General features: G+C 38.1%; 2 protein-coding genes and 3 long non-coding RNA genes across 15 annotated transcripts; 3 read left to right on the top strand and 2 right to left on the bottom strand.

The window, feature by feature from the left end:
• Window positions 1-1,858: 1,858 nt before the first annotated feature.
• LOC123988027 lies at window positions 1,859-4,566 on the top strand. Of its 7 annotated transcripts, none has more exons than XR_006829597.1 (7): window positions 1,859-2,029; window positions 2,471-2,704; window positions 2,802-2,973; window positions 3,090-3,269; window positions 3,387-3,498; window positions 3,579-3,776; window positions 4,482-4,566. It is a non-coding gene; the product is annotated as an uncharacterized LOC123988027 (long non-coding RNA). The 7 variants fall into 7 exon arrangements; XR_006829591.1 differs by having other exon boundaries at window positions 1,863-2,029; window positions 3,579-3,714; XR_006829596.1 differs by having other exon boundaries at window positions 1,864-2,029; window positions 2,471-2,636; window positions 3,579-3,714.
• Window positions 4,567-5,895: 1,329 nt separating this feature from the next.
• LOC123988020 lies at window positions 5,896-8,941 on the top strand. Of its 3 annotated transcripts, none has more exons than XR_006829589.1 (7): window positions 5,896-6,063; window positions 6,303-6,550; window positions 6,643-6,880; window positions 6,972-7,175; window positions 7,610-7,756; window positions 7,870-8,034; window positions 8,838-8,941. It is a non-coding gene; the product is annotated as an uncharacterized LOC123988020 (long non-coding RNA). The 3 variants fall into 3 exon arrangements; XR_006829590.1 differs by lacking the exon at window positions 8,838-8,941 and adding an exon at window positions 8,263-8,711; XR_006829588.1 differs by lacking the exon at window positions 8,838-8,941 and adding an exon at window positions 8,134-8,711.
• Window positions 8,942-13,229: 4,288 nt separating this feature from the next.
• LOC114881548 lies at window positions 13,230-14,179 on the top strand. The gene is made up of 2 exons (XR_003790298.2): window positions 13,230-13,392; window positions 13,473-14,179. It is a non-coding gene; the product is annotated as an uncharacterized LOC114881548 (long non-coding RNA).
• Window positions 14,180-14,381: 202 nt separating this feature from the next.
• LOC114881549 lies at window positions 14,382-18,577 on the bottom strand. Of its 3 annotated transcripts, none has more exons than XM_046286798.1 (3): window positions 15,841-18,577; window positions 15,351-15,705; window positions 14,382-15,231 (listed from the first exon to the last, which is right to left on the bottom strand). In XM_046286798.1, the coding sequence occupies exons 1-3, from the start codon at window positions 15,955-15,957 to the stop codon at window positions 15,206-15,208; spliced, it is 498 nt and encodes a 165-aa protein (XP_046142754.1). In that variant the 5' UTR covers window positions 15,958-18,577; the 3' UTR covers window positions 14,382-15,205. The 3 variants fall into 3 exon arrangements, with proteins under 3 accessions (XP_046142754.1, XP_046142752.1, XP_046142753.1); XM_046286796.1 differs by having other exon boundaries at window positions 14,382-15,705; window positions 15,841-16,206; window positions 16,547-18,577; XM_046286797.1 differs by having other exon boundaries at window positions 14,382-15,705; window positions 15,841-16,138; window positions 16,547-18,577.
• A 12,686-nt stretch (window positions 18,578-31,263) lies between these two features.
• Window positions 31,264-33,084, bottom strand: LOC123988057. The gene is made up of 2 exons (XM_046286795.1): window positions 32,108-33,084; window positions 31,264-32,021 (listed from the first exon to the last, which is right to left on the bottom strand). The coding sequence occupies exons 1-2, from the start codon at window positions 33,033-33,035 to the stop codon at window positions 31,474-31,476; spliced, it is 1,476 nt and encodes a 491-aa protein (XP_046142751.1). The 5' UTR covers window positions 33,036-33,084; the 3' UTR covers window positions 31,264-31,473.
• Between the last annotated feature and the right edge of the window lie 29,148 nt (window positions 33,085-62,232).

The following is a 62,232-nucleotide window of genomic DNA, read 5'->3' as shown; positions in this document are numbered from 1 at the left end:
TACGTGGAGTTCTTAAATTATTTAAGGTTGAAACAAAGAGACCTATAAAAATTTATGAAGATAATTCGGGTGTTTTAACTATTGCTAAGTTTGGAAATTTGACAAAAAATTTAAAGCATATTGAAGTACATTATCATTTCATAAATGAAAACTATGTAAACGGAATTATTGATGTGGTTACAATAGATTCAGAAGATAATATTGTCGATATATTTACAAAGTCTTTGGGTAGGCTAAAGTTTAGAAAGTTTAGAAAATTATTGAACATCGAGGAATAAGTGCTGGCAGGAATGATAAAGTTTTGAATTAGGTTGAAATACAAATGTAAGAAGGCATGTATTTCTGGTTGGTGCTAACTTCGTCTTTGAAGCACCATTGCCATTTACGTGTTTCCATACATATAACATAATCTTCTAATAAATAAGTATATTATGTTAACTATTAAGTTTGTTTCTGCCTTTTATTAACAAAGACATAATTCAAATTTCAATTATATAAAAACAATAAAAATGTCTTTAAGTACTTACCACTTTTTGTATGAAATCCTATTGCACTGTAATTTTCCACTGATGTCCTGATATTCGAAAATTCTTTACATGGGAACAAGCCTGTCCAAATATAAGTAGTAGTATCCTAACACTTCAGGAAAAATGATCCCTAACCTACCCACTTAATATTTTCTTTCTCTTTCTCTAAATACTCTCTTAAACTTTTAAGAACTAATTTTATAAGTGAATTGCCATGGGGACAAATCTTTCAACCGTACTGCTCTACAATAACGTCGTTTTATAAGTTTCACTTCACCAATGAACGTGTTTATTTCACCTAGCTTGACTGAATTTAAACAACCCCCCACCGTTATAAATGATGCTATTCTGCCAGGCCCAAGCCCATCAAACCAGTGATGCCAGAATCGTGGGATGTGGGACTTTTTACCCTCTTCACGACGTACAAGTGATGCCAGAACCGTGGGCAGGCCCTCCAACCTCCACTCTTGTGAATTTGATGTGTTGCGCGTGGATTTCAGGTGTCTAGGGATTTTTGGATATATGCTACGTGGGTAAGGTGCCCGTGGAGCGCTAAAGCACTCTGCTCGCGGCGCGGGTTTTAATAAAGTACACTTTATTATTAAAGGTAAAATAATAGTTTTTATTCCTTTATTATTTAGACTTTATCTTTTTATGAAGAATGTATGCAAACGGGTTGAAGCTTTGAATCGTTCTGAGCTTGGCGGTGAAGATCCTCGATCGAAGTTGGCTGCCATCCCCTCCTCGCTGGATCCTGAATCCTCCCTCAAGATCATCCCTGGTCCAATGGTGGTGGGGCCCATCCCTGTCCGGAGGCGGTCCCTCTCCCTGGCTTCGGTCCACCCTTGGGCGAGCGGAAGATGGTGGTGCTCCGCCAAGACTCGAGAACGATTCTGTGCACACGTGCTAAGAGAAAGCGTGGGATCCAGAGAAAACGTAAGACAACAAAAGGTCTCGCGCTAGCGAGCCAAGGCAACCCTTAAGAGAATTTACGACCCTCTGTAAATAAACAGGATGTCGAAGAGACTTCGACAGTTTCAAGAACCAACATGATTTTCGTTACGAGTAACGAATTAGATACAGCCCGCAATAAATTAGCTCTTTAGAAATTTCAAGTGTGACAGTCTTATTTCTCCGGATTTCCAACTCTCTCCCAGCACGATCACCCGTGTTGAAAGTTTTACAGTATCTTATCTTTTGTCTGTACATTCCTTTGAATTTTGGCTCCTAATTTATGAGCATTGATATAACATAATGCAGACATGCTGCAGTCATACTCTTATGGCATCGTCGCCATATTACATTTCATTCAGTGCTAGTGATTACAAGCTTGTGGCTAAATTCACACGATATCACACACATACATACAAGCGAGGTTCGCAACACCTCCCCCCTTATCAAAAAGATGTTTCCAATGGGAACAACTTTCCTTAAAGTGTTTACGCTAGCCTGAATTACATTATTCGTACGGAAACTTCACGTTGCCACACCCTTCCATACAAGTGATTTTTCAGTGAAGCATTTCTAACGTCGCATTAACCATATTACATAATTTAAACTCTAAAGTAAGGATAGATAATAATTTTCTTTTTGTTTGTTTTTACCTTTTGTTTGTTTTTTTTTTTTTGTTTTGTTTTTTTTTCCCTTAATTCTACCAAAAATATAATATACTTAACGCACGCATTTTCTTAAGGAGAATCTAGTCTTATACAAGCTAACTTAAGTTTATTGGTGTGTACTATTTTAAATTTATTTATTCCTATTTCTATTTCGACATTTAAGTCGTTACATATTCTAGTGACCTTGAATGGTCCTGCCCAGGCGCGATCAAATTTCGAGGTTCTGGGTTCTTTAAGTAGATACACATTGTCACCTACAACGAATCTGCGAGGGTTTGTATTTTTATCATATAATAGTTTGCTCTTTTGTTTTGCCCTCTCCAGGTTTACTGCTGCTGTAGATTGAGTTTTTGTAATTCTGGAGAATAAGTCGTCCAAATAACCTATGAAAGTACGTGGTGGTTCCTGCCTAGAAAATTCAGATGGAATGGTGGCTTTCACACCAAACACCAGTTCGTGTGAGGTGAACCCAGTGGCTTCATGTACTGAGGTATTATAGGAGAATATGCCAAATCTAATCCACTCGTCCCAATAATTCTTGTTGCAAAAATGTTTCAGGTAATCTATGAAAACACGATGTGCCCGTTCTAATGAGCCTAATGACTGCGGATGGAACGCAGTGGAGGTTATTTTTTGTATTTTTAATATTTTGCAGAAATTATTCATGATTCTGCTCACGAAATTCGTTCCCTGGTCTGTATGAATGGCGCGAGGACAACCAAACCGGCTGATGAACTGTTCGGCAAGGGCTATTGCTACAGATGTGGAATCTATATTAGAAAGTGGAATGGCATCTGAGTATTTTGTAAGGTTGTCCTGGAGAGTAAGTAAGTAGCGGTTTTGGTTTTTTGTCACAGGTAGTGGACCAACAATGTCCATTTGAACCTTTTCAAAAGCCTGTTTTGGGGTGTCTGTGATTTCATAGGTTGTCTTGTTTTTGCAGAGAGCATTTTATACCTTTGGCAACTGGGGCAAGTACGTGTAAAATTAGCGATTTCCTTGGTCATGTTTGGCCAAAAGAAATCTGCTCTAATTCTTTCATAAAGTTTATGGGCACCTTGATGACCACCTACGGCGGACTCATGGTACTCTTTTATAATGAGAGGCCTATTTGTTAGTGATGGTAATATAATTTCTCCAGTGCAAACTGTAATGGTGTACTCGGGATTATTTAATTTCTGCTTTAAATGATATTCAAGAAAATTCCAACTAATCGGTTCAATATTATTATTATGTTTAGAGATGCTGATGTCTTTTATATCTAAAGAGTCTATGAGATGTTTAAGGGAGCTCAAAGAAGATTCAAGGTGAACAGGATCTACTTGTTCATTCGAGGATGCTTTTACCAAAAGGTGAAAAACACGAAACCTTTCATCTGTGAAAACTAACGTTTCTCCAACATTAAGATTGTACTGTTTTATTCTTTCTACAGAAAATTTTCCGTGAGTTATAAGGTCTCTACTTGTTTGTGACGTGATTTCATAGTCTGTGGAGAAGAAATGGATAAAATTATCCTTACGCATATGAAGATGGTCCTTTGTATAGAGAATGGTGGGGGAATTAGGATGGTGAGTTGCTGGTATTGGTGAAGATGTATTTGTCAACAGAACTGTTACGTCGTTTCGTCTGTGTAAGTTACTGTCTATCGAATAACAATTCCTATTAAATCGTGTCTCATTCATATCGGGCGTCCCCGATGTTTCACCCCCAATGATACCGCTTTGCAAAAACCTGGGCTCCTCAGCCCCCATCCTGATACCAACAACAGGTCCCGGGCTGGAGGCTCGAAGCGGGGTGCTGTGGTATAGCCTATCCGATATCAACGAACCCACCAGAGCCCGGGCACCCCAATCACAACAAGCCCCTTCCGTATTATAACCAGCGTGACTCAGGTGGGAGATCCGAAGCGGGGTGCTGTGGTATAGCCTATCCGATTCCAACGGATTCACCCGGTCCTGAGCACCCTTTACCACATGGACGACATTCCGACCGACTCCCGAGCGGGGTGCTTTTGTATCGCCTATCCGATTCTCGATAAGAGTACCTGCCGGTGCCGAACCACGTAACGGAGTCCTTTCTTTATTCAACCAATCCTTCCTAAATCCACTAGCGGCATCAAAAGGGGTTTCATTCTTTCCAGACACTTCTATCTCTAAGGGAAACGACATTTCCCCTTCGTCTGCTGTTAAATATGCGTCGCTGTCAACAGAACTAATGTCAGAATCGTCAATTTCCATAACAGTCCCAATTTGTCCACGTGTAAAGAAAACCGCGGCTATTAATTTTTCGTTATTTCTTGATGTATCATCTAAGTCTGTATTCTCAACCTTTCCAGAGTTTACGGGAGGCAAATCGTTGGCGCCTACGACATCCTCCCGCAACCGCTCAAAAGGAGAGGCGTCCGTGTTGTCCGTCGGAGTATAATTCGTTAAATGAGCATTGTTCGGACAGGAGGAAACTTGTACGACCTGAGAAAAGTTTGGAGGATTTCGAGACAAAGCATCGGCATTGGAATTTATTTTCCCGGGTTTGTATGTTATGTCATAGTCGTACTCATTTAATTTAATTCTCCATCTCATGATTCGGGACGTAGGATCCTTTACGTTATGTAGCCAGATTAATGGTCGGTGATCGGTAACTATTGTGAATTTATGTCCATATAGATAGGGTCGGAAATGCTCAACAGCGAACACAATACCCAATAATTCTTTCTCTATGGTGGAGTAATTTATTTCTGCACTGTTTAGGGTACGGGATGCATATGCAATGGGGAGATCTTTTCCAACTTGTCCCTGGCTTAAAATAGCTCCTATTGCATAGTCCGAAGCGTCTGTAGTTACAAGAAATGGTTGATTGAAGTTCGGAAATTGAAGCAAAGGTTCTGAACAGATAGTATCGCGTAATTTTTCAAAGGCAGATTGAGTAACTTCATTCCATACAAAAGGTACGTCATTTTTTAAAAGTCGAGTTAATGGTTTAGCGATTTTTGCCATCTGAGGGATAAAGCGACGATAATAGCCAATTAATCCTAAAAACTGTTTAACGTTTTTCTTTGTTTTGGGTAAAGGAAATAACTTCACGTCACTAATTTTTCCAGGGTCAGGTTTCACACCTTCTGAGGAAATAACGTGGCCCAGATAACCAATTTCGTGGCGAAGAAACCTGCACTTCTCAGGCTGCAAAGCTAGACCAGCGTTCTGCAAACGCGCCAGAAGAGTTCTTAGTTTACGTGAATGTTCCTCCAGTGAATCGGCATATATAACAATATCATCTATGTAGACGAAAAGTTCAATCCCTTGTAAACCTGACAATATTAAATCCATACACCTCTGAAATGTGGCAGGAGCATTTTTTAACCCAAAAGGCATTTTGTTAAACTTATAATGGCCATGAGGGGTCGAAAAGGCGGTCTTTGCTTTTGATTTAGGGTCCATTGGAATTTGATGAAAACCGGAAGGCAAATCAAGGATACTAAAATATTTTGCTGCTCCAAGTTGATCCAGTATATCAGTAATATTAGGAAGTGGATAAGCGTCACTGATAGTTTTTCCATTTAATTTGCGATAGTCGATGACCATACGCCAACGTGGTTTGCCTGACGGACCGGATTTCTTTGGGACCACCCAAACAGGTGAGTTGTAAGGAGAGGCCGATGGCTGAATTATATTATTTTGTAACATTGAGGAAACTTGTTTCTGTATCTCTTCTTTATGAATAGGTGGAAAACGGTATTGCTTAGTATCTATAGGAATCTCATCTGTTGTGACGATTGCATGATGAAGAACTTTAGTGGAACCTAGTTTTTCTATTGGCAAATGGAATTGATAAGGGAATTCATTGATAATCTCCAGGATGCTAGCACGTTCGACTTCGTTGAGATCATTCAGTTCTAAAAGTTCAGCTATTTGAACCAACCTGTGAGCATTGGTTTTTTCCCGATTTAACTTTGAATCTGTTGCACAACCTGAACGGGGTAGTAATGAGCTTTCTGAAAATTCTTCTAACTCAACCGGTGGTATGGTTACATTTACGCAATTGGAATTAGTATTAATTGCGAAAATTTTTGCAAACCCGTTCCGTTGTGTAACTAAAGCTTCTCCTATATAAACACCTGGATCTGTAATTAGTCTCCTTATGTAACCTACTTTGATTTTAGATTCTTTAATTGGGACGGATATGAGTGTTTTCGTACGAGGAAACAATTTAAAAGAGGATGATGAGAGAACAAAAAATTCATCATCAATCTGTAGACTATTTGGCATACTATTTCTAAATCTTAATACCGCATCTTGATTTTCTAAAAATGGCATCCCCAAAATTCCTGCCTCGGCGATGGGAAAAACATCCTGAACAACTTGGAATTTAACGTTAATGTCACGAACTTTAATGCTAACCTCTCCGCAGGTAAACACTCTTCCTGAACCTATGCCGGTAAGATTGTAAACGACACTAGTATTTATCACTACATTAGAAACTATTCTCTTGTGTTTTATTAGATTCAATTGTGAGCCCGTATCAATGAGGAAGTCAGCAGATCCTCCATGGAAACAGCTGTGAATTAATTTTATCACCGGAGAATGCCCAATGTTTTTTATTTCGACCTGGGAGCAGGCCCGACGGGTTTGAAGGGAGCAATCCACGGTTCGTTCCGCGCAACTCCCCGACGTGGAACGCCCTTTGAGTTTAAATGTCCCTGATCCCTGATTTTATAAGAAGAAACACCTTGAGGCTGAGGTGAGTTCTGGCCTTGTTTCTTAAAACAACGCGCTTCCATATGACCGGTTTTTTTTGCAATATCGACATCTAATTTGTTCTTGTCTTAAAGGATTTCGTCGTGTTTCCTGAATTTGAGGACAATGACTTTGCAGATGTCCCACTTTATTACACCGAAAACATCGACGGTCATCAAAATCTATTTTACGGACATTCGCGTTCCCGACAAGAGGCTGTGAAGATGGAGACAATCTTGATCCTTCGACCGTTACTGATTCTAATCTACGTGCAATGTCGATAACAGCTTCAAGATCTGGTACTTCTTTACTATTTTTGTCTTTAAGCATTATTCTTAACATTCCGTTCCGAAGGCCGTTAATGAATGTAGCTATAGCTGTATTGTTCAATAAATCAACAACTCCGCTTAACTGTTCAGAATTGTATGTGTCCTTTGCTACTTCTATTCCGGTATTTAATATTTTACTTACTCGCGATCCGAAAACCTCTACCGAATCGTTAGTTCCCTGTTTTAATCCCATGAATTCCTCGTTAATACTATGCATATTAAACGAACGCACGTATGCCCTTTTAAGTAATCCAATTAATTCAGCTAATGTACTTGGTTCCCGGCGATTTGAAAGTACTAATTTGCATGTCCCCCGATTTTACCACGAATTAAAAACAGAAGACCAGCTCTATCCTCAGGCTTTACTTTGGAATTAATTAATTGACACTCCTTGATGAATTCAGTCAGAGAACAAGATTTTCCATCAAACTGAGGTATCAAATCCTTCATTAAAGAGAGACGAAGATATGACGCTGGAAGCATACTAGATGACTCTATAGAGGTTGGAGTATTTTTAGAAACAGCAGCAGCAAACGTAGTCGAGGACAAAGGTACATCAATTTCTGTGCTATTAAAGGGGGATAGAAATATTATCCGTCATAACTGTATCAATCCCCTGGGGTAGTTGTCGAATTGGAACTAATCCTAATTCTTTCGATTGCAGATCGGTAGAAGATGCCCCGGGAGATGAAGAAGATTCTGCATTTGATGAATCTATGTTTAACTCCTCTACCAAAAATGTATTTTCCCGCAGGCCGATTTTGCGACTCCTTTTGGCGCGCATGCACTTTAACTTATACGGCGGCATTTTGTCAAATTATTTCTAACGGTAATTATAAAAATAATACTCTATAGTCCAATTACTTATAAGATAGACTTACAGTTTGGTAAGGCGATCGGCTAACGCTTCGCAATAAATCACGTTTAGGTTTCACTTAACGAGTTTTCTATTTTCAAACACCAAACTCCGTCCGTCGGTAATCCGTTATCTCGGTTGGCCTTGAATCACGGGGAGATCCTCTGGTTCTGCGATTTGATGATGATCTCTGTTTCCAAGTCGAAGAGAGGTCCAATGATGATGTGAACGAGGTGCATGTGATTCCGGTGGATGGCTTGCACGGCAGCCGAAATCACCTGTCTCCGGTATTCACCCTACGCTCTTGAGGAAACCGTGCCAAAACTCAAGAGGGAGAAGTTGCACTAATGTTAACAATGTTCACTTATATTATAAAAGCTCAATGAAGCAGTTCGTAAAACGTTCAGTTATTTATTTAACACACGCCCGCGAGCCGGCAAAATTATTAAAGCGTACACAAGTCTAACACAATCACTTTGTCTTGTTTTGCGTTATTTACAGTTATTACACTGAATACACATTTTTTTAAATTATGCCGTTTTAAATTTATCACCTTTAAAAGTTTATCCCTTTTTGAATAATCCCTTTTTTTAAACATCCCACCGCTGTCACCAATTTGTTGCGCGTGGATTTCAGGTGTCTAGGGATTTTTGGATATATGCTACGTGGTCAGGTGCCCGTGGAGCGCTAAAGCACTCTGCTCGCGGCGCGGGTTTTAATAAAGTACACTTTATTATTAAAGGTAAAATAATAGTTTTTATTCCTTTATTATTTAGACTTTATCTTTTTATGAAGAATGTATGCAAACGGGTTGAAGCTTTGAATCGTTCTGAGCTTGGCGGTGAAGATCCTCGATCGAAGTTGGCTGCCATCCCCTCCTCGCTGGATCCTGAATCCTCCCTCAGGATCATCCCTGGTCCAATGGTGGTGGGGCCCATCCCTGTCCGGAGGCGGTCCCTCTCCCTGGCTTCGGTCCACCCTTGGGCGAGCGGAAGATGGTGGTGCTCCGCCAAGACTCGAGAACGATTCTGTGCACACGTGCTAAGAGAAAGCGTGGGATCCAGAGAAAACGTAAGACAACAAAAGGTCTCGCGCTAGCGAGCCAAGGCAACCCTTAAGAGAATTTACGACCCTCTGTAAATAAACAGGATGTCGAAGAGACTTCGACAGTTTCAAGAACCAACATGATTTTCGTTACGAGTAACGAATTAGATACAGCCCGCAATAAATTAGCTCTTTAGAAATTTCAAGTGTGACAGTCTTATTTCTCCGGATTTCCAACTCTCTCCCAGCACGATCACCCGTGTTGAGAGTTTTACAGTATCTTATCCTTTGTCTGTACATTCCTTTGAATTTTGGCTCCTAATTTATGAGCATTGATATAACATTATGCAGACATGCTGCAGTCATACTCTTATGGCATCGTCGCCATATTACATTTCATTCAGCGCTAGTGATTACAAGCTTGCGGCTAAATTCACACGATATCACACACATATATACAAGCGAGGTTCGCAACTGATGCAAATTTTAACTCACCCCCGGACTTTCAGGCGGCGCTGATGTCGCTTTTCTACATGCATAGCTTGTATCACTGATTTTAACACACAACTAAAGATATCGTGACGTCATGTTCCCGCGAAATTTGTCGCCGCGTTTTTCAATTGTTTCAAAATTTAAAGAGACAAAAGAAATATGGCGCACATGGTTGCATATGGTGGCAGCGTAGGTGACTGAATTTCCAGGTTCGTGAATTCCATTATTATAATTATTACTATTATTATTACTATTGATATTATTATTATTGAAAAAGATATTCTTTAAAGTTTTTCTAGGTTTTTAGGTTTTTCAATAACTTCTGCTGATGAGATGCAGCAACAGGAGGAGAAGATAGAAATTAAGTAAGTACAGAATTTTTTTAAATTGTTACTGAAAACATAATTGTTTACATTGATATTTTAGTAATATATTTAATTTTAATTATTAAAATGTATCTTTAAAGAAAGAGGAAGGAAATATGCATCATCAGAGGGTGTATTAACGAAAAGAGCAGGATGTTCTCCTTCCCCTAAGAGAGAAAGGATAAGAAGAGGATGGCACAGTGGGTGGAAGTATGTGACAACCCAAAGTCAATGCTTCCACCTGAAAACTGAAATTCCGGGTGAGCTGTAGTAGCTACTTTAAAGAAAAATACTTCATGAGGGAAAGATTAACAACATCAGCAGTTCCAACACTGAACTTACTTGGTAATAACTTTTATGTATACTTTTTATAACATATGTAAATAATTGTTAATGAAAATATTTATTACAGTGTCAGAGGCTACCTCTATTAAAATAGAGCAATAAGACACTTGGATGCAAATGAAAAGAAGAAAAAGAAGAAAATTGTAAGTATTCAGTTTACATATACAATATATGCATAAAACCATTAACATGGTATTAATACACTAAGTATGCATAATAATGCTTCTTGCATGAAGTGTATGTATAATATTATATAATTTTATTTAAACCTGACTGCACCAGGGGGGTGGAGAACGTGATTTTCGATTGTATATTATTATTGTTATATATATATTTATTATATTTTAGTAAAAATTTAATATATTTCCATTACTGCACATATATTGTTGTAATTTTTTCCTTTCCTTTATTTTTATTTTTCAAAGTCTTGAATAAGTAAGACCATGCACACGTATATAGGAACCATGTGTTTGTGTGTGTACCTCGCCGATAACATTTATGGGCCATTCCACGCAAAGTGATCACACTTTTTCCCGCATGATCTTGGATTTTTGTTAAATTTTGTAGGCTTGTAGAACCCAATGTACGAACAAAAAATCGATGCTCCGTTCCTCTATATTGCTTAAACTTTCCGAGTTATAAGGACTGAAAGTTTAGGGTTACTTTTTTTTCAAAAAATCATAACTCTGAAAGTATTATAGATATCGACATGCATGAACCGGCATTTTATAGGTAAAACTTCAAAGTTTAATAAAAAAATTACTACATGTGTTGCGCAATCTTCAAATTGTTGTAAATAATGTTTATAATTTTCAAACTTGAAAATAACCCCTAGGGGGAGCACGAATTGGTCTGAAATTTTTTCTATAGAATCTTTAAAGAGTTTGCTAAATACCCTGAAAATCGTTCAATAGTAGAAACTTACCTCGTGCTATTCTGTTTCTCGGTACCCCACCATTCGGCTTCGATTCTTGGTTATGACTGTACCGACCCCTGCTCAGCTGACGTTCGGTCTTCGCTGCTGAGCGGATTGCAGGTTTCTGGCACTTTTTACTCGAATTTTTAAACGTTAATAACTGGAAAACAAAGCCGTAAACGCTATTTCGTTATTCTTGATTTTCGTCTTATTTTGATCCCTAGAATCACCCCTTAAAATATTGCCCACCTGTTGTCGAACACCCTGTATATAATTATGACCAGTATCACATTATAAGATAGCTGGAATTAAACAAATATACTGTGTCGCAATGGTCCCATTTTGTTCTGCAAGTCATGGTTGATTGGTTACAAAACTGTTGTGAAATGATCAGTGGAGAAGGAAAGATTATAGAAATAGATGAATCAAAATTTGGGAAAAACGAAAGTACCATAAAGGTCATCATGTAAAAGGACAGTGGGTATTCGATGGTACTGAAAGGGACAGTAGAAAAATATTTTTGGTGCTTGTCAAAAGCAGAGATACTGACACCTTGATGGCTGTGATAAAAAAGTGTATTAGGCCAAGGACAACAATCGTATTCGTTAGTTGGAAGGCCTATGATGTATTAGAAAAAGAAGGTTTCAAGCACTTAAAAGTAAATCTTAGTGTGAATTTTGTAGATTCCAATACCGGTGCACTATACCAAATCAATTGAAAGTACTTGGAGGCCCACAAAATATTTTCTACCTGAATAATATCAGTTAGTATTTATAACGAAAACTATTTAAATGGGAAAAAATCAATCATTTTGTGTCCTTTAAAGTAATGTTTAACCATTAATTTTATTATCTATTTCTAGAAGAATAATTTCATAGGTTATTTAAGCCACTATATGTTTACTAAATGGGCCAGAGATGATAATTTAGATTCATTTGATGCAGTATTAACAGAAATAGCAAAAATATTATTTGATTCTGCTGAAAATAAAAATATGTCGAATTTGGAGGATTGATTCTGTTCATATAACATATATTATGTATGTATATAGAATGAATATGGAATGTATATACATAGAATGTATATAGAATAGATACTAATGACAGTCATTTATTTCTATTCATAAATGCGTCAAAACATACTTAATCTTACCTTCTTATTGCTTTTCGCAAACCCCCTGTGGCTCGGGGGGAGTAAAACACGGCCACGGTATTCCCTGCCTGTCGTAAGAGGCGACTATAAGGGGGATGTAAAGGAGCGAGTGAGAACTAAAAGTAATGCAAAAGCGTAAGAGAGTAAATGTAACGGATAAAGCGAAAGAAAGAACGTAAGATTTAAAGGAAATAAAAATTGCGCGGGAAAAGGATTGGCAGGAATACCAACCTTGTACGCGCGTGGATGACAGCGTTCGTTGGGCAGAAAGGGACAGCGAAGTCCCTAAAGCACGTCAATTAATTTGACAAAAAGAGGGAAAAATTAAATTAAATTGTTTTCCCCAAACAACGATATGCAAATTAATAACATACAGAATAAGACGAATTGAACGACATATAACTTGTTATGATTGCTAAATCTGCAAAAATGTTTATATTACGAATAAATTAACGCAGATGAGTCCGATCCGTCATTTTGTTTGTCCGTGGACAGACACCAATTTCAATATTTTATAACTTTTTGACGACTTGAATAATATAAGCACCAGACTACCATTCTTTAGGGCCTCCTGAACATGTCCCTCAAATTTCTTTGTAATCTGTTCAGCAGGAACGAAAAATGGCGTGTTCTACGTTCTAGGGATATTTCTATGAACTGTCAGTAAAGTTTTCAACGCTAGCATCACCTTATTTGCATCAAATTCACAAAAGTAGAGTTTGAAGGGCCTGCATGCGGCCTAAGCCGAAACGTACGTCCATACTTGTCTAGCATTGACAAATCGCTTTGCCGATCATTAAATATCAACTCGATGGGAACGCAGCTTTAGTCGGCGCTCTCACTCCATCTCACTCCTTGCCGTCGCTACGCGCGTACCGTCCTTGCTTGATTGCGTTTCACAAAGACGCTCCACTGGCAGCCATTATTCTTCTTTCGGCTGCGGTACTGGTGCAATCGTAATATGTCGTGCTCTGTGTTATTATACCAAGTAATAATGAAAAGTGTTGCTGCTTCTAGGTAGAGTAAAATACTGATCATACGAACTTCGTACAAGTGTTAAAGACTTCTTAATACAATTTTCAATTCTTTTCTTCCAGCTTACTAACGTTGTGCTTTTCACAGCGACAGCATCTGAACAAGCTCGTAACGCATCACAGTGACTAAATCGTGATAAGTGACAGTACCTATCCAAAGCGCTATGCAATTTTAGCGTATAACACGCTGAAATCAACATTGCTGATCAACAGGTAGCGCTGGTTCATTGTTTCTTTTAGTGGCTTTGTATAAAATTTTTCCTTTTACAACTTAAAGAACATTAGGCAGAAGTTCAGTATGGTGACAACGCCTTACAGGGGAATGACATATATAGTTATGAAGAGTGAGTCGAGGGGAGTAAAAATCCGAAATAATTATTTTGAGGAAATGAACGGTGCTACTACTACTACATCGGGATCCTACCTATATGTGTACGTCCCTGGCAGCGCATGGCCGCTTATTTACTGCTTTCGCTCGTACACGCTGGCGGCCGGTTCAAATTTTTTAAACGCACAAATTTCTTAGTTATTAAATTAGTACACTAACCAAACCATAATTATTCTTAACTATCACAGAGTATTTTTTAATTATCTATAACACAATTATTTACACTAGATCACAGTTATTATTACAGTATTATTCACTATTGGAATCATTGTCAGTGTTATTTAAATTCAATGTTGGATACACCTTTTTAATATCGGTAATTATTGAGATTAGGTTACACCTCACCGATTTTGATGAAATTTAAATATATTGTAAAACTCAACATTTTGAACAACTTTTTCCTATACATATAACCGCCGCTCGGCCTTAGTTTTCGAGATATTTTCGAAAAACTGTTGAAACTAACACATTGAATTCTGGCCATCCGTGTGTGTCTGTGACAACGTACGCATTAGTATGGGATCGCCGCTTTTCTACTGTTTCTGCAGGCAACAGCACGGCGACTAATATCAATATATGTATACATATATTACATATATACATATATTACGGGTGGGCTTAAAAATCAAATTTAATTAATTTTCATGATTTTGAATCTCCGTATGTGTGTCTGATCGCCTATGGTTAACATACAATGGTTAATCTTGTTAAATTTGTATCGCATGATATAAAATAATTAAAGTTATACATACTCGATGGTAGATGTATTAAATTGATAATTTTAATATGCAACAAGTGATTTGTGTAACTTAAGGAACATACTCATGACAAAAATGATAATCATCGAAGAAATGCTTCAAACATAAAGGCTTTCGGCACCAAGCACAAGTAATAATAGCCACATCACCACATACGTGACATCGTGCTTCATTATCTGCAGCATAGCAGAACTCCACGGGATTTTCAAAATGAGGTGGTCTCGATGATACATATCCACTTTTATACCATGAATATTTAATAAAATTTTCAAATCGCGGGGAAGAAAATTGATTATGAGCCAGCGACTGAAGTTTTAAAATATTGTCCCTCGTGTGGAGATTAATCTCGTAATGTAATAGGATGACTGTGTCCGAAAACCGGCGAACAAAATTTTTCCATACACGAAATCCGTACACGTCTAATGGTTGTAAATATTTTGTAGTCCCTGCTGCAATCGTAAATACTACTAATTCTTTATTTTCCGGTGTAGCTTCCACAATACTACCACCACAATGTCCACTCCAAGATTCTAATAGTAAAGCAGTCTTATCGTTTGTATTAGGAAAGTAAACTTCTTTTAACCAAATTTTAAAATGTTCATTGGTCAGTTTTCCAGATGTTGACGCGGTAGCCAAAGGTCTGCTGTACCCTAGGTCCAAACTCTCCAAATGTTTCCTTTAACACGACGAAGAGAGGAGATATCAGTTTTCCGCTTGCAGATATTGTAGGTTGTATAGTGTAGCTGTGAGTAGTGGATGGAATTGACTGTATTACAGCTTCTACTTTCTTCGTACCTTTCAACGCCAAAGTTCGTCCAGAATGTAGTTCGAGGTTGAAATCACTTTGATCCGAATTATACAAATTCTCAAATCCGTAACGATCGGTATAGGATTTAACACGCTCCAGAAAATTATGAGAACTTGAAATCAGTTCTGGTTCTTTATCGATATTGGGCCTCGTCACAAACTTCGTAACTTTTTGCGATACTATGCCATATGCTTTTTTAAATTTTAACAGCCATGTACGACCAGCTGTAAATGATGCTAAATCTTCTTCCAATTTTGCTTGTAACGCCCACCGTCGAATATCTATGTCATGTACTTTTATATTTGACCGTATTGCTTGTATAACATTTTTTGTATGTATAATCTGCAATACGCAGTAATTTATCTAAACGTATGCCACCCATTTCGACTTGGGCAACCCATTTGCGTATCTGCCAAATAGACTTGACTATTTTGAATCAATATTGTACTGTTTCTAATTTCAAACGCTTCGTCTTACCACTCTTCCAGTATTCCACCGTACTCTTGTGTGCTCGAAACTTATTGGTGTTTCACTGGGCGTACATTTATCTGGTTGTTGATCCTGTTTCTTTCGATTTCCGTTTCTTCCAACCATTCGAAATTAATAACATGATCTTTACTGTTTACCCAGTCTACTTCAATGTCCAAATATGTTTCTTGTTCCGCATTGAATGTTGGATCTTCCGTATGTTGCACAATTATATTGTATAAAATATCTTTTAACTCTATCTCGGCACTGTTAATAGGCGTATCATTTTAATCCACAGAATTAAAAGCTATGGATAATAGAATAAGCAACATTTATTGGGTTAATATAAATGGCGGCAGCTCCATGTTTCACCGCCTGTAGAATCAAAATTAGGATATGTCCCCTGATAGATCTCGACGAGTCCTATCGAATGAGTCTAGTCTCATACAATTATTGATAATTGTATCTGACAATTATCGATAATTGTATTGAGTATTTTCGCACTCCCGGTAAGTTACAAATTTTGTTTTTTACGTGAAATTATTCCATGAAGTTTTTTAAATTTAAATGTCCACCACTTTTCTGCTTTGGTTGTTGGCAAATCAATGTTTTCTTTTACTTCATTTTTGAATATCAATATCATGGACTATGGATCCTCTTTCAAGAGCATCACGAAACATCGAAAGAGTAAAATCAGAAATATACAATAACTTACCTCTTCGCGTTCCATCTGCTTCGACGTATTTTTCTCATCTGTACAACTGTTCACGTGTTCGAACCTTTCGAAAATTAAACAGGTTTCCGTTTACTTGGTGTACTTTTCCAAAATTCTACCACCTTCTTTTCATAATATATTCGAAGTCGACCTCATATTCTTGTTTCTCTGGAATGCACATGTGTTCTTCCTCTACAGCTTCATCGTCAGTATCAGCAGCATCAAATGGTGGATCTACAATCTCTGCTACTACTGGTCTTGGCTCTTCAAAATCTAAAGCTTCATCGTCTTCAGCAAAAAACGATTAATTGATTCTTCAATGCTTCTTGTTATGATATCTTGTAGTACTTCGTATAATACAACTTCTTTGTAAGTGACTGGAATCAGTGCAAACTGCATAAAATGAGATGTAGTCAATAGCAAATTAATTACATTTGCAGGATTAATATAAATCATTTTGCCACAGAGCACGACTCGAGACGAACCTACTGCCACACGCTTTCTCGATACAGCGTGTCATGCTATTATAAGATACTATCATGAGGAACGCACGTCATTGCATGTTTTGAACGTGTTTCTGAAATAACATGTTTATCTTTTCAAAAAATATCATACTCCTACAAACAGATGACTTGTTATTGCGATTTATATAAAACGCAAATGCTTGTAAAAGTATAAAGCATCCGTGGGTACCGTGAAAAGAGATAGCTTAATCATCAAGTGCGTCACAAAAGTATCGGTCGAGTTAGCAGTCAATACACGACAGATTAAAAACGCTTTGTTACGGGGCGAAACTGCGTATTTGTGGTTTTATAAAAAACTTTATTTTAACACGGGAACCTGGTTGCAGTTTCTTACACTATTCGAGATATAATTGGTACTAATAATGATTTTGAGTACTAAGTGACGATATAGAACGTTTAGCTTTAAATGGTATATTATATAAATAAAATCCTCCGTTTTGTGCCCCCATTTTCGTCTGCTATTTATCAAATACATGGTATATACACTGTTCAATGTTTTTACACGCAGTGGAATAGAATAGGAATTAAACTAAACAAACCTAATTGATAAAAGTACGTTACGTCGGTTATATTTCAAAAGGTTGAATCTTTTGAAAAAGGACTTCTTGAGAATTTCAACTCAACTAACAACGACAAAACAGAATCACCTGTAAAAGTACTTTCGGAAGTCGACTGTATACATTTCCCGTGTTTCTGAGCTTTTGACGGGCTACCCACTGTCATATCCTTTACAACCTTAGCAGCGTCCAATTGTGTCCTGCAGCTCGAAGAGTCATTTGTGTAGCATAACACAATTCTTGTACGCTTTATTTTGAACGAATGTCTTCAGTTCTTCTTCGCTTTGTTCTCTCACTAGAACTTGCAAAATCTGAAGATGGACGACTTGAATTTTTTTTTGTGGATGTTCCGCAATTTTAATGTTCGTTACACTTCTTACTGTCAAACCAACCATGAAGCTCAGGTGAATTGTTAACATCTTATACAAAATAAGAAAATATTTTATCAAGAATGCCTTCTTCAGCCAGCAAGGTAGGATATATTTGATCAAAAATAGCATTAAATATACGGAATAGAAAAGAAATTTTTTTGCTAGGGGCTATAAAACTTCCAAAATCTGAATCACTGTTCTTTTTCTTATAGGCACGAAGAAAGATTAAAATCCGTTAATTTCATGAAAGAACCGTTGTACTATCTAATAATTCTGCCTTGCATATGTCGCAGTTGGTTTTTTTAATGTTTTTCATAGCGACATATCCTGTAAAATATTCAATGGCACATGATTCTAAGGTGTGGGCAGTTTCAGATACTTCTTGTGAGATATCAGTGATGACTTGCATCCTCTGCTTCTAGGCTTTTATGGGTGACTCTAGAATCTCTGATGAATCTGGAGTCACTGGCTATCACACTTAACCAAAAACTGACGAATCTCCCGGTACTAGTTGACGCAACATTTACTGAAGATTGTGGCAACTTGAAACGATTAAGATATTCGTCATCTAAACAATTTGCAGATTTGCAACGGGCGCACTTACATTTACTTCATATTTTCTGCAAATTTAATCCAAATGTTTTCGCGGGCGGATTTTTGTTCATAATTGCCCGCATTATCTGATCATAGAAAATAAATTTTCTGTCGGATCTTGTTGTAATCGCGATATCATTAAATATGACGTACCTTCATCGTGAATGTCATGCACAGTTGTATCGTCGCGTTAAATTGACAGCTGCAAGCCTCTGAAGCTGGGAGGACGTACCTGCTGACCGTTTGAATCACGAACCACATTTGTACATGCTGTTGACTGTCTTATCAAATTTTCTTCTACTTGAGGATTTCTAGTTGATACGGCACACTTTTGCGGATTAGCATCATGCGCGGTTCGACTGTTTAAATTATCGAATAAATCATTCAGCAGTCGAACAGAACATGCAGTATTCACAACACTATCGCTTTGGATCTACCCTTGCGTGCTGCCAAAACTGTTCAAATAAGCACTTGCAAAGCGAGCCTGCAATTCATTCGTTCGAATATATTTTTTTGATAATTTTATTACTGCCCTAGTGTCTCTCTTTCGTTCAAGGTCCCATAGAGATGATATATCTGACCATGAAACTACAGAATCGTTGATCTGCAAATCATATTGCAATAAATTATTGCAAATGTTTTTAAATATGTGCAAATAATCGTGAAGAAAATAAATTTTATTTCCTTCGTGTATTATATGGTTTATCGATACATACTTGTCGATCTACTAGTGATCTGTTAATAGAACTTGGATCGCAAACAATTGCACGTACTCATAAATCAGTGCTACAGATAGCAGCAATTACTGCATCAAGTATATTTGACAAGTTTATAGTTGAAACGCTGCTGTTACTTATGAAATAAGCAACCACCATAAGTTTCCAATTATAAAATAAACCGCGAATCATGAAAATAAGACTTGCGTGACTGGTTTCGTTTGCATTTCAAAGGCCCCCTAATCTGGGAAGCCTTCAATGTTGTTGTTTTTTGAATGAACTCAAAAAAATTTTTATCGTCATTTCGTCGAACAGTAACGCGCAATTTTGTTCAGAACCATCTACCACGATACCTTTTTATGTAACTACGTTAAAAAGGTCGTACAAATGCTCGGCCGGTAATGTAAGATTTTACGCGATACAAAAGAGGGAGACAATTTCGTCCAATTTAGCAGAATCACGTTTCGTATGAACGGGTAATAAATTTATTATTTTTCTAGAAACTATTCTATACGCCTTTTTGAAACACCAATAACCAATGTCGAGATGCCTTAAATTCCTTCTAATTTAATTACTTCATTTGCTTCTAAAGCCATATTCCGGATATCTGAATTGTGGATAATAGCATGACTTTCACTTTTCTCAACAAATTTATTGAAAACGTATTCTGAAATCTCTAATAATTTTTCTCTTCGAGTTCCCCCTTTATTCAGTGCTTCTTCCCATCTAATATAAAAACGTAAAAAGATTAACTCATTTTATTCTAGAATGTTATTGTAAAAAATTCTGTTACAAAAACAAAATATTTTTAAGAAATCATACTTTACCTGTACAGTTGCTGAATCGATTGAACTTTTCGGAACTTATGCTGCACAGTTTCTAATGAAAATTGCTTTCTTTTTTCTACTTTGTCTAATATGCACTGCATTTCCTTTAATCTAATGTCATAATATCTCTTTCTTGTAGAACACATGCTTCGATTTCACCTTCTACAGTTCTGCAACTTCCTCGTCAATAGGTGAAATATTTCGTCCACAAATTCCACAGATGTGTCTAAACGGATCAACAAATTTTAATGTATGATCGATTTCCATTACAACGACGTATTTTCAGCCGCTCTAACCAGCAGATCTCTTAATATATCGTGAAGTTTTTCTTCACGTTATTAATTGGTGTTTGATTGTCATTCGTTACGCTGAATGTAATCATAAGCAACGAATTACATTTACTGGATTTATGGCAACCATTTTACTAGATGAAATGTTCTCTTAAAAGAAAATTTCAAATTACTAAAATATTTATAGCTATTATTAATTATTATTTCGGGATTATTCCTTGTTAGCCGGCTATTTCTCGACACTTCTCCGCAAGGTAAAAAGACATCGGCGGCTATTTGCCGACATTTGTCCCCAAAGAATTAACATTAAAATTTCCCTGTCCAAATCTGCGGAACCTCTTTCTGCATGTTGATTCGTCAGCAGCATTAGATACACACACTAATTTTTTGACACGTTTGCGACGCGGTTTTGCCCATTCGATAATTAAAAAGAGGCTAACGTGACGGCAATGTTTCTTTATTCTCTGCTTATATTTAAACATGCATACAAACCTAGAGTTTACCGATTGCAAAAGAAATTCTTTTGCACTAAAATCTGAAATCTCACCTTGTAAGTGGTATATAATATTTGTCTGCGTCAAACTGTTACTTAGAACAATGATATTACGTCGCTCGAGCGGTTGAAAGGGGGACGAATATACATATATTCATCTTGTTAGTGTTGAGTATTTCAGCGATTGTCTGGAGAGAAGACGATGAGTATATCACAACGAGCGCGATCGAGTTTCAACGCGTGTACACACGTCCGGTCTTGTTCGTAATTTTTATCAGACGGAATCATCAAGCTCTCAGTTGTTCGGAAAAATGTTGTTGCATTAGTTTGTTTGGCATGTAGTCTGCAAGAGTAGCAAAATTAAGTGTAGTCCGTCGTCAAATATTTGGTTCCAACTCGTATATGCGTCGGTCCTTGCCCGACTGGGAAAATTCTTTGATTACTGAATGACCATACCTAGTCAAATCTCAATTGCCAATGTTTAAGAATATCTTTAGTGAATGCCCGCCGAGTTTCGAAAGGGACTGGACATTTCATTAACATCACGCGGTTTCCAGAGATAGAGATGCACATTATCATCGAATAGGCCTTGAAAGTAATCGCGAGTGAATGTTAGAATATTACATTAGATGAAACAAAAACATGCAATGATTTTGCTCGCGATTTCTTAACCCAATTTTGAAGCGCGTCAGTACAACGTAAACTGAAATCGAACTTGAAGATAATTATATAGGGAAGACTCGGGACTATGATTAGGATAAGGCATGTCATGCATGTGATTGGGATGCGATGGACATTGAATCGCGATACAGTAATGAAGGAATGTCTAAGTATTGGCTAGAAACATTCCACCAAGAGATATACGATCAGCATCTGTTCATAATATCACTTCAATTGACGTATTCTTGATTAACTGATCGAACGGTATCACGGAGGAACAGTAAACATCCACGCCTAGAGGAATTTTAATGTGCTCACCGAACCCCGAGGAAATTTGTAAAACAACACGACAAGGGGAAAATTCTATGTAAGGAGGACAAGCCAATCGAAGGACCACACCTAAGAGACAATATATTACGAGCTTGTGAAATCAAACCTAACTAGCAGTCACTATCCAAAATGCCGGAACTCCGACTCCACCGATCCTAGTAAGATCTGGACGGATAATCATAAAGCATGTTGAATTAACGGAATACGAGTGGCGAGGTGTTTAGATACAAAAACTGCACTCTCTTTAGTGAAAAGTTCATGGAACCTCCTCCAAGGAAGAAAAGGGGAAAAACGATCGACCGAGAGCACCTCATTGTTCCCGACAATACGGGCAAGAATTGGCATACACGGCAACATGATGGTATGTCAATCAAAATTTGGCAGTCCCAATCTGCATCCAAGGTATTATTGGATACCGATAGTAACGTACAAGTAGTAGCTGAAAATATGGTATCAAACAACACTTCAGTAAGTGTCCCACATTCGCCAGCAGCAACCAGTAACTATGGCATTTGTGCAACGAGTCCAAAATCAGCACGTTTAAAAAGGCAGATCCTCTCAACAATCCGATTCAAGAACACGGAAATGACATGCATCTATGATTGTCGTGCCCGATTTGGTACACATCGTCATCAAATAGACGTATACAATTTATGAGATCCAAATCAAGGTTGGAAGAGATTTTCTGTACTTTAACATCAACGGCCGACAGAAATAAGCAAGGATAACGTCTGACTATCCCCCCGACATAGGAAGTCACCAGCTATCTCTACGGCTGATTGGATTAGAACGGACCGCTTAGTGCCATTGGCCTTGTTCCGGACTTCGTTATGTCTAATACCATTTTATGGTTATTGATCGATGGTGGAAAATTATGGTACAACACTGCTCTCCCTTATCGAATGACTAGCTTGAGGGAATCATATACCTCGAACCTGTAAACAATAATAATAACAATAAAAATTAGGCACAGACAGACGCCAGTAGAGTGTACGCCTTTGTTGAGTGTAGTACCTAATGAACGATCGATGTGTAGATCCGTGAAAAATTGGTGTCCCCAGAGCAACTGGTTCTTCTATCTCCAGTTCGTGTGTGATATTAAGAAATATGAATAGACAGCCCTGGATTGCTGGAAATAAAGAGATGCCATTCGTTCAATGAATGTATCCCATATCGATGAAACATCTGGACCAAGTTGACGCTGAGATATGAAAGATGCTGGAACATAACATCTTCCAGCTATCCAGTAGCCCGTACATAAATCGACTGGTACCGGTCATACAGAAAAATGGGCTCATCAAACTGTATTTAGAGGTGCAGATGCTGAATCGAACGTTATTGGGTGATTACAAGAGGTCAGAGATAACTGACACAATCTTTCAACGGTTTCCTAGAATAGGATGCATGTCAAGTATTGATTTGACGAACAGTTTTAGGTAGGTTCCTCTTATCCCCAATTCTCCCAAGTATATGGTGTTCCTTATCTTGGTCAATGTTATAAATTTGTTGTTAAACCGTTTCGGCTAAAGCGAATAGTTTTAATGTTGTTCCCAGCTTTAAGGGTTGGTATTGGCCAAGATGAAAATCGTTTGTCATTAACTTCCTTGATGATGAATTATGGCCGTAACTGAGACGAACCACTTTTGAACTTTTGACACAGGCAGTCGTAGAGTCGCGCGTCGTCGAAATGTGCGACATGTCGACCCACACTCAACCATTCGCGGACGCCTCGCGATATGAATGTTTCAAATAAAATAACATCGGAAAATGATCCGCGATTGGTTGACGTGTCGCACATTATGACCACGGCTCGACCACCGTTTTGTCATTCGGCTGTGGTTCAAAAATGGTTCGTCCGAGCTCAGCATCGACATTATTGAAGGAGCATATACGACATTTCTCAAGGATGTTTGAACTCTTATGTGGGTATAATTAATCATCAAACTAGAAAAATATCAATTTATGGCGAGGGAAGAAATGTTCTTGGACCATATTCTGTCTTTTGATGAAATAAGACGAGCTCCGCAAAAGCTGGCTTACATTCGCGAATTTCAAATTCCATATAACGTGAAACAGCTTCGAGGGTTTTTATAATTAATTCTTATAAAGAAAGGGCAAACTGTGGGAATGGTTATCAAAAATGGAAGAAGTGTTCCAGTAGGTCAAGCAAATGTGTGAAACAAGTGTACTTCATTTTCCAAACCCAACACGAGAATATCTCTTAGAAAAAAGTTAAATTTACGAAACAAAATCACAGTTTATTCATGATAGCTGAAAAAAACGGACAATAGTTTGCAGCTGTGATCTACAGAGCGATGGATTTTGTTAATACTTTACTCACTCGTAGTCTATTAATCGGCTTTTTGTGCCCGGCGCTTATCGACCGGTAGCCTATTAATCGGGTTTTGTACCCGACGCTTGTCGACCTATTAACCCTTTAACTGCGGGTGTGGTTTATAAACCACATACTAAAATTATAACCAGAGGCGGGTGTGGTGTAATAACCACTAAAATAAAATAAAATAAATACAATAAACAAATCTTTTAAAATAGAATATCACTTCGGTAATATAATTTAAAATTAGAGCGATCGGCTGTACTAAAAGTACCCTCAGTTAAGGGGGGAGGATCAAGTAAACAGGCGTTTTTTTCGAATTTATTGTGAAGTGAGCATAATGTTTGTTCGAGATCGAGATCGAGATTGAGATCTTTAACGGTTCGTTATTAAATATGTCGGTGAGAGGAAGAAACGTTGTCGAATTGCACAAAACACAACAGTATATTTACAATAAACAAGTATACACACTATGTACAGTATTTACAATTGCACAAGGATCGTCGATCGGTACAATTCACCCGCGTCGCGGTGAACAAACGATTGAAATTGAGCTGTGTAAAAACCACGTGTTGGTGCAATACGTGGTCACCACCATACCATACCACAAAATTCGCCCTGCTTTTGGATTTTGGGATGCTTTTGCATCCCTCTGTTACGAGCCGGAGGGGGCGGCTGTGTAGCCGGGGCTTAATTTCGGTTATGGTAATTGTTAATGGCTTGACCAGTGTTGTTATTAACACTGGGAGCCTAAGGAAGTAGACGTGGAGACGAACCTACGTATGGCTAACGTAGGTAGCTCCAGGAGGTTGGCTATGGTGGACGAACCTACGTATGGCTAACGTAGGGAGCCTCAGGATCGTGGTATGCGGACGAACCTACGTATGGCTAACGTAGGGAGCCGCAGGAAATGTTAGTATTAGGTCTCGTAACTTGATTGATGTACCTCGAGCGGTAAAGGTACACCTTAGTGGGTTTCTGGACTAGTCAATATAATTGGACAATATTAGATAAGTTAAAATAATATGAGTTTATTCTCTATTCCGGGACCTTACAATTGTTATATGTAATTGTCGCGGTGTTCAATGAATTAAACCCTAAGTTGCAAGTTTAAATGAATTGAATAAATACAGTTTAGTTTCGATTCCGCGAAGCAAGAATCTAATCCTTCTCGGTTTTCACGAACGCGAGCAAACGGGGGGCGGACTACAACGATTAGAATAATGCTTAACAGCAGACAACGTACTGTATAGTTACTGTGAGTGCTTGAAAGGGACTTGAATACCCGATCTCGCAGAGATTATCCGAAAAGAACGTACTGACGTGTATCGAACTGATTCTAGACTTCAACTAGACCCGAGGTGCCCTTGTCGCTACCCTTTTTATACTCAAAAATTAGAGTAAAAAGAGTGGTGGGGATTGACTCTACGTGACCCGCAGGACCGCGTCCTTGCTTTGCCTTGGTCTCGAATTTTCTAGAAGACGGTTGGTGTCGGGTGCACTCATCCAACTCCATATAAGGAAATTTTTGATAAGGGTTTGTAACACCATATAAGGAAATTTCCGAGACGGATACGTAACTCCTCGATCGTAAGGGCTGGCATTTTTGGGAACTTTTCTGTTCCCATTTTGCCCACCGAACACTCTCGTCCACGCGTCTACGGGGATGGATTTACATGTTCTTTTCCTTATCCATTTCTTCTTCTTCATTTCTGTGCAATTCTGACGTAGTAGCTTCAATCTCTATTTCAATTGGTTGTAGTTCTCTCTCAGGTACGGGGGGGGGGGGGGGGGGCAGGTCTTTCTTCCTCCTCTTCCTTCCTTTCATCTCCTTTTGTGGATATCTCCTGAGTGTCAGTTTTCCTTTCTTCATTTAATCTCTTTATTTCTTCTTTTCTCTCCCTCTGCTTTGCGAAGAGTCTGGCCTGCTTTTCAGGTATTATCGTCTCAAAGTGCGGTCCATGGCCCCACCAGTCTTCGTTTGGGTCCTCTGGGTGCGCACTTTCTCTCCATCTTTTCTCTTTTTGTATTTTTTCCTCAAAAGTATTTAACAGATCTCTCTCCTTGATCAGTGTTATAATCTGTTCCCAGATTTCATCATCCATTTTATTTTTAATTTCATCCAGGAGTTTATAATTTTCTCCCCCGATCCTACTTGTCATTCTTTTTTTCCTTTCCTCTTGTTCATAATTATAACCTTCATATACGTCGATGTTTGGTGCATCTCTTACTCGTGGTCTATCTCTCGCCAAGGGGATTCTATTTAACGTTTTAACCCTCCCTTCTCTGTTTGCCATTCTCATTTCTCTTTCTTCATTTCGATCACGGTATCTGAAGAACCCTTGTTGCTCATCTCTGCGATATTTGTTTCCATTGTCACTTTCGTCGCTTGATACCCTTTCTCTGGCTCTATAGCCGTAGCTTTCTGCTTCCATTCATTTAGCGTCCCTCTTCTTTCCGGAACCTCTAGCTTTTCCCATCTGTCCCCTCTATTTCTTTGTTGGTCTTTTATCTTTAGGAATTCTCTATCGTCCTTTAAATCTAACTCAAACCTCCTCCCTGCATACTTGTCTTTTAGAATATCCCTCGCCTGTGAATAGGAGACATTTTTATATGCCATGGTCTTCTTCAGTTCTATTTCCCGCTGATATATTTTGCACTCGCGTGCGTTGGATCTGTGGTTTTCTCCGCAGTTCACACAAACTGGTTCTCTCTTGCATTCCCCATGATAGTCGTTGCTGCATATCATGCATCTCTTGTTTTTAGCCTTACATATCGCCTGTAGGTGGCCGTACCTAAAACATCTGAAGCATTGCTTTACGGATTCTATGAACGGTTCAATTTTTAGCCATACGTGGCCTTGCCCTATATACATTCTAGTTGGTAGTGAGTCGCCCACGAATGTAAACAGGACAGCCTCACTCTCCTCCCAGACGGCTTTGCCATCTCTGAGCCTTCTTCTCTTGAGTCTCTGTATTTCGTATTCGCCCTGTCCTGCCATCAGACATTCCTTAAGCTCCTCCAGGGATCCCTCCCAATCCTTGCCAGCCGATCCATCATCATTTATTGCACACTTTTCTTTATGTTCCAAGTATTGTGGGTCATTTTTGTCCGTATTTTTGTAGTATCTACATGCTTGGCAGTAATTACTTTTTACCACAACATCAATCACTTTATTGGTATGATAACCAATAAGCGTAGTTACGTCATATAACGATGAGAACCTACGTTTTTTTCCTCGACCCGTCGCCTGAAACTGTTATACTCAAAAGCGACCTTTCATTTTCTTCGTTTAATTTTATTTCCTCTTCAATCGCCTTTTTACAAGTAAAATCAAAAATTGTTTTTGATGACTCACTTATATGCCGCACAATTCCTTCGTAGGATTTTTTGCTTACAAGGAGATGCTACGAAGTGCTAACTCGACTTTCGAGTGAGCTCTAGTGCATTCATAGTGCAAATCGTGTTAAGGGTTTTGGGTGTATGGGCCTTACTTTTTGAGAAAATTGCATAAATATCTGTGCATTTTTTCAGCTGTACTATAAATACAATGAATAGTTGAATGTCAGCATTAACCGAAATAGCCGATTAGGTTAAGTGCCCGTTCAGTCACTATTTTGTAATCCATGCAAGCTCGGTTCAAGACAGCATTCTGATAATTTTTTTTTTTCTTTTCAGATTATTTTATTTATGAATTGATTTTTTTCATTCTTTGCAGCAATAAAAAACGATTTATTACTTGGTATTATATCTGTATGTAGTTTTATTATGTTATGTGTTATAAAATTCTGTCATGGCTGTGCAATGTTACGGATGAAATTTGACATAAAAACAATTAAAACATAAATAATTTGTACACCATGAACAAGTTATAAATGAAAAGCGGAAATTACATATACATTTTTTGTTGTGTATATCATTTGGAAAACATAACTGATTTACATTATAAAATATATCGCGTTCATTTCCTAACTTTAACGCGTACCAAGCGAATTGGATCATTTTCTTAAATAGCGGTGCCGATAATAAATAATGAATTAGAGATTGAATCCTTATGGCGTCATATCTCGTGTTTAACTCCTTCTTTTCTCCGTCAGCCATAATGTCTTGTGAATAATTTTGAATTCGTTTAATTAAAATTTTGACTTGTCTATAAAAATATACATCGCAAGGTTGACAGATCGGAGTACACTTTGGCGGTATTATTTGTGCATTGCACGTTCGTCTGTTTTCACTATTTACAAAAATTTCATTATACATATGAATATTTTTATCCCCCCCCAAGAGTCAACAATCATTAAAAAAGGATTGTTTCCAACATACTGACCGCTCGCGTAAATCGTAGGGAGAATTGTATAACCACGTGTGGTTGAGGATACTGACTGCACGGATGCTTCTATGGTCTTAACACCACGATACAATAACGTACGACCAGAATGAATTTCTAAATTAAATCCGCTCTGATTAGCGTTATAAACATTATTTGGATTGTAGGTTGGCAAATAAGTTCGTTCGGATTTTTAAAGAGGAATGAAAGCTCATTTTTTTTATTTATAAGTAATTGTTTAATCAATTATATATTGGCCATCTTTATCAATGACCTCTTGCCATCTTTTCACCAACTTCATTATACCGCGTTCGTAAAATGTCTGTGGCTTATCGGGGAAAAACCAATCCAGGTGGTTTTTAACTGCCTCTTCATCCCTAAAGGTTTTCCCGTTCATCGAATTTTGAAGCGACCGGAACAGGTGGTAATCCGATGGGGCAAGGTCCGGCGAATATGGCGGATGAGGTAAAACATCCCAGCCCAGCCTAAGCAATTCGTTCGGCGTTGACAAAGACGTATGCGGTCTGGGGTTGTCATGGTGGAAAACGACCCCCTTCCGATTTGCCAATTCTGGACGTTTTGTGCGGATTGCTTGGCCCAATTTTGTAAATTGCGAACAATATACAGTTGAATTAATGGAGATTCCTGCCGGTAACAGTTCGTAATAGATAATACCCTTGCAATCCCACCATACGGAGAGCATGATTTTCTTCGGATGCAATCCAGCCTTCGAAGTTGTTTGGGGTGGTTCGCTGCTGTGCCCCCATGATCTTTTTCGCACTACATTATCGTAGACAACCCATTTTTCGTCGCCCGTTACCACTCGTTTCAAAAATGGGTCGTTCTCTTGCCGTTTCAGTAGCGAATCGCAGATGGATATTCGCGCGGTCAAGTTAGCCTCGGTTAGTTGATGCGGCACCCAAACATTAAGACGAGAAACGTATCCTAGCTGACGCAAATGATTTTCTACGCTTGTGTGGGACACTTTTAATGTCGTAGCAATTTCTCGTACCGTTTGAGATGGATTAACTTCAATTAGAGCCGTAATATCACTTGAGTCAATCTTAGTCGGGCGACCGGCGTGGGGCGCATCATTGACGTCGAAATTTCCAGAACGGAAATTTGCATACCACTTTTGGCATACGCGTTCTGTTAAGGCATTTTCCCTGTACACACGGCATATCTTTTTATGAGAATCTGCAGCTCGTTTGCCTATTTTAAAATAATAAAGCAGAATATGACGATAATGCACGTTATTTGTCTCCATGTTCACAGCTACGCAAAACGAAAAATAATTATGATAATGAATCCAAACACAGCAAAATATAAACAGGGGAAACTAGCCTTTTATATTTGTAACGACCCAGAGTGAGTACGTCACTGCACCGACTTGTAGGGAGAGCGGTTCCCTTAGAAGGCGACTCGTAATCAATGTGTTAGGGATTATAGGTTCGTGTGGTGTGCGGCTAAGGAGTGAAATCCAAACACTAATGTGCTAGAACTAATGGAAATTTGTTTATTCAAGAATAAGAGGTAAGTGAATATTAATTGAAATATAATATAAAACAAAATCGCTAGTATCACAATAAGTACGGCTAGAAATAGGAATACAATAAGAAATATGTAATTAGTAGTTCATATATGTAAATAGAAATTAATGATTAGTATTAGTAATAAATTGTAAGAATTAACGATAATAATTGATAGCGCTGACGCGAACGTGGCTTAGTCTTCTATCACAGTCAATACTCTGTTTGATTTCATTAATGACTATGGAAACTAAATTCCAGAGGTTTGTGCAAAACTATTGGATTCAAGTTAACCTTTCCTATAGGTCGCAATCGGTTTCTGGTAATACCAGAGCTGTGTTAGACGCAGGCCGTCTCAAGGAGCTCGGCTCCTCGCTAGCTCTTTACACTTGAGTGTTGGCTTAGCCTAACACCTGTGTAACACGTTGCGCACCGTGGATACGAGGTCCACTGATCCGTAGTACTGCACGCCACCAGTGGAAGAGTAGGAATTAGCTACAACTCGCGCTCTGTTGCTGCCTAAACAGCTCAGTGCAAGCTTTTCTCTACTGTTCAGAGTATTGTCTGTTCCTGACCGTGGTCAGAGAAGATCTGAACTGAAACCGTGTGGAACGCCTCTATTTATACTCAGATTTTGCTGACAAGGAAGGGTTTTTAGGTGTCCGCCGCCGATTGTTTTGATTTTTGGATATGTTTTAAAGGACCGAAAAATAAGATATACATATTTTTTTATTTTTGCCCGTTTTCGTATTTATGGGGTGAAACGACCCTCTAAAGTTTCGGCTACGATAGGCTATCTCGGAAACTATCATAGATAGAAGAAAACTTTCGAAGGAAAAGTTTCATGGTTTTTTATGCACATATAATAACTGGTCATAAATTTTGTAAAAAATAATTTGTTTATAATAAAAAATTTATTTATAACATTATTTTAAAAGTAATCACAATTTACATAATAACAAAAAAGAACATAAATTCGTTTCTGAATCCATTGATGTATTATATGCTATGTTTGCCTCTTACATTTTTGCACATTTTAATATCATATATGCATCGCGCACATACGCCGCGTCGCGGTCATACCAGATATGGATGTCCGGTTAATATCCATTACGATATCTAGCGTTTTCCATGTATAATGGGCATTAATAAGTTATTTAAAGCTTACAAGATTAATAAAAATTATATTAGTACATATCTGCGTATTAATATGCGATACAGATAGTAAGGAATATAATAAATGTAAATTAATTTCCGGTACTAGTTACATGATTGGTACAATTATATTTCACGTGTATGTTAGGTATGTATATGTGGTATAAATTTATAATCTGAAGCTTTTGTAAGATACATGCAGTTTACAAAATGGTTTACTTAATATTCATATTTGTCGCAGAAGTGATATTCATGAAAAAAATGTTTTAAACAAAATGCTTTCTTACACCAAGAGCATCTAATTATTGGTATTTCATCACAGAGTGCACATTTCATTTGTGTGTTCTCTTCGAAAGCAAAATCTACAGGATTCACAAAATCTCCTGATTTTTTTTCTGTGTATCCACTTTTGTACCAAGCATACTGGAATAGATTTTTATATCTTGGTGAAGATAGTTGATTGTGTACAAGTGATTGTAACTTAATTATATTATTTCTTAAATGGAGATTAATATCGTAATCATGTAACAGCACATCATCGGAGAAACGCCTAACATAATTCTTCCACACCCTAAATCCATAAACATCTAGAGGTTGGATTCGGCCAGTGGTACCTTTTGGTATCATCTTAATTATAATTTCTTTACCCGTTGGTTTCGCATTATGTATATCTTGTTCACAGTGTCCACTCCAAGAGTCTAATAACAACACAGACGTTGTTTTAGTATTAGGAAAAAAGACCTCTTCCAACCAGATTTTGAAATGAGCTACAATATTAAATTGAAATCTTTAGTAATTATACACATGTATATTGGTAGTTATCAATCAAAAATAATTTGAAGGTATTGGTTACCAGAAGTGAGTTTTCCAGATTTTGATGCAGTCACGTACACATTAGTCGGTTTGAATAATGTTTTCTGAACTATTGGTCCAAATTGTCCATTTGCTTCTTGCAAAACCATAAAAAGGGGCGACAACAATCTTCCATCAGCAGTTATTGTTGGTTGTATTGTGTAACTATGCGTTCTTGAAGGTACAGATTGTACAACACACTCTACTTTCTTTTGGCTTTTCACTGCTAAAGTTCGTCCAGAATGTATTTCTAATTGAAATCCACTCTGGTCTGAATTGTACATATTTTCATCTCCGTATCTCGTAATCAAAGGGTTTACTTCATTGACAAAGTCCGTAGCTTTAATTTTCAATACTTCATCGTCTTCTATTGTCTTTCGTGTTACAAATTTTGTTATTTTTCGAGAAACAATACGATGAGCTTTTTTAAAATTATACAGCCATGTTTTGGAAGCTTTAAATGTCATATGATCGTTACCTTGTTCTTTATATGCTTGCAAAGCCCATCGTCGTATATCTCTATCATGCAAAATATAACCGGATTCAATAGCTTTTTTCATATTTGTTGTCACGAATTCCGAAATTTGAGCCAATCTTTCTTTTTTAGTTCCACTTGTTTCAATTTGATAAGCCCATCTTCGTAATTGTCGTTCAGAAGAAACAAATCTAAAATTATGTTGAACAGTAGCAAGTTTACGTTTTTTTTCTCCCTCTGTCCAAAACGCAACTGCTTTCCGCTTGTAATCGACATCAACGTCTTCATCACGCTGTGAACAAACTCCAATATATGTCTCCCCAGACCAATTTTCGTTTGCATCATCTTCTTCAACAGCTTCAACCTCACATTCTTTAAATTGATCCAAAAAGTCCAATGACGATTCTTCAGAAACTTCAATTTCATTAAATGCAAATATGTTATCGAGCAACATTTTTTGAATGGCTTCTTTCAATTGTACTTCCTCTCTTGTTATAGGAGTATCCATCATTACATCGTTTGAAATGTGGCTAATAACAAATTAATCACGTTCATCGGATTGATATCATTTTTAAATCACTGTATTACCAAATCATGCTGTGATAAAGGTGAACGCTCAGTTGACTAAAGAACTAACCAACTGTCGGGGTATAAGTAGCACAGCTTCGCAAAAATATAACGCATGACCTGATAAACTGCTATTGGTTAAGCATACAAAAATATCAGTGACTCGTACAGAGTGGCAGAACTTCTCAAGAAATTGCAAAGTGCACGAAATGATGGTGTGAAGAACTATATATACACATATGATTAATTGTCTACTGTTTTTTAAGTGCGTAAAAGTATCACTTCTATATGCATTCTTGATTCGGGTTTATTTTTAGAGTCACATGATATACTCATGCTCGGCCGACTGAACTTCCTTGGTTATTTGATAATATAGATTGTAGTGTAATAAAAACAACAGAAAGAATAAATAAATGTAGCTGATCATATATGTTGTTTGCAAGAGAAAATCGTCGCAAGAAAGATTGACCGTACGTCAGATTGGTATGACCGCGACGCGACGCGGCGTATGTGCGCGATGCATATATGATATTAAAATGTGCAGAAATGTAAGAGCAAACATAGCATAAAATACATCAATGGATTCAGGAAAACAATTTATGTTCGTTTTTGTTATTATGTAAATTGTGATTACTTTTAAATAATACTAGAACAATTTTTGTTATAAACAAATTATTTTTACAAAATTTATGACCAGTTATTATATGTGCATAAAAAAACCTGAAACTTTTCCTTCGAAGTTTTCCTTCTATCTATGATAGTTTCCGAGATAAGCCTATCGTAGCCGAAACTTAGAGGGTCGTGTTCACCCCCTAAATATGAAAAACGGGCAAAAATAAAAAAATACGTATACCTTATTTTTCGGCCCTCTAAAACATATCCAAAAATCAAAACAATCGGAGGGCGGACACCTAAAAAACCCTTCCTTTGAGAGGCGACTCAGCTAGTGTACTATGCAGTCTCGAGAAATATGACACAAACCCAGTAACATACACGTGTCAAATATGCAGAGAGCCAAACCACGAAGCCATTATTTTGTAATAACGCGGCATTGTATACTGTAAAAACGAGACCACGTATCAGACGATTGCAATTCACACCAGAAACCAGATAGAGCGTATTTGCAAATATTGTAACACTCAGGGACATTCCTCGACGCTGTAAAATGAATAGATCAAATGGGAAATTATTGCCAATATTGCCAGTAATGGGCCATACAGTCAGCCAATGCCCATTTATATTGATATGAAACATGCTGGAAGTGCAAAGGAAGTGGTCACGATCCAAACACCTGCACAAGATTCCCAAAGATTACAGAACTCTGCGAAGTCTGTAATAGTAGATTATTACTATAACAGCTGAAAATTGCCCAACACCTATGTGCCCACTTTGCAGGAAATTGGGCCATACTACAAAACACTGTCCTTTAATGAAAGACAATGGTCTGCAATTAATCATGTGCACAAACTGCAACGAAGAAGGCCATGACGCAGAAGAATGCGAAGGGGCAAGAGTTTTCCAAACAAGAACACACCCAATTAAATACCAAAATCGCAACCAATTGGGTCACTACCACGAAGGAGACTACCACGAATTGAGAAACCCTCAACGTAGGTCAAATAACTCGTATGGAGACAATCACAATTTCAACCATAATAATAATAAACTTCCGAGAAAATATAAATACAATGAAAATTTTAACGGCAATAATCACTTCAAAATAATAATAGCAATGGAAATTTAATAGCAATAATTACCCCAGAAAATAATAATAGCAATAGAGATACCCGAGACACATGAACGACCGCGAAAATTTTGTGACTATTGTAAAACCCCAAATCATACAATAAAGGAGTGTAGAAGAACTGAAAGCCATTGAACTACGAGCTCAAAAAAGAGATATCTGTTCCTATTGCGAAGACCAGGACACCAAATAGACGCATGTAGGAAACTTAAAAGCTTGGAGACAGCGGCCGGAAAAATTCTGCAAACCTTTGCAAAAGTACGAATCATACAACAGAGGAATGCTACAGAAATCAGAATCATCAACAGCACAGAGCGGGAAAACGAATAGATTCTTCCTGGAGGGAGCGCACAGGAAGAAGTAACGATGAGCCGCTCGAAACATATAAATTAACGACAACACAAAACCGAATGAATCAGAACAAGAAAAACCTCCTGAAACAAAACTACCCGACAATCGAAACATAAACGAAAAAAAGATATCACAAGAATGGCAATGTATTCACTGAGACTGGAAAATCTATTGCAATACATCACAATAGAAAACCCTTACACAAGAGGGGAATGCAACCATATCTTCGGTAGTAGGAAAAATAAGGTTGGATAGTGACTCCATTTTCAACATTTTCTTTATTCCAGATGGTAAAAATGTATCATTCACCTGATACTGTTTACTAGTCGCTATAACAGACAATGATACGAAGCATTCATTGGATTGAGTTGCCACCCCCATGTCATTACATAGGTAAGATAATTGAGTTAAGATATTATCACGAATTCTGATTACACCTTGTGCTTTAAACTCTGACTCCGGTATCACAAGAGCTGCCCTAACATCGTCACCTTTGACAGTTAACTGATAAGTCACACCTAACCCTCCATGCTTGTTTTATACCGCATAAAAATATCAATGACCAGGTAGCTTGGTTTAATCCTTCTATTCCGCCTAATTGGCCCTCCCAAAAATCTGATCTAAGCATGTCCTTATAATAAAACAATGTCGACTTGTATGCTTTCATGGTTTTTCCATGAAATTTTCTACCAAACCATTTATCTAATGTTTCTTTTGCAGGTATATCAATTGATTCCTCCCTCATGTTATTGTTCCACTTGCTGAAATCAAAGCTCACCTGTATCAATTTATGATTGGGGTACATTTTATTGAAATGTCTGAACGAGAAAAGTTTGCGTAACATTTGAAGTTCATCCGGAGTCATTAGTTGATCTTTAAAATAATTGTCCATGATCCTCATTGAATTCTCCTCCTGTACAATTCGGCGGTTTCGTTCTTCACCTGGACTTGCTCCAACATTCTCCTCTGGTTTTTCTTCTAGTTCTTTAGCAGTCAACTTAATTACTAAGTACTCTAACACAGTTGCATTCCATTCTGTATCATTTTCATAGTGCTCCATATATTGTTTGAAAGATTCTGTGAAATGATCACTCAAGAGAAACGCTAATAAAGCCCTTCTTTCCTCTATAGGTCCTAATCCAAAGAAGGGGCAGATCTGTATCCGTCATTAAATCTGGAAGACTTTAGATCTGACTAATCCAAGAGCCTTGTCTTTGAGTAACACAAGCTGATTGTCGATAGGATCAAATTCGTCATTTTTACCAAGCTCGACAAGTGACCAGTGTTCTATCAATACATTTGATCTTAACCGTATGCCTTCATCACTATCTGGATTGACATTGTAGTTTATCATACGTAACAGTGGTCGTATTGCAAGCACCCTTTCAAGTCCTACATTTGGGTAATGACCTCTTCTGCGTCTAAAATTTAGTATCAGTTCTCTCTTCATTACACCAATGGTTCTGTTTACTGCCTCTTGATTAACTGTTATAGAAGCATGTGTGCGCTCCTTTAATTTTGCTAGTCCCATTAGGATCTCAATACTAGGGTGTCCACAAAGCTTAACCATCCCTAAGAGTTCAGAGATAGTGCTTATACTACAAATATCAAAAATTCGTGCTAGGTCACTATCAAAAAATTCTGTTCTTGGTTGTAGTCTTTCCTCCACGACTGTACTCCACAGCTGTTGTACCAGTGTATCATTGTACCAGCCCTTGACTTTGTCTTCTCTTAACATGATACAAGCAACTCCAAGTCCCTCAATTACTTTAAGATACATGAATGCACGATTCTCATAGTATAGGTCTTCAATTTTATTTGAATATCTACAAAAGCTGGTGACAACACCACTAAGATGCTGTAAGAATATAACTGAATTCATATAATGTTCAGATGCAAGACATGTTCCTGATGCAAGATGACAATAGAGTAAACCACAAAAAGTTTCATTAACTTTATTGATAATTTCTAATAAGTACTTGTGTGTAAGAAGAAATAATGAACTATCAAATTCGAGGATGCACAGATCTAAGCTCAAAGTAATGCTACCTCCAATACTGGGCAAATCTAATTTGGGAACGTCACATTTATACTTATCATAAAATCTGTGCAATCTAGCCTTTGTTCTCTGAAACACAGTTGGACCTGATTGGAACTCTGATAATATCTTGTATGCTTCTAAAACACGCATAAGGTCTTCTACTATATATGCCATGTTCATCAATTCAACCGGTAACTGATTCATTTTCAATTGCCAGATATCAACTGACCCTGCGCACTGTTCCAATAGATCAGGACTTATATTACGTAATACATGCTGTAGTTGAAATCTAAATGACATAAGTGCGGCCTTATTTGAATCAGTGTACAATTTTAAGAACACAGATGGAGGTAAATGCGAGCTAGTTATAGAGTGTGTAATCCGAAGTTGATTATTATAGAAGGAAGGCAAGGAGTGATTAAAGCATCTCTAACCATACATGGTTGAGCATTAGACTTTAATAACAAACAGATTGTCTCACTAGAAAATAAACCATTCATAGGAGAGAATGTTTTTGTATTCCATGTTTCAGATAAATGACAGTATTTTTGAAGCTCATGTAATGGTGATAAATCTAACCAAGTATCGAATTTTTCATCTTTCATGAAAGCGTGACTATCCAAAGTAGATCTCTGAGCTGGTTGTTGTACTCTAGTTTTCGAATTCATACTCGTTATCAAGAATTATAGAGCAATAGATAATATTTAGAACAAGTAATTAATTATGTATTGTCTATCATTGGCAGTTTTTAAAAGTATATATACTCTTGAACACAAATGATTTCAACAAGAAATGAACATCAAATAACACTAGATATAATCAGGATAACCCCTGATTATAACATTGTAGATTAGTCTTACCATATGATAATCATAAAATGGTAATAAGTAGATATGGACATTATCTCGATACCATGTAAATGCAAGATTTGCTCCCTGGAAAAACCAGTGGTTTTTTACTCGTACAAATAATTGTACACCATCGATTAACCATTTTATAGGAGCTTCATTGCAATGATCAGATAAGTAGTTAACCTCTGACAAACCTGATCGATGTGGTTGCCTACGTGCCATGATAAGTGTAAGATATAGAGGCACAATATCAAGTAAAAGAATAAATGTGTTATTTTTTAAAGTAATATTGTCTTTCAAGACTGATTATTGTTGTAGATAGGTAAATAATAAATTCATAAGATAATAGTGAAGATATATGTGATATGAAAGGCTTACAAAACATCTTAATTTTCATTGTTTTGATCATTTGGACCCGGTGCTTCAGGTCTTCCGACAGGAGCAGGGGGGAACATAGGCATTCTAGCGTTTACATTTACTCTCAGTGGGCATCTAGCAATGTTAGTGGATACTTGTCCTATATTATCTCGAGGTATGAAAGCAGGTATAGCAACTTTCCATTCTGCAGGAGTTTCAATATTCCAGTCTGTGAGAGCATTAGATATAGCATCTGATATAGCTCTTAAAGGAGATGGTTTATCTAAGGTATTTGCAGGGATAACATTCAGTGGAACTTGAGTTTGAACACTGTAGAGGTTGGCCATTATTATTTTGAAAGATTTTGACCGCTGAGATTGATGCGCTTCCAACTCTGTGACCATTTCCTCAGATGTTACCATCACGGTACCATGTGGTAAATCGCGGGCTTGTCTGGGCCAGCCTGCCCTAGATTGCCTATCTAGTTCCCTCACTCTATCTGCGGCTTCTGCATCTACTTGTTCTCTTGGTACAATCGGAATTTTAAACACTTCATTTCCAATCTCTCTCACTGTGTAACCCTGAACTGTTTTATTATATTGGTCAAACAACGTTAGCTCTGTCTCAGTCTTTGCCTTGGATATATTGAACACACCTGCTGCCAGAATACGCAACTCTGATTCTGCAACAACACACATTCCCCCTGCTGATCCTCTATATCCACCGAATACTATATCCTTCATAAGTTCACGTTTAATATGAGTACAGAGATATGCAAGGTCTGCATATTGTCTTAGGTTAACAGTAGGACGCACAATTGAGCAAAAGGGATTTCTTAGCAGATCTAGTGCCATTCTACATGCATTCACAAAGTTACTCTCTGGAATTCCTTTTCTTATCAAGAGTTCCACATCAAAATACTGTAACCTAGAAACTACATCTGCTATGGTAATTAAGCATGTAACATTAGAACTGGTGGATTGTTCAATAACCCATGCTAGTGACAGCCCTTCATTACTTTGTAGCATTGACCAACACATTGCAAGTTGATTGTAGATGTTTTCCCATGTAGGATCTTTCATTGCATAGAACCGGGGATACTGCCTCACTATTCCCTCCGTTATGTAGGCATCTAAGTTTAATCCTGGAAGTCGTGATTGAAACTGTTGCTTTCGTCTGCTTATCCAACTTGCTGTCAAATTATGCTCCTTAGTCATAGATACTATGTAGACAAATGTAGCCCCTGCAATGAGAGATCGGCACCTGTCTATGTTTGTATAGCTCTTGCTTCCAATATCCTAACATCGAGCCTTCGCTCATCTGTAGCCAAACTGGTGTAATATCGTCTATAATGTCAAAGTTGATATTATCAAGTCCTATGTAATCCACCAGAGGATCTGCAAGATCAATCCAAGCATTTCTCGCGTTTTCATTTCTTAGAAATTCTGATGGAATAGCTTGTCCTCGCATGGAGTAGAATATATGTGTCTGGAGTGATACCGGCTGTTCAGTTTCCATGAATTTGCTAGCTTCCTCTACAGTTACAATTTGATTTCGAGCGGCTTCCCTACATCTTTTAATAATGTCAGTGATAGCAACTTGAAATGAATTTTGTGCAGGTCGATTACTTAGTAAGATCTTGTAAATACTAGATCTAGCAATCATAATATCACGTCGTGTGTTTTTCTCGGATGCAAAGTTTGTAGCAGCTAGTTCTCCATACAGTCTGGCCATGATCACATCATTGTTTGTAACACTATTTGCTTTAGCCCAATGCTGTGCTACTAATTCAGCTAGCATGGCCCGGGTATGCCAGGATGTATACATTCTCTCGTTGAAGTCTTCATTGCATGTGTCACCATAAGCAACTAGTACGATGGGCATTAAACTGTCGCTACTTGATGTCAACAATCGTGAGAAATTTGCCATAACAGAGGGTAATCCACTTCGGCGCGCTTGAATGATGCGCTGAGCAAGGGAGATCTGATCTGCCATAATGATGGTGTTATGAGTATTTCAGCACAAAAATCACGCAGATTTCAAATATGCTTGGATGCAATCACAAGGAGATACTGTGCAAGTGAATGATTAAGTAAACACTGTGATAGAATGGTTATTTAAACTTATCAGTCAGTTTTTTAAATATCATATTATAGGTTTAATTTTTCCAATCAGAGCTCGGAAAAGGAAGGAAAGACCATATCAAGGAAAACTAGATAAGTTGAACATATTATCGAGTAAAGTGTTTTGATTATTGTTGCACAGTCAATTTACTCGAAATCAGCACTCAGAATCGCATAACTTGTATTAGGCATTGGCGGAGGTGCCAAAGCTCGGCGATTATTCGGAGCCACATCTTGAGCATATGCTGGTGGCCCTTTAAGGTCTCGACGAAGAGATCTATCTCATCAGTGAGTATTTCCATTCTTAATCGCATCTCCTCGAACTTCCCTCCATAAGTCGTCAGGAGGAGCAACTTTCTCGTTAATCTTTTCTTGAAGAGCCTTTTTTTCTTATATCTGTGAGATTTTTTGGAGCTTGATTCGACATCACCAATATACAGGAAATCACTAATAGCGAGGAGAAGAATAACACACCAATTACGTAATAATGAATAGCAATATAAGATTCTCCAAAACGAACTGTATTATACAAGATATGGAGGAGATAATTGATTGTATCAGTCATTTTTTCTAGTTTGGATATCTGTGGGTTTTAAAGGATAATAGATACAGGTATAGTCATAGGCTGATTATATATATTTTTTGTGATATTTTTAAATAAAATATGCAAACAAGTATAATAGTGAGAGAATCTAATACAAATAGTTATACAAGTAATCACCAATTAGAGGTTTAGCTACAGCTATAGATGTGATCGCTTCTACCTCACATTTCCACCAATACCAAGGTAGATGTTTGTTTATCATACTATAAATGTCTGTTTTATATAGCAGAATAGTATGAGGCAAATCTTGACATGTGTCCACTGATGTGAATAAACGAGACTTCAAACATATCATGTTCCAGTCGACATTAATGCGGATTTCTTTAGATGACCTATAGAATTTACCGGATATAGCTTTTGAATAATTGCGAGAGTCCTTGTTTACATACCAATCATCTTGCTTGCTTGGAAGGGTCGCTACCTGAACCACAATTTCCCTACGGGTAATCACTTGCCCAAATAGTGAATGAAATCTCAAAAGAATCCCAATGTTAAGTCTGTTTTCACCACTATGCTGTATTTGAACTCTGTTAACAGGTGTCCAGCCTAATCTGATTGACAATTTTGTATAGTATAAGTATAACAACAATCTCTTACTTGTGTTTAGGTCAGGTTTTTGACTCAAGATATTCATCACTTGGGATGTAATGCCATTGTCCTCGCTCACTACGATACTTCTCATTAAACTTACGGATACACTTAACATGTCATTTTCTCCCCGAACAAAAAAAGTTTGAAGCGGTAAGCTACCAGGACCTCCCAAGCACTGGGGCCAGAGGGTGAGGACAGCAATGTCTTCTATTGAGTTCATCCCATCTGACCACATCTCTCTAAGAAGTAATCGACTTGCCACATACAATGCTGATAGGAAGCATGGTAATATTGTAGTTGCTTGGGAGCATGCAGAGTGAGCAGTTGAAAAAATACTTACAACCGTACATACTGACTCGGAAACACTGCAACAAACAGGAATCAGCGAAAACTCGAGCGACATTGACAATGCAAACCAAGACCTTCCGCAACCGGATAATATGACAGGAGACTCAGACGATAGCTTCAATAACGATATACTACATTTATTAAACATAGTGGACAAATTAAATAACGAACCAAGTAACGTAACAATAAATACGGAACAGACGACGTCAGCAAATCTCGAAGAACATTTAGAAACGGACAACAAATACGCAGGACAGATAATAAACAGTATAAATACAGTACTCGACAGCCACGAAGGAAAGTGCGAAATAGAGTCGTACGACTATACAACATTTCTAACAAAAGTAGATGAAAACACAAGCATCAAATTCAAAAACGAAACTGACCTTTTAGAAAACAAATATAACTATGCAGCATACGATGTAGAAGACATACTGGAAGAATTTCAGGAAACAGGAAACCTACCAGAAATAGACGAAAGCGAAATATTAGAAGTAGGAAAAATCAGTTTTACAGAAAACAAGGAAAATGGTACTGTGACGAAAAGCAAAGAAACGGAAAATCGGCGGGATAAACTTTTAGAAAAAATTCGGCTAGGAAACCTATCCGAAGATAAGAAAGCCATAATGAGGGAATTGATCGAAGAAAATAATGACATATTTTGGTTAGAAGGAGATAAAATAGAGTCCTACAATACGGAACAACATGAAATTAACCTAACGGACGAGAAACCCGTATATGTAAAACAATTTCCCTTGCCACATAAATTAAAAGAAACTGCGGTACAAGAAACGGAAAAATTAATCGCAAACGGTTTGTCAGACACTCAAAAAGTGCTTTTAACGCCCCAACTTGGTAGTCAAAAAGAAGGAAACAGCCGAGGGAAAGAAAAGATGCAGACTGGTAATAGACTACAGAAAATTAAACGAAAAAAACGATCCCAGACCCATATCTACTCCCAATATAACTGAAATCTTCGACCAATTAGGACAGGCAAAACTATATCACGTAGTAGATTTAAAATCAGGCTTCCATCAAATCAAGATGAACCCAAGAGACATACATAAGACAGCTTTCAGCATACATCCATTGGGACGATTTGAATTCAATGTCTTACCTTTCGGATTAAGAAACTCGCCACGAACCTTTCAGAGGGTAATAAACACAGCATTAGGCGATTCAATTGGAAAAATTTGCTTTGTTTTCATCGATGACATCATAATATTTGGAGGAAATTTAGAGGAACTCAACACGAGATTTAACACAGTCGCACAAAAATTAAGAGACGTAAAATTAAAACTTGAGCCCGAAAAAATGCGAATTCCTTAATCGGAAGTATGCTTTCTAGGACACATACTAAGTGGGAAAGGTATAAAACCCGACCCAGCAAAAACAGAAGCTGTACAAAAATTTCCAACTCCTAAGAACGTCAAGAACATAAGAGAATTCTTAGGACTCGCAGGCTACTACAGACGATTCGTAAATAATTTCGCAAAAATTGCAAAACCTTTAACAAGTTTATTGCAAAAAGACACAAAATTTTCCTGGAACACGGAACAGCAAAACGCTTTCATAAAACTCAAGGAAATATTATGCAACGCACCTATACTACAGTACCCCAAATTCGATGAACCATACGTTATCACGACAGACGCATCTAAATACGCCCTAGGTGCAGTACTATCGCAAGGAGAAATTGGGAAAGACAGACCAATCGCATACGCATCACGAGTATTACAGGAAGCAGAAATCAAATATGACACCTACGAAAAAGAAGCTCTAGCAATAATGTTCGCAATAAAAACATTTCGAAACTACATTTATGGAAATAAATTTACAATAGTTACAGATCATAAACCACTACTTTGGCTAAAAACAGCCGACAATAATACTAGAGTACAAAAATGGAGATTAAAATTATCGGACTACGAATACGATATAGTTTATAAACCAGGTAAGCAAAACGTGAATGCCGATGCATTATCGAGAAATCCGGTGGACAACGTACACGTGTCCGTTACAACAAGAGCGCAAGGAAAGAAAGATATCAGCAAAAACTCGGCAACCGCGAAAATCCCAAGTCAAGACAAAGTAGAAGACGATCATATAAAGGCCAAAAGAAAAAGGGGTAGACCAAGAAAGGAAGTTCAAGAACAGTCAAGTCAAGAAACAACCGCAAACAGTAGTAGCAATGAAAGAACGGATAAAACAAAAAAAAGACAATATAGAAGAACAGGAACAAAAAATTTAATTTACACGAAAAACTCAATCCAATTTAGAAATGATAACATCGTGCACATAATTACTAAACAGGGCATACCTTTGGATAAAACCACCAATGAGTTAATGAAAACTAAAAATATAAAATAAACCCCAACCTATCGGAAAATGAAGTCGAAATAATAGAAATAAATAATAAAAACCTCTTTGTTTTATGTCTAAACATAGCATCATCATCAGAAATAATAAAACAGAACTTGATAAAACTATTCAATATATTAAAAGACTTACTTATACGAAAAAACATAAAAATTTTCAGCATTTCAAAAGATATTAAAATACTAAATATAAACTGGAACGAAATAGAAGAAATAATAAAAAACACTTTCGATAAAACCGACATTAAAATAATAGTTTGCCTAAATAATATAGAATATGTAAAACCCGAGAACAGAAATAAAATATTTGACCAATTCCACTCTACAAAACTAGGAGGTCATTCAGGTGTAAATAAAACATATAATAGAATAAAAGACAAATTCTTTTGGGAAAATCTAAAACAAGATATTCAAAATAAAATTAAAAAATGCGAGGAATGTCAAAGAAACAAATTAAAAAGAATTAAAACTAGACAACCAATGGTAATAACAGACACACCAATGAAAACTTTCGATAAAATCGCAATGGACATTGTCGGTCCACTCAACGTCACAAAAAATAATAATAAATACATTTTAACCATACAAGACCAATTATCAAAATTTTTAGTAGCAGTACCTTTAAAAGATCAAACAGCAGAATCAGTCGCAGATGCTTTTGTAAAAAAATTTGTATGCACTTTTGGCTCACCTAAAATAGTACTTACTGATAGAGGAACAAATTTCACTAGTAAAATTATGAAACAAGTTGCAAAAAGATTTAAATTCTCAAAAATCGAAACAACATCTTTTTCACCTCAATCAAACGGATCATTAGAAAGAGCACATCATCCACTTTGCGAATATTTAAAAAATTTTTCAACAAAAAAATGTGAATGGGATGAACTTCTAGAGCTAGCACAATTCAACTATAACACAAGCATTCATTCCGGTCACAATTTCACACCGCATGAACTGGTTTTCGCTTACCCAGCTAGGCTACCTTCGACCGAACCTCTAAAGAAATCAGAACAGTTACCTACACATAACGATTATCTGGAAAACCTAATAAAAAACATGAGAGACATAGCTACTATGGCACGCGAAAATCTAATAGACTCAAAAATGAAATCAAAAGAATACTACGATAGATTCATTAAACCGGTAGAATTTAAAAGCGGAGACAAAGTATGGTTACTCAAAGAACCTAAACCGGGAAAATTAGAAAAAGATTGGTATTTAGGGCCATACGAAATACTAAAAATAGGTGATAACAATAATATAACAATCAATTACAAAGGAAAGCCAAAAACAGTTCACGCGAACAAATTAAGCATTCAGCAGCACAGGAAATAACATAAGCCTTTTTTCTAGGAAAAGAGCCGACAATGAAGTTAATTCTATTAATTTATATCAGCACATTCAAAATTAGCCAAGCAATAATCGGGTTTGATTGCGGCGCAACGAACCCGATCGTATCGACATACTCTTTACTGGACACCGGAGAATGCGACTTCCACCATGCAGACGTTAACATAACCAACACAACAATACGACTCCTACAATTAGCAGAATTCAGAACGACTCCAATCATACAATGCAAAATAGAGATCCAACGCACAATCTTCCGATGCGGAATGTTCAGCCACTTAGTACCAGTAGAAAACGCGATACAAGAATACCTTCTAGACATAAGCCATGAAAACTGTAAATCCATACACAACACCGGAATATTTAGATACGATAATTTTCACACAATCGCGAATTTAAAAGTAAATTCAACGAAATCCGTAGGAATAAGTCTAGCAGGAAATGCAATAGAGAGCTCGTGTACAGGAGCGTCCTATTCCGATAGCTACGGAACATGGAATAAAGTATATGTACAAGGTCTTATAAAAATTACATTAATAGAATACACCGCGCAAGTTAGCCTTAATAATGATAAATTACGTTTAGCATCAGGAACAATTTGTAAATTTTCGGATGAACACTGTATTGACATGGAAGGCGGACATACCTTCTGGTCAGCGCTACCGAGAGAGGATTGTCTTAAAACTAAATTCGACGTATTATACCGAGGTCCGGTAACAAAACTAACAGCTAAAAATCGCGAAACATTATACACAATAGAAACAACCGACATCTCATTCGCGCTAGAAGCGAAAGGAAACATCGAAACCTGCAACAGAATATTAACAAAAACTGAACACCCAAAATTAATTATATACGAAAGATCACAAAATAACATACTATTCGATAACGACGCACAGCCATCAAAAGAAATACTAAATTTAGACATTCTCACTTACACTAATTCAAAATTCGTATATGTAGAAAAACACTTCAGGGCTCAAATACAAAATTTATATTTAGATATTTTAAGTGAAAAATGCAAACTAGAAAGGAAAACAATCTACAATTCTCTATCCATAGCCTCTATTTCACCAGACGAATTTGCGTACAATTTAATGGAAAAACCGGGATATATTGCTAGGATTGCAGGAGAGGTGGTACACATCATAAAATGCACGCCAAAGGAAGTGCAATTACTCCACACAGATAAATGCTATACGCAATTACCAGTAACCTCAGGAAACCAAACACGATTCCTGACACCGAAAACACACATATTAATGAAGTCAGGAACTCAGATAGAATGTAACACAATCATTCCACAATATTACAAAATAAACAACAATTGGATAGCACTAACACCAACACCAAGACAAGCGCAAAATCCAGGAATTCTAAAACCTAACACAAATATTTTCTGGGAATACAAAGAAATAAATTCACTAGCATCAAGCGGAATTTATTCACAAGAAGACCTCCAAGAACTCCAACAACACATCATGTTCCCCTTAGAAAAATCAGCCTTGCTGAATACAATAGCGAGGGGCATGCTAGGAGAAGAAAGCGTACAAGGAGGACTAATCAACAATCTTTTTACGGAAAACACGCTATCCCACATCGCAGAAAATACGTGGAATAAATTCATGGAAAAATTCATCAAATTCGGTTCAATTAGCTCTGCAGTAATAATGATCCTTATAATCATTCATATCTGCAAGCTAATAATTGACACAATTATAAGAGGATACACACTGCATACATTATATGGCTGGTCCCTACACCTATTGGCAGCCATCTTTAGTTCAATTACATACTTATTGGTAACATTAAAGAACAATAAAAACATCAAAAGGCTCCCAAGACGAAAACGCCTAACGAAAAACGAAGACATCGAATTGAACGAAATAAAGATAGAGCAACCAAACAGCCTAAAATGGGGGATATCACCGCCTATCCCACAACGACCACTTGCACTCAGAGCACCTACAGTCAAACCACCCGAAATTAAACCACCACTACCAATAAAACAAGAAAGAATACAGGTTTTTACGCTAGAAGCATGAAACTAAATAAACGCAACGCAAAGGGGAACGCAAGGAATACGCATAAATAAACACACGCGAACTTTAAACAAAATAAAAATTTATTCAAAAATAAAAATGAAAAGTAACAAGATTTACAAAGTAGTAACATACAATAAGAACCTTACAATAAAGATTAATTAAAAATACGATTGGAAAGGGAAAGGAAGTGAAGGACTTATGAAATAACAATACACGGACCAAAAATAAGATTAGGAAAAAATGAAAGTTTATTCAAAAAAAAAGATATATATAATAAAACAAAAATTTTTTTTTTCCTCGCTTAAAAGGGAATACAACCAAAAAAAGGTACATAAATTTAAGGAAAAACAATTTTTTTTTTTCTCCTTCTCCTCTTGTCTCCTGGAGGACGGCGTGGACAGCGTTGGCCGCGTCTACTTCTCCTCAAAGAGAGGGGCAATCTCGAGGATACGATCCTCATCCCAGTCCAATAACTCTCCCAAAAACCGGCGGAACTCCTTACGGAACTCTTGAACCGCCCGGCGGTACGCCACATCGATCATTCCGGGGTAACACCGGAAACGGCCATCAGTGCGCTGAATGGAAAACAAAAGAAACAATATAAAACAAACGAACAAACAAACAAACAAACAAACAACAACAACAACAACAACAACAACAAAAAACACTTACCCAGGCGGCAAACAGTTCGCTTTTCGGCTTCGAAAGGTCCATCGCAATGGTCCTGCCACGCAGATAGGCAGAATACATGAAGCTCAAAAAAATATTTTATTCGAAATGGCGATACTGCCCGATCAACGGATATATATATCAATTACCCCACCAGGTGCACAAAATTTCTAAGTAAAACACAGGACATTAACCGATGAAGCACTCAATAATACTCGGAACCAGCGCATGCAAAACATCGCTGTCTCAGCGCATACCCGCCACAATAGAGGATCTAAGAATTACCAATTTCATTTTAGAAGCCTTGAATTTAAAAGTTAATAAAGAAGCCCAGAAGTGTTGGTCTACAATATTATTCAGTACACGCACTATATGTAATTCCGCTACGCACCCCTACCGCCTCAATCTCAGCGGGGAGGGAAGTAAATGGCCATCCGAAAACCATTTACTCTTTGTAACATACCAATTCGTAAACGCAAAGAAATATTAGCAAAAAAAATTTTACCCAGCGCAACAAATTCACACCAACTAACAAATATTGTAATTACACTCACCTTAAAATTGTAAAACTCATTTAACTCATAAAACCGCAAACTATGAATTTGGATAACACAATCGCTTAAAGAAAATTTTCTCTCCAGGTTTATTTGTTGATATCGTACCGATATGCAACAATCTAGGCGGCCAGGTGTCACGTCCTGTGACGCATTCTTTAAAATTTCTATTTCGCCACCCAAACTCTTTAAGCCGCTATTTCGCCACCCAAATTCTTTAAACTTATATTTCGCTATACAGATTCTTTAAACTTACATTTCGCGATACAAATTCTTTGAACTTCTATTGCACCATCCAAATTCATCGCTCCGCAAAAATTCTGAGTGAGCAACTCAGCCGGGATGTCGTACGGCAAGAACGCTGACGATCCGGACGAGGTGGTTCACCCGAATTGGCAAATCAAAAGTCGACCTCATTAATCAATATATAATAACGAGACCAAACCGCCCGCGTTCAGACAAAATATACTACAGAAACAACACAGACCAATTATAGTACAGAACTCGTATCAGATCAAATTTTGTGCAGGAACAGTTCGCAATCAATTATAGTATAGTCACAGATCAATTATAGTGTATAACCGGATCACTTCCGTAAAATTCATTCAGAATCGGCCAGTCCGTTTAACGCGAATCCGGGATTCAATACAAATACGCGTACAGAAATCCGCAAAATACGACTCTGCTACGGGACCCAGAGACCCGACAGAGCAACTCGTCATTTGTAAAGCACGCGCAAGTTAAGAACTGTACGCAAGACCAATAAACATTTGTTGTGCTCGGAAGTGTGTGAACTTCAATTAAACGTCTACCCTACTGTCTACATCCACCAGGACGACTTATTTCTACAGGTATCCTCGCCCAGCGAAAGGTAAGTAAGAACCTCTACCTAACTAACAACGTAGATTAAATCATACAAAAGTACGCGGAGAACTCAGTGAGAGGGAGAACTTCGCGACATTACACACTGTATGAATACTTTTTTGGCCCACTGTACATATTTATAACATCCTCCATGGTTGCCTTTCGAGAATGTTTTCTGCTATTGAATTCTCTGTATTTTCTTATTTCTTTGTGCCTGCATTCTTGAGCATCTTCCGATAGTTGACCAATTGGAAGAACTGCATGTTTACCGGCATGAAATACCATGGATACAGTTTCATGTACCTGTTCCATGTTTCTAATGCATAGTCATTAAATATGTCAACTTCCAAGAGTATAGAAAATCTTTTGATTAAAATTTCATCTACTCCTGTTATAGATGTTACGAGCCGGAGGGGGCGGCTGCGTAGCCGGGGCTTAATTTAGGTAAATGGTAATTGTTAATGGCTTGACCAGTGTTGTTATTAACACTGGGAGCCCAAGGAAGTAGACGTGGAGACGAACCTACGTATGGCTAACGTAGGGAGCTCCAGGAGGTTGGCTATGGTGGACGAACCTACGTATGGCTAACGTAGGGAGCCACAGGAAAGGTGTAGAGTGGAGGACGAACCTACGTATGGCTAACGTAGGGAGCCTCAGGAGAGTGATATGCGGACGAACCTACGTATGGCTAACGTAGGGAGCCGCAGGAACCGTTAGTATTAGGTCTCTAGTATGAGTTTATTCTCTATTCCGGACCTTACAATTGTTGTGTGTAATTGTCGCGGTATTCAATGAATTGAACTCTAGGTTGCACGTTTGAAATGAGTTGAATAAATAGAGTTTAGTTTCGATTCCGCGAAGCAAGAATCTAATCCTTCTCGGTTTTCACGAACACGAGCAAACGGGGGCGGATTACAACGATTATAATAATGCTTAACAGCCGACAACGTACTGTATAGTTACTGTGAGTGCTTGAAAGGGACTTGAATACCCGATCTCGCAGAGTTTCCTCGTTGCAGAGATTATCCGAAAAGAACGTACTGACGTGTATCGAACTGATTCTAGACTTCAACTAGACCCGAGGTGCCCTTGTCGCCACCCTTTTTATACTCAAAAACTAGAGTAAAAAGGGTGGCGGGGACTGACTCTACGTGACCCGTAGGACCGCGCCCTTGCTTTGCGTTGGTCTCGAATTTTCTAGAAGACGGTTGGTGTCGGGTGCACACATCCGATTCCATATAAGGAAATTTCTTGAGAAGGGTTTGTAACACCATATAAGGACATTTCCAAGACGGATACGTAACATAGATTATGGTAGAGGGGGATTTTGAAAAAAATGGCGAGCGGTGTTTCCATCATTTGTTGTTCCGTAGCCTGGTTTTACCATGTCTACATGTAGTCCCATTTCAGATTGAAATTTTCTCATTTCTTCCTTTCGGTGCTGCATCTTTTGTTTGTCATCTAATGATGTGATTTGTCATTTTTTTATTTCTAATCGATACGATAAATGAAGTAAACGTTCGAAAGTGCGGATTTTTGCATGTAGGGTTGATAAACCGAACTGATTCATTTCGGGATTTTCAATTTGGTCTAATACTTGTGGTCGATTTCGATCGTTCATTTGCTTGGTAGTACAGCCACATATATAACATCTTTGAGACGAAACATTTAACACTGAATTGCAAATTTTACCATCCACCATAGTTAAAACTAATTTTGGTTCAATGTCTATTATTTTATCAGTCAGTAATAACTAAATAGGTGTTAGGTTTTCCATTTGATTATTCGGGTTTCATTCTTTGTCTGGGGAATATCATAAGCGGAGGCATATAAGAATCAGCAGCATTAAAGCAAATTTCAGCAGTTATAGTCTGACCGCGTTCCGCAGAAGATAAAGCTCCTACCTATCTTCTTCCTTTCTGTGCTATTATCTTACACTTCGGTTTTGAAACGTTCGATATTCCTGTTTCATCACAGTTATATATTCTGTCAGGAGTTAATTTATATTTGTCATATATGTCCCCTTGTTATAAATTTTTGACTTTACTAATCGATTGTTACGTCGCGAGGGAGATACGGCGCGCGACGTACAAAAATAAAAAAGCTAAAAGTAAAAGGAAATTTGCTATGATTGATACGCGGATGAGAACGGTATTATCGCTGCCACCAGCCCCAATCGCGCTCGACGATGTTGGGTCGATAACGATTGGAACAATTTAAAAGTGATGGGACAGGTGTTTTTCCCTTCTAATATTTCGGGCGGCGAAAGAAAACAAACTGTTCTATCTTCTGTTTTCACAAAGTATATTTATAGATAGCAGATATGCACTTATAATTATATAATACTGTATCGAAATGTTAGCTCGAGTACAAAAGGAAAAGTAAAGTGAAAGTAACTCAATCAACGAGGTTCTCTCTGGGACGCTCTAGGAACGAGTAGCTAAGGCCCTTCCTTTGTTCGTAGAGAAGCAGTTTCAGGTACAGAAGTGGGGAGTAAAGGCGAAGGGGGGGAACGCCTATTCTCACAAAAAGAATCGAAAATTTAAAATAAGATTCTGAATTTATTAATTGAGTTCGTCAATGCTCTGGTCCCATACGGGCCCCTCGTGTGAATTCGTGCAAGAAGGTAGGCGTGTTAATAAAGGAAATGAAAAGGGTATTTGAATGCAAATGATTAAAAGTTGAATATGGGTAAGATGTGTATAATTCTGAGAAAAATAATTACAACAAAACGGTTTGGTTAACAAAATGTGCGAGCTGTATGGAATACATGAATAAAATGTTAGAAAATAATATGTTAGTACGGATATTAAATCAATGTGATTGAATGGAATGAACTTTTAACAGAAAACTAACAAGAAAAACAATGTTGGCTTTAAAGATCGTGATTCGAACTTCGGTGTTTTATTTTATTATATTTTTACGATCCGAAAGAAGACGGTCCCAGTAGGATACTTCCAGGACTAACAGTCTCGTGGGCCGTCTTCATGCGCGTATAGATGGAAAATTATTTTAATATATAGATTCTTGGTTACCTCGAATTTTTGCGATTAGAACGGAACGATCTAGTTGAATACTTCCACGACTAGCAGTTTCTTAGATCGCCGTTTTGCCCTCACTCGACACCAGATTCGTTGTGTTAACAAAGATATAGAATGTGCAAGTCACCAATTCGATATAATATGAACGTATAATAATTGCAATAAATTTTGTATACAAATGCTGTGGTGATGGTCTAGAAATCTGGAAAATCGAAGAGAGGATGAGAACTAATTGCACAGGCACTACGCGTTCGCGTTTGAGCCTTGTTACGGTGTTACGAATTACGAAATACGATTGACAGAAACAACGTGACGCGGAAAAAGAATATTAATTGTTAGCGAACGATTTAAAATGAAAGAGAAAAGATAGATATTGAAAAGTATGAAATTTAACGTATTCGTTTGAGTCCTTGACACGAAAACCGCGAATCGAAACACTCTCGACACTCTGCCTCGTTACACGGAGGAACTTTGCCGAGCAATCTAATTACACGATCCCGTAGACAACTCTGTCTCTACGCGAACACGGGCTCCCCGTTACGTACCTTACGATTTTTCGACGAAGAGTGATTTGCCTCAGTCAAGCGATCGTATCTCAGGGTTCGACCCGCGATCATGGGTCCAAAGTGGGGACATCATTTGGCAAATCGGGGTACGTGTCGAAGGGTAAGGCCCGCGCGTATTGGTTTTGTCTAGGTGCGTTTCCCGAGTTCTCATCCCTCCTTGACCTTCTTCTGACTCTGTCTAATGGTTGACCATCTTTCTCTTTTACCCCTACAGCGCTTCATGAATTTCGTGCGTCGCAACTTCTATGCCTTCTAGAATCTTCGAAATACTTCTATTTGATCTTATTCGTTTCTTAATTAACTAACGAAGCTTTTAGGAACGAACTCTGGTGTCGATTAACGTTTTATTTATGTTAATTGTTATAATATTCGCGTAGATAATAGTATTAGGGCTTTTTAAATTTGTTTGACGTATTTTATAATCGATGTTCGTTTCATTATACGCATTTTCCGGCTTCCGTGACAGAGAAATTGATGTTTTACTTTTAATTAAATTCGGGAGCATTCTATTCGCATTTTTAACGCAAGTTCACGCATTGAATAATATATATATATATACGTTAACATATTCTTGGAATTTATTCCAGAACATTGCTTGTAGATGCTTGGCAGTTTTTGTTGCCTATTTGTGACAATACGCGTTTACGATCCCCGTCGACCGTTGTCTCGAACGTTCCTAAATGTTCGTCGACGTTTTCAAACTCTCAGTGGTTGTCACGCAAACCTCGCTTTTCATTCCTATTCAGATCGTTTCATATTATTCAGACAAATCACTTTCATACTTTATTGCATTCATTCTCCCGTGGAAGGACCGGCTGACGCATGCTTTACAGGTATGAGAGGTATCCGCTTGTAAAATAAGGGCGAAAATCGCATTTTCTTTATTCTGCACAGTTAAGCTGGGATTTCTCCATGTGCGTCGCACTGCTTAACCGCGCGGCGAAGGATGTTTATGATACCTCTCCTTGACCTTAACGGTTTCAAATTTCTGTACATTTCCAAACGTAGTTCCAACGGCAATCGTCCCAAGGAAGATTAATTTGTATTATTTGAAAGAGCCAAATATAGCCTTCTTTGTGTTCCTCGCCTGGGATACTTCCAAGTGCGTCGCACCGACGAGGCACACAAATTAGGTATACTGGAAAGTAGCTATTGAAAACGAAATAAAAGAAAAGAAAAAGGTCAATCTGAATCTCAAACTCTTTTCTCGTGTTCTCGTGTGGAATACTTTCAAGTGCACGCGCACCCGACGAAGAACACGAGATCGGAGGAGCGCGAATAGAAAACGGAGAATTTAGAAAATATCAGGTCCTTCCTTGCATCCCTCACGTGGAATACTTTCAAGTGCTGCGCACCCGATGAGGGACGCAAGGTCGGGTTGATAAAAATTCAGCCAGGACGTAACACGATTGATTCCCTTCGACGGTTCTGGGGTAAGTGCCATGCCGTTCCTCATGGTCCTCCTACCAGAAGATGCAAGATCTTCCCCACTCCGTGGCCAGATTCTTCTAGAAAATCCTTATCTTTTTACACGTGCCATGCAGCACCATGACTTAGGGTCATCGGCCACACGCACGTTCCTTCGAAAATCGGCGATCGAACTCTGCATAAAGAAAACGTCCCTCAACGTTTCCATAAACAAAACGTCCGCGACTCTTAGAATTCGTCGCACCTCAAATATCAACTACCGCCGGCCTAAGTCCGATGACAGACGTATGGCTCGGGGTATCGATAGCCTAAAGAATCCTGAGAAATCCTTGGAAAGCAGGTCAAAGCTCCAAATGCAATGACCCTGCCACGTGTCAACCCTTGAACACGTGCTGACGCTAATTTAGAGATTAAAATTTAAAATTTAGAGACCGAGACTTTATTGAATCCCATTGCCCGAGCTGCTGACATGGTTTCAGGTTTTCGAATAGATAAGTCAGGGTGACGTTTTAAAAAACCCTTTAGCCAATCTACGCCTGCCTTCTGCTTGTCGTTGTTAAAATTGTTTTTTTTCTATTCTTTACGGCTAATTGATAAGCCATTTTTCGTAAATCCATTGTAGTTAAGCGAAATAGGCGTTGTTCTATATCTTTAAGATACCCCACAAGTTCTTCTTCCTCTACCTGGGAAAATACAGTTTTGATTGGCCCTAAAGGGGTAAACCTATGGTCACTTCATTTTCTTGTTTTAATTTTTTAACGTAACGTTCCAATGTAGCTTGTGGAATAGAATATTCTCGAGCAGCTTTCTTGTAGCCCATTTTCTTACTCAAAACTTTATTTACACTTTCTTTCATCACTTCTATAGACCATTCTCCTCTTCTGGTTTTTTCTTGTAAGTTCTGACCATTCTTTAAGTCCAAGCTACTAAGAGTTACGAAATTAAATTATAATAGAGAACGATAATGTTGCTTAATCTTATACGAACAATTATGGTATGGGGAATGATGGGGTACCCCATTATTCCTCGTATCAAAGACCCCATCTTGCCTCAAACCATCATTTTTCAGATACTAGTATATTTTTGCAATAAATAACAAAATTCCTTAATCTTAAACATCTTACATTAAAGTAGATAAAATGAAGACTATGATATTACAAAAATAGTGGACTTTCTTTTTTTAAATATACACTTATTACGAATCTGTTTGTTATAGAAATAGCGTTTACGGCTTTGTTTTATAGTTATTAACGTTTAAAAATTTGAGTAAAAAGTGCCAGAAACCTGCAATCCGCTCAGCACCGACGACCGAACGTCAGGTCAGCAGGGGTCGGTACAGTCATAACCAAGAATCGTTGAATAGTAGAAACTTACCTAGTAGTAAAATAAATTAAAAGAATATATAATAAAATAGAAATGAATACATATATAATAATATAAAAATAGAAACTAAAATATAATAATAATAAAAAAAAATAAAATATAATAATAATAATTAAAAATAAAATATAATTAATAATAGTTTCTGAAATCAAACAAATCATATTTTTATATTATCTTTATCATTATTACGTATTATACATATATTATTGTCGTACTCACTTGTTACGGCTATTGCCTCCAATGATCTTCTCCGCTTGGCGGCACACGCCATATACAAGCCGCACTGTGGCCCGTACCATAAATATGCGGAATGTATCCGCACGGGCAGCCAAGTTGGCTGTACCAGCCGTGGCCGCGACCGCGACACCGCGATGGGCCGCTTAGGTGGGGAGATAGAAAAGGTGATGGAGGGGAACGCCTATTCTCACAAGTATAACTTTCCCCAGTTTGTCTAGGACCCTGGTAATGCGTTTCAAAACCCCCAAGTCCCCTGACATCAATATCTCTTGGACATCCTTGTCCTCACTGAAACCCTTCCTAATTAAATATGCATTAAGTTCTATCCTACTTTCACAGAACCTTTCACAATCCCAAATAACATGCTCAATAGACTCAATTTCTGCTTCCACAAACACAACCCTTATCTTCTATTAAATTCTCCCTAAACAGGGACTCTCCCAAATTGAAGTGATTTGCCCTAATTCTGTTCAATCTTACCAAATTCCCTCTATCCATCCCTTTTATACTGTCAACCCAAGGCTTTCTTGCGCCGGCATTATTATTTTCAATCGCGAAATATTTTGCCCTCTTTACTTCACCAATCCTTTTTACCCTTTCATGGCTCCTTACCCACGCCCCCTCCATTATGTAATTCGTAATATCCTTTTCCGCTATTCCAAACTCAAAGACCTCGTCCCCGTTAGTCGCCTCTCCTGCTTGTAAGTCCGCCCTTTCATTTCTTTCAATACCCACGTGACTAGGTACCCACGCCAAGCCTAATCTAACCTGCAACCCCTCCCCAGTACATCCAACTTTCCCACTTCCTCTGTATTCCTCGTCTAACTTCATAATCTCCCCAATTATCTCATATGTCCAAGGATTATTACCAACCCTCCTAGCAAAACTTCCTAATTTCTTAAGAACGCTTGCAGAATCAGTAATAATTACAATTTTTTTCTCAACCCAATTCCTTCTAGCTAGTTTTACCGCTTGCAGGATTGCAAAGGCCTCCACCGAAAAAACCGACGTTGCCTTATTCAAGGACCAACCCTCCTCTTGCCACTCCCCCTCCGCCGTTTTAACCGCCATTCCAGCCCCTGTTGCCTCTGATAGTACCCTCTTGGACCCATTCGTATATATTTCTATAACCCTTGCAAGGTCAATATCCCCCCAGACCCTTTTCTTAATTTCATTAGCCAAAACATTGTCTGACATCTCTTTTTTCCTTTTTTTTCCATTTCCCATTCTACCAACAGGTCTCCCTTTTCAATGAAATCGCACAAGTTGTTCTTTTCCTCGCTCCTAAAATTCCTATCTCATCCACGGATCCATATCCTCGGATAACTCCCTTAAAAAAGATTAACATAGTGTTAGGCTTGACGCCCTTCCTGATTCCAGCGATAAATCTTAGGATGTCCAGTTTTTTTCTAACTTTATCTACCACCATCTCTATGTGTTTGCTGAAACTGAGGGATCGGTCAAGTACAATCCCTAAGAATTAAGCCTGATTCTCCCCCTCCATCTCAGCATCCCCTATTCTAACCGTACATCGACCCTTATTCCTATCCCTGGCCCGCGAAAAATTTACCATATTCGACTTCCCCTCCGCAAGACCCAAATCTAAACTTATAAGATTCGAGATCAACGTGTCCACCGCCCCTTCTACCCTTTCCTTAAGCTCCCTATTGTCCTCTCCAATCGCATATATCACAATATCATCCGCATAAAACAAAATCTTCACTCCCCATTGGTCTACATCTTTGCCAATTTCAGCTGTGTATACAGGGTGTTCGACAACAGGTGGGCAATATTTTAAGGGGTGATTCTAGGGATCAAAATAAGACGAAAATCAATAATAACGAAATAGCGTTTACGGCTTTGTTTCCCAGTTATTAACGTTTAAAAATTTGAGTAAAAAGCGCCAGAAACCTGCAATCCGCCCAGTACCGATGACTGAATGTCAGGTCAGCAGGGGTCGGTACAGTCATAACCAAAAATCGAAGCCGAATGCTGTAGTACTGACAATGAGAAACAGAATAGCACGAGGTAAGTTTCTACTATTCAACGATTCTTGGTTATGACTGTACCTTCCCCTACTGACCTGACGTTCAGTCGTCGGTGCTGGGCGGATTGCAGGTTTCAGACGCTTTTTACTCGAATTTTTAAACGTTAATTACTGGAAAATAAAGCCGCAAACGCTATTTTATTATTCTTGATTTTTGTCTTATTTTGATCCTTAGAATCACCCCTTAAAATTTTGCCCACCTGTTGTCGAACACCCTGTATATATATGTCTACTTTTAATACACTCATGACGGATGGTTAGTAGATGGCGCTACAGTCAATGCTAGACTTTTTGTAGAGGTGAGTTTCCGACCCCTGTATATACCATTTTTGGCTGAACTTCATCTTGGGAGACCAAAAATTTGTGGATAAAAAATATCAAATCTTATAATTTTTGACCTGAAACAAGACGAAGTTTTACCTATTTAATAAATGTATAATAGATTTCGCCTTAATAACCTATCGGCATAGAAAACTGTCCGTATAATATGAATGAATACAGTGTTATGTGTTGTTATTTTACCTAGCAACCAAACAAAGTTAGGCATTTTACAATATATATGAAATAAATTTATAGGATTTGGGGCCGTTTCCATAACATTAATATTTTCATTTTGTCCACCTAGATCTATGAAAATAGTCACTGTGCGACGGCCTCGCCGTCGCGTCACCGCGACAGCGACGAGCGAGCAGTCAGATTTTGGTATTAGAAGCGATAATAGCGAGTGAGTGCGAGAGTACGAGTGCGCATGTGCGGTCAATGTATCGGTAAGTCTCTATTATTACTAAAATTGTAAAATTTGGGTTCGATAACGACCACTTTCCGCGCCCGATGGGAAACAAAGCCGTAAACGCTATTTCGTTATTCTTGATTTTCGTCTTATTTTGATCACTAGAATCACCCCTTAAAATATTGCCCACCTGTTGTCGAACCCTCTACCCTGAGATTCCCATCCCATATTCTTCCCAACCCTTGCGAACTTCCCTGCGTAATCTGTGACGGCCGGCTACAATCTTTATTGTAGAAATTTTGTATAGAGTGAAACCCCAAAAAGGGTCACAAATTTGGCGCCCAATGTGGGACCAGAAAAGTCCAACGTTTCATAAGCTCTCGCGATCGGAATTTCTCGAAACACCGTTACGAATTTGAAATTGTCGAAACTACGCAGAAGGTGCGCGTTGCCGTTACTGATATCCTTGTTGCCGTTTTTTTTTGCCGTTGCCGGTCGAACACGGTGTTGTGATTAACGTACCGATATAAAAACTATCAGTGCCTCTCAACCGACCCGAAAGCCGTTTTCGATCGAACGTTTGATTTTGAAAATCATTTTGAACCTGTTGCATGGCCACTGAGTTTAATGATCTGTGCCATAAAATTTTTTTTGCCGTGTTTCGCTGATTTAAATATTCGTGTCGCGTTTTGCTGATATTGAATACTCTTGTCGTGCCATTTGCCAAAAAAATATATGGTTCTATTTAAAAAACAAAACTTGACCATCATATGTCTTAAACTAATAATGCAAAAGATTTTGTTAAATCTGTAGTCACTATTACTGTACCTCTTACAACCGCGCACCTCCTACATCCCTGCATCCCTTATATCACCTTATCCCTTAAATGCAAATGTAAAAATTTCTTCTATTTGCTTACTATTTTTATTTAGATACATAAACTATACATTAACTTCTTACATCACCAAACTTTTAATGATTAAAAAATTTGTATATTTCTGACACAGTCAGCTTTTTGTCTGTGGCAGCGTTTATTGCCTGAACGATCATTTCGGCAAATGCACGCACACAGATGCATGTAGGTGTATTTTAGGTGTCACACTCCGTTGTTCGTTCTCTTTTTATTTTGATATTATGTTGTCTTGTTATTCGGTTTGATATTGTGGTATCTGCTTGTAACGGTCTTGCACTCCGGCGTTCAGCTTACAGTGTGTGTGATGGGCTTATTGATGACAAACGCTTCGCTTACAGTATGGTTAATAAATCTTATACGCTTACCTTGTTGGTAATTACTATTCTAATTTTCTTACCCTGTCTGCATAATACTCCTATGTTTAATCTCCTGATAGTCCTGCTGAGCTGTGTTTATTCACGAGTTCTGGGTTTGGGAACGGTTATGTATGATTTGTTTCATCCTATTCACTTACATTCTGCTTTCTTTTCCTTATTGCGTCTGGGTGTCTCTCCCTCCCCTTTCTTCCCTTTTCGGTGCGCGTCGTTACATTGAATGCCTTTACGCGTGGAGGAGCTCCGGTCTTGTTGCAGTATATAGATGATGTACGATCGAAACTCTTCCACATGAACAGTTCCAATACTATTCTTTGATATAAATTCTTTGGAAAATTAAGTATGTGATCTTGCTTCGTCCGAGGTTCGAACAAGAGTGCCCATCCTCTCAAAGTCAGCTCTCTTCGATCCGTTTCCCCCCTTTGATTTTAGATCTTCAACGCGCTAAAGACTTGAGAGCGATAAGGGCGAGGTTCTAGGAAAGGACCGTGACTATCGAATGTTTCGAAAGGATGTTTAGGATTTGTCGACGCTGGTTTGACAAATACGTATTCGGCATTAATAAATGGTCAAATAAGAGTTTATTCGTGAATGCAAATTCCTTTTTACTCATGATTTCTGATAAGTACGCTAGTAAAGGGGTTCGTCGGTTCTCGTCTAGGATACAGTCGATTAGGGTTTCTGGGTATAATATCCCTACTTCCATTATGACGCGCCTGCGCTCGGCAGCCCATCGAGTGCAATGGAACACGGTGTGTTCTGCATCGTCGATTATGGGGGGATCACAGAACCAACAGTTCGGGGTGCTGCCGCGCTTGATTCGGTACAAAAACGAGGCAAAGCACCCGTGATTAGTTAGAACCTGGGTTAAATAATAATTTAAGTACAAGGGTGCGTTTTTCCTTACCCAATACCCTATATCAGGTATCAAGCGACGAGTCCATGCGCCATTACGTGAGTTGTCCCAGTGGCGTTGCCAGCTGGCGTAAGCCTCTCCTCGCACGGCGGCTATATATCTGTCGTGCTCGCCCACTGTGTTGGCTTCAAAGCCAAATCGTTGCTGACGGATTTGTATTATCAGGTGCCAGGGCATGCAACCGGTTAGGACGGTCAGGGCGTCGTGCGAAACAGTATAGTAGGAACGGGCTACACGTATTAGACCCAGCTTTTGCGTCGATAATAAAATACGAATCATGTTTTTGTATTTCACGGCTTCGTGCCATACTGGTGCGGCGTATAATACAATTGACTCGGTAATATAGCAAACGAGGCTTATATCCTCCACCGCGTAGGTTCGGCAGAAGCCAGGCTAAATGTTGAGCAACTCTGCTGGCTTTGTTGGTGACGTTTAATATATGACTGCGGAAGGTGCGGTTGTTACTGAACAACGTACCTAAATACCGCATGGAGGAGACCGTCTGGATTACGGATGTTTCGTGCCGCAGGGTCAGGCCGGCGCGTACTCGGCGACCTGTTAGGAGGACGACTTCGGTTT

The sequence above is a fragment of the Osmia bicornis genome, chromosome 8, assembly GCF_907164935.1.
Source record: "Osmia bicornis bicornis chromosome 8, iOsmBic2.1, whole genome shotgun sequence".
NCBI classification, from domain to species: domain Eukaryota; kingdom Metazoa; phylum Arthropoda; class Insecta; order Hymenoptera; family Megachilidae; genus Osmia; species Osmia bicornis.
Note: the sequence above shows the minus strand (reverse complement) of the source record. Positions and strands in the feature narration are given on the sequence as shown.

What these genes read in the sequence shown, in the direction of transcription:
- LOC123988057 (XM_046286795.1), bottom strand. Translation starts at nt 33,035, where the DNA reads ATGTTGCTCGATAACATATTTGCATTTAATGAAATTGAAGTTTCTGAA. An exon ending in ATCTGGAAAACTCACTTCTG is followed by an intron (nt 32,022 to 32,107) that starts GTAACCAATACC and finishes TTAATATTGTAG; the next exon opens with CTCATTTCAAAATCTGGTTG.
- LOC114881549 (XM_046286796.1), bottom strand. Translation starts at nt 15,957, where the DNA reads ATGGTTGGAAGAAACGGAAATCGAAAGAAACAGGATCAACAACCAGAT. An exon ending in GGTGGAATACTGGAAGAGTG is followed by an intron (nt 15,706 to 15,840) that starts GTAAGACGAAGC and finishes TGCGTATTGCAG; the next exon opens with ATTATACATACAAAAAATGT.